This window comes from Callorhinchus milii, unplaced genomic scaffold (assembly GCF_018977255.1).
Source record: "Callorhinchus milii isolate IMCB2004 unplaced genomic scaffold, IMCB_Cmil_1.0 Scaffold4, whole genome shotgun sequence".
Lineage (NCBI taxonomy): Eukaryota > Metazoa > Chordata > Chondrichthyes > Chimaeriformes > Callorhinchidae > Callorhinchus > Callorhinchus milii.
This window is the reverse complement of record NW_024704745.1, coordinates 21,615,158-21,687,246: the sequence shown is the minus strand read 5'-3', so window position 1 is coordinate 21,687,246 and position 72,089 is coordinate 21,615,158. Positions and strand designations below refer to the sequence as shown.

The 72,089-nt window shown below is 39.6% G+C and overlaps 1 protein-coding gene across 2 annotated transcripts; it reads left to right on the top strand.

Annotated features, from left to right (window-relative positions):
- Positions 1–21,911: 21,911 nt before the first annotated feature.
- LOC103177602 (TSC22 domain family protein 1) lies at positions 21,912–46,995 on the top strand. Of its 2 annotated transcripts, none has more exons than XM_042334666.1 (3): positions 21,912–22,257; positions 42,204–42,255; positions 45,272–46,995. In XM_042334666.1, exons 1-3 carry the CDS (start codon positions 22,130–22,132, stop codon positions 45,518–45,520), a joined length of 429 nt encoding a protein of 142 aa, XP_042190600.1. In that variant the 5' UTR covers positions 21,912–22,129; the 3' UTR covers positions 45,521–46,995. The 2 variants fall into 2 exon arrangements, with proteins under 2 accessions (XP_042190600.1, XP_042190601.1); XM_042334667.1 differs by lacking the exon at positions 21,912–22,257 and adding an exon at positions 41,184–41,559.
- Positions 46,996–72,089: the final 25,094 nt, after the last annotated feature.

Here is a 72,089-nt window from a genome sequence, read left to right as displayed (position 1 = left end):
TGTTTATATGTTATTGAGCTGCAAACCAGACTCTCGGAAATACGAATTCTTTCTATCAATAACTTTCTTGGACCTAGATTTTACCGTTGTTATCTTGCACTGAGCAACGGTATTAACAAAGATTATTACATTACTATATTCTCACTTCAGAATATTGGTCGTTCATTACTTGTTGGTTGTGAAGACGACAACACACCAACAAAATTACATTTGTAAAGAACCTTTCACGTCGGGAGGACGTCTCAAGGCGCTGGACAGACAGAGTTATGGACCTGAGCTGGGGGTCGGGGAGGGTGGAGGGCAGGGGGTGAAGCAGGGAGATCGAAAGCACGGTCTAAGAGGAGGGTCTTGAGATGGGTCTTGAAGTTGGCAAGTGAGGGGGCGAGGCAGAGGGACTGTGGGATGGAGTTCCAGAGAGTGGGGGTAGAATGGCGGAAGGCCAGCCCACCAATAGTGGGGCAAGCGAGATGGGGGACGTGATGTGGGCCAGTGCCCGCTGAGTGGAGGGAGTGAGCAGGATGATAGGGGGTTAGGAGGTCGCAGAGGTAGGGGGGAGGGCTTTGAAGGTGAAGACCAGGATCTTGAACTGTATCCTCTGTATGATGGGAAGCCAGTGGAGTTGGGTAAGAATGGGGTTGATAGGGTCGCGGATCCTCATGCAGGAGAGGACACGGTCTGCAGTCTGTGGAAGGAGGAGTTGGGGAGACCGACAAGCAACGAGTTTGCATAGTCAAGCCTCGATGTAATGAAAGCATGTATGAGGGTTTCGGCGGCCTGCGATGTGAGACAGTGGTGGAGCCGGGCGACGTTGCGGAGGTGGGGGAAGGCAGAGCGGGTCATGGCGCAGATGAGGGATAGAGAAGGCAGTTGAAGGTCAAACAAGAACCCAAGATTCTGGACTGGCTTCGCAAGGTGGAGTGTGCAACCATGGATGGTGTTGCTGTAGGTGCCTGAGCTGAGGAAGCGCTGACGGGAGCCAATCAGGAGAGCCTCGGTCTTGTACCTAAATCAGCAGAAAACTTTCACATCTTGACTGTTTCCTTTATAGAAGATAGGTTGTGATGATCCAAATCTTGGATGATAATGAACCCTACCACAAGTTGATAATTACTTTCAATCAACAGAAATGTTCCTATCCTTGAGATGCTGTGAGTTGTAATTGCTGCTTTTCTTTGAAATTTGTTTTTGAAATGTGTAAAAATAGTTAAATTAAAGTTTGCCTTGTTATGTAAGGTTTGCAAAGCTTTACAAATGTACACAAAGAGCCATTTTTCCATTAGATCTTTCACTTTTACTGTGACAACATTATGAATAGATAGCAGCGTTGCAGCCAAACCCCTGAGGAGTGGTGTCAACCTGACTCTGGCAACAACAGGATCTGAGACAGTAAGGTGATTGGCCCCTCCCGTGCCACTGGCTAGCGTATTCTAGCCAGAGCGGATTGATCTGTCAGCTTGGAGAAGGTCTTATAGTAGGAAATTAAAGAGCTGAATTATGACTGGTAAATAACTGTACTTAGGCAGGTTTAAGCATGTACAGTTGTATTGACATGGCAGCTTGGCTTTGAATTCTGCCCACCAGAGTACATGAGGTGGAATCATGTCACGGTCAGCCACAAGGTGCATTTTGCCCAGTCCTGTATTGGTTTGGAGTATTCTACATAATAGCATAAAGCAGACAAAAAAAACTTGCCAAAACTTGAACCGTATTGTAACAAGTTCACTTATGTTTTTAGTTTTATGTGCCAGCCACTGAATTTATGTAATAATGCAGTTTTTTTGTAATCATGTCAAGAGAGGAGAAAGCAAGCATTTGTGTAAGACATTAGGCCACACTGTTTTGCAGCGTTTTTATACACAAGAAATAAAACAAACACTGGAAATCCCCTGTAGATCAATCAGTATCTGAAAGGGGGTGAGACTTAAGTTTATATTTTGTTCGATCTGTTATTAGAATCTTCATGTACAAAACACTAATCGCTTAATCTTTAGTTGCTAGCTAACCTGCTGTGGATTTCCAGAGTTTTTGTTTTATATTTCCAGTATCTGCAGTATTTTGTTTCTTCATAATGCAAGTTCATATGAATTTTACTGTGAGTCAGTATTCTACTTCGGAGTGATTAGCAATTGATTCAGTGACTTCAGGGGGAACCATTGTTATGGTCTTCTGGGTCAGTAACTCAGAGGCCATGTTGTAAGTAAAGCAATAAAAAATGGGCAACTCTTGGGTTGTCAGGTTGCTGCTGATGTGATTTCCTGTGTGCAAGAACTGCTGTCAGCACTTTGTTGACAAATTGACATTGGTGTGTTTCCTACGCACGGTGCACTTGTACACAATGCACAGGAAGTATCATCACTGGCAACTTGCGCCTGGAAGTCAGCCATTTTTTGATGCAATAAACCAATTACTTACCACTGCAAGCCAGGTACAATTCCAGTTAGCATGCAAAGGAATGCAGAGTTCTCCTGTATTAATAGTATAGAACATTGAGAGCAGTTCATTTTCACATAGAGGGCAAAGGAATGGGAGGGAATTTAATGCAGAAATATAAAATAATAATACTCCTTGCATGGTATTGCGCCTTTCACATGTGGAGGACATCCCAAAGCGCTTCACAGGATATACTGTAAAATCCAGTGACTGTCTTGTGGGCAAAAATACCGCCATCTCTAGGAGGTAAAATCAGTCTTTATAATGAGGGTTTGAGATTTAGCAATCTGCTTTATTTTGGGTATGGTAATATTTTGCAGTATCTTAACATTCTTACACTTCACTTACACTTTAGAAATAGTGTCTCAATGTTTGTGTTCAACTATGTTTTTGGTAGCCTGCTTTAGAGTTGCCCAGGTACAGTATTTGTTCAGAGAACTAGGCGTTCTGCCAGTTTTGACAATTGAACGTCATTTGTGCAGACGACAGGAAATATAATCAATAAACTCATGACATTTAATTCAACTGGATATTGAGTTTTAGCCTTAGTTTGCATAAAGAAAACGAGAAAAACCTGTAGAATTGTGCTGTAGAACATGTTATTTTATTTTTTGGTACATTTGTTTTTTGTATTAAAATAGATAATTGTGTCAATTACGAATAATTTGTTTTTCACACGGAACACTCCACTCCGCCACGCCTTACCTGTGCAGTTCCTTTAATGTTCCATCAGAATATTGTTTTGACTGTCGCAATAAAGCACCACCATCTTCCTGAAGCATTTTATGGATTTATATAGAAAACTCCGGTGCAGCTCCTGTGTTCATGATGTAACACTGGGTGATTCATAATCTTCATAATATTGTTGTTTCATAATCCTATTTATAACTGATTGGAAGAAATCTTTCTGTGATACTAAAGTGGTGTGAAGTATACCATGATAATTCCAACAATGGGATAGCATTTGCTTTTGCCAAGGGAAACTGTTGAAAGAGATCTAGGGGTATTTGGACATGGTGAGAGGCAAGTAATCAAAAGTACAATTAAATAATAAATTAAGAGAACAAAATGCTGGACTACATTGACAATCAGTTGCTTTATGGCTTTCTTCTGCATAGTCTCCCAATTCCTGCCAACCTCCTTCTGTCATAGCATCCAAAACATACTCATTCTTGAAGTATGTACATGCTTGTAAATGACTCCTGGGGAGTTCATATTCAACTGATTGACAATGTAGCCCAGCATCTTGTTCTCTTAATTTATTACTTCATTGTACTGTTTGGACATGGTGAGTGGCAAGTAATCTAATACGCTAGATCTCTTTCAACAGCTTCCCTTGGCAAAGGCAAAGCCCATTATTGCTGTCCCATCCTTGGACTATCATGATGAATATGGCATACTTCATACTACCTCATCTTCCAGATGGACAATCGGGCTCCTGCAAAAGATAGTTGAACATGAAGGTAGTTGATCATGAAAAAAAAGGTCACTTTGATCATATCCACTAAGAGATTACTATAGGTGAGTCCTGTAGCTCAGTGTTTAGAGACCTGAAGTTAATTCCCAGCAGGGCGAAATGCTCGGCAAGTTTCCTTACTCCACACGCCTGTTTACCGAGCAGTAAGTAGGAGCCTGGTTGTTAGTCGTTTGGCCGATCGCTTTTCGTGGCTAATAATTCCTTAAAAAAAATTAATTGGTCACTTCCATCCATGACGCTGCTGTGGCTGCTGCATTTCACCCCCAAAAATACAGTCAATTCACTTTACAGTATATTCTGTGAAGCGCTTTGAGATGTCTCGAAGACATAATAGGGCATTATATCAAATGCAAGATTATTGTTATTATTATGAGAAACAGAGCAGGGCCCTAGCACAGTGTGATAAGAAGATACAATTTGTGTTCTTGTATTTAAGCTCTTTGAAAAATACTTTTCAGTAAAGCAATTCCCCAGATACACAAAAAAAACGATATTTAGGTTATAATGGTTGGCAAATTATTTGCAGCTTGACATTTCTCATAGTTTTAGCCTTAATACCATTGACTCAAAATGCAAGATTGTGGAGAATTTTAGAAAATTCTTAAATTCTGTCTTTCAAAAATCTGAGAAAGATTTTTTTCGAGATTTGCATCACATCTGAATATAAGGATTTTCCAAAATACTGTCCGAACTTACATTTTAAGACAGTGGTCTTATGTCTAACCTATAAGGCTTTGGATCCCTGCTGGATGCAAGGTGATTTATGTATGTATATTTAAAATCTTGACAGCTGGGAGCATATTCTATCATAATAAAAAGGCAATGAGTTTAGTGCACAGAATCTTATTTCATCTTTTTATTGAAACATGTGTTTCAATCAAAGTTAACTTTGGTGTTACACTGCTGGATTTGAAAGTCAAATATGTTTAATTCCTTTTATTGCTGGAGATGATTTATTTTCCCCGAGAGATTGTATGAGAATGTGGAGATTATATGTTCCAGTGAATCTCATTAAAAGAATGAAAGGGAAAATGTGCTGGTTCATGATGAAATACAATGAATATTAAATTAACCTATTTACGTGCAATTAATGAGAAACCAGAGAATTGCAATGAAATTCTGAGCAGATTTTATATTGTAGACATTTCCACTTTGACAGATAGCAGAAGACTACACCTTTACATACCTCTAAAGCTATTGACTGTAATTTGTGGAAATGCAAAATAAAAGGTAATTTTGGGGATCATTTTACAAACATACAATGAATATTACTTCCTGAAGTACCAATTGATCCTATAGACCTTTAACTGTTTCTTACACCTAATTGCTCTGGTCTAAGCAGTCTCCAAAATAAGCTACTCCTACAAATAATTAATTTAGAGAAATTGGAAATAAGGGTGAATAAAGGGTTATTTTGGTCTGTTGAGCGTGCTGTTTGGACTGTTAGACTACAAAATGTAACCATCTCTAGGAGGAGAATAACTATAGGTGATTTTCCAAAGAAGATGGATCAACAATGTTTTTCTCTAGCCTCCAAAGATATTGAATCTGAACATTTCTGTTTCTTGCATTCTGTTTTCCAATTGCATTCTGTGAACTCTTTCCATTTTGAGTCATTCGGGTTAATCACGGTTAGTTGCGGACGTTCTTTATTTTTTATTTCTTGGCTGCTCCTATTCTGCCCAGTCAGTTGGGAGGTCATTGCACTGCATGTCAAGGATATTAGTTGAACATTTTACAAAACGGCTTTTCAGATGACGCCTTTAGATTATTTTCTGTGTTGTGTATGTGGAATTTTATTTTCTGTGGGGGAAGGGAGTGAGGAGAAGAGGGTACTTGTCTCCTCCGGGGAAATAGCAGGTTAAGTTTCCCTTTGAAAAATGCTGTTCTCCATTGATACATTCTGTAGTATTCAAGGAGAATTTGAGGCGCAATGTGAGATGCTGCTTTCCTGAAACGGTTTGAACATTAGTCACAAAAATAACTCCATTGATTTAAATGTTCAGTTTTGAATGTTAGCAAATTTTTGGAGGGGTTACATATTTTTTACACCCAGTATTTAAATAATAACAGCATACTTGTATTCTCCATTTTTGTTTTTGCTACAACTGCAGTCACTGCTTCACAAAAATTACCCGTGAAGTTTTAATGTGATAATGTGTGTGTCTTGTCTCTTTTTCTCCCTAGTTGTCCTCACCCACTGAGGAAGTAGTGTAGTATACCTAAACTCACTTTCAATCCCAATGTCAAAATTAAATGGGTGATTTTCAGAATTGTAGGTACAAAGGCAGTTCATGCAAAAAAATTCTTCAAATTCAATACCTTTTCCAAGAGTTCAAGTGATACAAGTCATAGAGAGAGCTGCCTAAACTGTTGAGGTTTAAATTCTGAGATTAGATGATTTGAAAAACCTGTTTTGTTTAATCTTCATGCAATGCCGAAGAAAAAAGGTTTTAACAAAGTAAATGTAATTTGGGATCGACTGAATACAAACTGTCAACTGAAACCAATGGATTCTACAATACATTTGTGTAGAGATAGCGTTCCATTGAAGTAAGTTTGATAACTTGCTTAAAGTTTTATCAGAGTAAAATTATTCAGTTATTAGAAGAAAGTTATCATGCAACATACATATTGTACTGGTTTGAGGTTGTATAATACATGGAATGTTTTTGAAAAGCTGGCAAATGTTCACATTTTACTTGCATGCCAACAGCTTGGGTGAGGCAGGAACTGAAGTTGCTGTGTCTGAACTTGAAAGTACAGCATTGTTTGCCAATATGTAGTAAGCCATTAATGTGTTTGTGTCCATATTCGGAAATAACCTACCTTGATGTAATGAGAGCCTGAAAGCTGTCCAACGTTAAGAATGTTTAAAGGAGCATTTCAAATTACACTCATTCAAATATGAAATTGAATAAAAAACAATCATTTATCCAAGTGTGTCAGATTGCCTCAGTTGGTAGCAATGCCACTTTTGAGTCAGAACTTTGTGGATTCAAGATCCACATTGGGACTTGAGTTTATGATCCAGCTTAGACCTTCAGTATCGTGCTTAAGTGGGGGCTGCTTGTCAGATGGTCCCTCTTTGAGATGCCTAGGTTCAGGTGCACAATAAAGAACCTATGAAGTTCTCACAGGGCAAATTGGCTGCTGAGTTCGCCCACAACATACACAGTCAATACTTTACAATATATCATGTGAAGCACTTTGAGATGTACTCCTGACTTGAAAAGTACTATATCAAATGCAAGGATTATTATTTTGCCCACAGAATGCACAGTCAATCTACATTACAGTATATCCTGTGAAGTTCTTTGAGACGTCTCAACGACATGATATACTGCTATATTAAATGCTAGGATTATCAAATGCAAGGATTAATAATAATAAGGAACAATTCTCCAGATTAATTGTTTATGGATTTGCTGATGTAAATGGTTGTTTCATTTGCCTACACTAACAGTCATATGGCAGTCATTATTTGTGAAGTACGTTGGGACATTTCAACATAAGGTCTACAAAATGCACTTTTTTGGAACATCCTTGGCTCTAGTGAAAAAATAGAACGTCATTTAAGTTGTGCAAATATAACTAAATTAGGACTTGTTTATGAATCCCTGTAAGTGAATGAGAATAACTGGATGTATTTTAAGCCTTTTGGGTAAGAGAAGAAAATTTAGGAATAATTATTTTTTAGACCACATCAAGCCCAGTAATTTATTCCTGCCGCATCACTAATAAAGGCTTGTACTACACTCACCAATAAGTGGAGAAAAAACGTCCTCAGTTGGTGGGTTCTACCATTGAGTGACAGCTGTCAGGAGTTAGTTTTGTTGCTATATGTGGGTTATGCAGTATTTATTCTTGCAACTTCTACAAATGCTGTGCTGAATACTTCTGTGCAGGAAGGAAAAACTCAATTTCGAAGTGTTTCAAGAACATAGTTTGTTTGGGATTGAAGTCACAATTATAAACTGCTTAGGCCTCATTCTTGATGGCAGGGCAAAACCTAAGGCAAGCTTCCTTACTCTACATGCCTCTACCTATAATAATAATAATCCTTGCATTTGATATAGCGCTTTTCACGTCTTCTAGACGTCTCAAAGCGCTTCACAGAATATGCTGTAAAGTGAATTGACCGTATATTTGTGGGCGAAACATGGCAGCCAATTACACACAGCAGTGTCCCACAAACAGTCGTGGATTGAAAATGACCAATTTATTATTGTTTTTGTTTTTTGGAGGGATTATTATTAGGCGTGTGGAGTAAGGAAACTTGCCCAAGGTTTTGCCCTGCCTGGAATTGAACCCAGGTGTCTTGCTTGTAAGGCGAATGCTCTAACCACTGAGCTATAGGACTCCACAATGTACCTAGCAGGAAGTAGGAACCCGGTTGCTAGTTGATTGGGGCATCGGTTTTCTGGGGGTAATAATCCCTTTAAAAAAAATTGGTCATTCAATGCCTGACTGTTTGTGGGCACTGCTGTGTGCAATTGGCTGCCCTGTTTCGCCCACAAAAATAGACAGTCAATTCACTTTACAATATATTTTGTACAGTGCTTTGAGATGCCGCAATTATGTTATATTTTAAAAACTGGGGTAAATATTATCATCTTGATTTTAGCAGGAATTAATTATTCCTCTAGTTACAAAATGTTTCCACAATTATAATCCGGTTAAACAGTTGAGAGCTTTTTTCATATATTTACATCTGATGTATAAATATTGGAAAGTCCCAATGCAAGGAAGCCTTGAGGCTGTACTGGGGGACTACAAAATCTCTGAAGTATACCTGTTGTTATTTCTTTTATCTACTTTGCAAAACAAACTAGCACTCTGCGTATGAGTGCATTTACATATTGGGTTAATGGATTCACGGTGTGGATTAAGGTGGAATGTGATTATTGCTATATCCTGCCCAACCATTTCACAACACTGCTCTGCTCTCTTTATTGGAATTTAGAACCACGGATTCATTAAAATTGTTCTTTGATATGGAGCCAATTTTTTTTAAAAAAAGTTTTCATTTATTTGGAAATAAAACTCCTCCTTGAAACCCAGTTAGCCTGGACTGGTTCTTACGTAAAGTGCACTGGATACCTTAAATCTGCTTTTATTCAAATTAGATTATTTTTCTGAGTTGTTTTTTGTGGTAGTTGAGAAGCAAATAATTGTATAAACAAGGTCAGAGTAATCAATTATATTTTTATCTTACCTTAGATGTAACCTTGTCTCAGTCGGTAGCACGCTTGCTCCTGGATTAGACTGTTGTGGAAGTGAGATATTAAACCAAGATACCATCTGCTTATTCAGGTGGATGTTAAAGATTCCATGGCACTAAAAGATGAGGGAGTTTCTCCTTGTGTCTTAATAATCCTCCACATTAATTAGTCATTCGCCCATGGCTGTTTGTGGCCCTTAGTGTCTACAAACACATTTAATGAAAAATAAACAGAAGTGCAAAAGCTGTTGATTTGACTGTGCTCCTCAACTCGGATCTTAACTGCTCAGTGCTTCATCACAGTAAGTGACAAAACTGAATGATTGGCTTTATTATATAAATAATATGCCGGCAGTGAGATGCTTTGGAATGAATCTATTTATTAGTAATGTCTCTGTTTAAAATTAGATTTTCAAATGGTCTATTTAGAATCATAGAATCGTATGATTTTTGTAATCTGGCTGTTTGCGTGACCAGACATTCAAGTAATGTTCTTAGCAGTTAAACGGTTCTGTTATATAACAAAGAAACGAAACTGCTCGAGGGCACCAGATAATAGGAGGGTGTTGGAAACTTTTGAAATATGTCTATCAAAATAATATGCCTATTGAGCTGAGACAGATCACTAGTGCAAACAGTTATGTCTGTGTGAACAAATCATCACTAACAGATTGACTGGACAGCTGTCTGAGTGCTAACCACTTCTCTCTGTTCTTTATTTGCAATAATAAACTTCAGAAATGCATTAGCCATGACAAATTTGCTTTTGAGACTATTTTGCAGCAGTTTTACTTCTCAAAGGAGAACATACATTGGGGGAGTGCAGTTCTCCCTGATTTCTACCTGAGCTATTGGTTCAAAATCCAGTTAAAATAAAATCTGGGTCTACATTTTTTTATTATTGCATTTTAGTGTCAAATTCTTAAATGCAGAGTTAATTTTGAAGCAAGTTTTCTGAACTTAAAAAAAACTTACAGAAACTGACTTCAAAGTCGATACTGAATTTAACCAAGACTAGCAGTATCAGTATTTGTCCATAATTTGGGAATGAGTAGGAATTTTGCAAGGTCATGTATAACGCTGAAATAATTTTCTTGGCTGTGAGAAACATCAGATTGCTTTTCAGTCAATCTGCAAGACGACTTCTCCCTCTTAGGTTTTCTGCCAATTTAGGCAACAGGCAATCAAACTTTTTCTTGGTGTTTGCCAATCCTGCTCATACAGTATCTACATGAGATCAGTTTGGGTTGAGTTATATCATCTTTCCTTTTCTCTGTTTCAGGTTAGGCATTTTGCTTTGTGTTGCATCAATGAGTGATGGGTAGGAGAACATGAATCTTGATTGTATGTCCCAGATTCCAATTATTGGCAGGCTTATCAGGGGATAATGTCAAACATTTACTGAGGAGTGGAAGATTAAACAAAACCGACTTGCATTTATGCAGGGCCTTTTGTGCAGCATATTGGAGCATTGATTAAAATTGACTTGGGCAAATTTTATTTCTCAGCCATTCAGATGGTACCATTGGCTGATGGATCTAGGATTGGTTAATCTGGTCATTCTCTCTCACATAAGTTTGTATGTTTGTGTGTGTTGGAACAAGGAAATATGTGAGTGGAAATACTTCTACAAGCCTTAGGTGTATTCCTACATCAGGCCGAATAAATGCGAAATGTCTTAAAATGTGAAGCTTGTATGCCTCATTAAAATCAGTTCCCAGGTGCATTCCTAATGATTGTAACAAGCGTTAGGGATTTCAGGAGGGTTAGATTCCCTTTTGAACTTAAGGTTTTATATACTGCAAGTATTAAACATACTTGACACTTGAAGGTTCTTAAATATTCAAACAGTGAAAATCACTATTTCATTATAGAATCTACAGCATTGAAACATGACATTCGGCCCAACTGTTCATAAATAACTTCAGAGGGGTTGAGGCAGTGGGGTAGAGGGAGTTCCAGAGGTTAGGGACATATTCTTACTCTACATGAGCCTCCACCAATCTTAATCATCCCTCCCTAGTCTCTTTCTATACACCTCTATTCACTTTGTTCTCATGTTTGCATTCCCTTCTCCCTCACATAAATCCTAAGAATGTCTTGGGGGGACCCTTAGTCTTTTTTTGGTTAGTGGCCCCAGTAAGTGAGTGAAAACTATCAGCAATTTTAGCTGGCTTGCTAAACAGGTGTCTTTAAATAAGCTTTTTTTTGCTATTTGGGGTTTATGTATAATTTGTTCTTGTAGTTTCTTACAAATGTTCTGACAAATGCTGCTTCACAGGACGTTCGCACATTCTGGTCTGATACAACATATAATTACAGTTTAATAATGTGTGTACCTTCTCTGATTACTGCTGACCTGTTTTGACATGTCACAGCTGTAATAATGTAGGGTGTTGCTTGGAATTGAAGCAGAATTTGTTTTGATTTTCTGGGCTAACCAAAATATTTAACATTCTATTTTCTTGCTTTTGTATTAAATTAGGAATAAGCTCACCGTGGCTCATTTTCAAAGGTACTGACAACTGTCCCAAAATGGCCCATGAATTTTAATATCTCCGAAAGATTATCAAGATAGTACCCAGTTACACTTGGGAGAAGTAGCTTATATAATTGGGAACATTTTGGCCTTTAATCACATAAAACTATCTTTTACAAAAACAATATAAATTGAATACTAAAATTCAATAACTCTCAAGCTTCCATTTTTTAATGAATCAAGATTATATTCCCCATTAAATGTTCCATTGCATCAATATTTGCTGCGCTACGTGGCATTCGATTCCACTTCTCTGTGTACAAAGGGTATTCTTTAACTTGGCCTCTTCAAAATTTAAACCTGGCCTACATTTTTTTCTTCCTGCTTTGTACATAGGTGCTGTATGGAATTGGATTTTTCTTTGGATCTTCATTTTTTTTGTTGAATGTGAAAGCTGCTAGGTTGTTGCCAACAGCCAAACGGGAAAGGCTACTCTGAGATGGCATTTCATAAGTAACTTGAGAGGGGATGAGGCAGCGGGATAGAGGGAGTTCCAGAGGTTAGGGAATGTTTCTGTCTCAGTTTCTCTCATTTCAGGGACAAAGATCTTGAAGCCCTACCTCCTTATTGCATCCTCTCTTTGTCAGAGCCATTATTCCATAGAACACTACAACATTTGGCTCTCTGTTGTACGCGCTTTAGTTATTAGTTGGAGTTCACAATATTACGCATTTTCAGAGAGGCAAACCTTAAAGGCTGGGTTCAATTCCCAGCAGGGCGAAACATTGGGCAAGTTTCCTTACTCCACGCGCCTGATAATAATCCCTCAAGAAGAAAAAACAATAATAATTTGGTCACTCAATCCAAAACTGTGTGTGGGACACTGCTGTGCACATTTGGCTGCTGCGTTTCGCTCACAAAATAAACAGTCAATTCACTTTACAGTATATTCTGTGAAGCGCTTTGAGAAGTCTATCGAATGCAAGGATTATTATTGCTAAAAAAATGAGGGTAAAAATTTTGAAAATTTATAATACCAGATTAAATCTAACCATGTTAAGGAAATGTAAATGCAATGCTAAATCAGCTTTCTGCCTACATTTCTACCTGAAGGCATACACTTTTTTTTGTATAAAACTTTCTTTTATCATTACTTTATCATCAGGCAGTGCCTATTTACTGTGAGTTACCAAATACTTGAAAGAAATGATGATTTGGCACTTTTTCTAATTCTTTCCAAATGAAGGAAAATGAATTTCTATTGTTAATTTTTTTAATAGTTTTTCATAAAAATGACCAACTTCTCGATTGTAAGATTATTGCTCTCTACAGTAATAATAACTTGCATTTGATATAGTGCTTTATCATGTCTTCGAGAGTCTCAAGCGCTTCACAGAATTTACTGTAAGGTGAATTGACTGAATATTTTGTGGGCAAAGCACAGCAGCCAATTGCGCACATCCCTGGAAAAGCGATCCGCCAATTGACTAGCAACCTGGTTCCTACTTACTGTAGGTAAACAGAGGTGTGTGGAGTAAGGAATCTTACCCAACTGTGTACCCTGCTGGGAATTGAATCCAGGTCTCTCGCTTACGAGGCAAGTGTTCTAACCACTGAGCTACAGGAATCCATGATGTGCAGGAAATGACATCCATAGCCACCCTATGACACATAAGTCAACCATTTTTGTGGTCAAAAATATTGCTAAAAATCAGAAAAAGATTGAAAACTGGCAACTCTAAATGTAACATTTGTGCATACTTCTGTATTGTATTAAAAATTACTTTACTTTGATATTACATGAATCTAATTTACATTGTAGCTGTTTGCATTTTTAAAGGCAATTCTGCCATATTTGCCCTGGTTTATATTACTATTTTAATCTTAGTGTAACACTTGGTAGAAATGTAGAAATTCGCTGCTGATAGTGGCTCAGTTAAAAATTTAAATGAGGCTTGAAAAAGCCCTCCACTAAACTGCCCTTATCCGTTTTTTGCTTCTGTGTGTCTATTAACAACTTAAGCTTCTTCCCCGCTTCATTAATGGATCACTTTTCCAAGGGTAATAATTCCTTAAAAAANCAATGAATTGGTCACTCAATCCATGACTGTTTGTGGGACACTGCTGTGTGCAATTGGCTGTCATGTTTGGCCCACAAAATAAATAGTCACTACACTTTACAGCGTATTCTGTGAAGTGGTAAGGCACTATTTCAAATGCAAGGATTATTATTATTATCCTATGAATTTCAGTGGCCCAATTCCTTTACTTTAGGTTTAATGTGATTTCAGGAAGTCCTGAAAGAAACTGAATATCTAAACCTTAGGAATTCACGATGTCAGTTCATATGGTGACTGTTGATCTTAACCATTTTTCTTGGGGGGAGTGAGGAGACAAAATAAAGATTGAGGTGTCATAGAGTCACCCATACATTCCAAGCATTGCTCCTGCCCACTGAGAGGCCTGACTTTGAATTGATGGTAATTGTGTGGCATGCATCTGGAATGCAACAGATTATCTTCTTCAAGAGGGGTTGGTTGCTGATATTAGTAGGTTGAGAGTGGAGCTACTGACAGGATTGAATAAAATACTAGGTAACAGTAGGAGTATGATTGTAAAGCTGATTTAACAGTTTGCTTGGAGAATAACACACTGAATCTGAGGATGGTTTTACTGGCATACCAATGCTGTACAGGAGCTTTGAAAATCTGATTCCATTGAATGACATGAAGCTTGGATTATTCAAAACAGAGCCCTAGCACAATTTTAAATGAATTCTTGGAGAAAGCATCGAAATTCGCTCAGGAATTCTCCATAAATTAAATCAGTAGAGCACAGTATATTGTGTTCTCTGGCAGAATCCTCATGAGGAGTAATTAATTTTTTTCTACCTCATTTGTTTTTCTGTTGAAATACTTGCTGCAGAAGAAGAAATAAAATTTGCATTTTGCTAAGCAATATGGCAATCATTTGCACCAGCATGAATCTACAAAAAGCCATGAGATGGCAATTACTAGTATGGCAATGTCCTTAAAAATATGTGAGGTGAATGACTAAAGATTTTTGGTAAGGCCATGAGGAGGAACTCCGTTCTCTTCTCGAATAGAGACATGTCTTTAATATCCACCTAAACAACAGACGAGATCTCAGTTCAACAACTCCAACGATACAACACTCCCCCAACACTGTGTTAGACTGCCAGCTGAGAGTATGAGCTCAAAGGTCCAAATCTGGGCTTGAACCCACAACCTTCTGACTCATAAGTGAAAGTGCTACCAGCTGATGCAGGCTGGCTAACACCTTGCGATAATGTGCACTAAACATTGCTAATTGCGTTTATAAGAAACCACCTTACGTTCACAAGGTGACTGGAAGCCCTTATTCAGATTGGAAGACACAGATAAGATGAGAATTTGATTTCAATTGCCTTAATACGGTAAATATTTGACATCTCCAGGTTGGTAATCTCCAGCTTCCAATAGTCAAATTGAGAGTAAAACCACTGTTCTGTAAAGTCAAGGGAAATTAATGTTGCTATGTATCAAGGATGTTTGAGAGGTTTTGTGTCAGGGGACTAGCAACTTATAATTTAGGGAAACAGGTAACCTTATAAATTAATATTTTTTAGTATTATGTACTGTATACAATGCAGTCTAATGTTGCAATGTTTCTTATAAGGATATGTTAGAATTCCTTCTGGGAGCTACGGGCCAGAAGTAAATAATAACCCTTGCATTTGATTGTGTCAGCATGAAACATGAAGTTTCTGCAGTATCAGCATGATGGTTCTTCTCTATCCCCATTTGAGTGGCTTGGATTCATTAGTAAGAAATTCCATAATTAAATCCTGCAGATTCGATCCTTGTGAGGTATTTACAAAAATTCTGGATCATAAAATACAGATACTTGTATTTACGATGGGGAAATGAAAAGCTTGACTTTTTGGTCAAACGCTGCATAAGTTTAATGTTCACAATTGTATTATAAATAATGCTAAGTAAGCAAATACAGTGGATCCCCATTGTAACGTAGTAGTTGGGATCCATAAAATCCCAAGTAGGGAGTCATCACTCGTCAGAGTCCTGCGTTCAATATACATGCATACAGAAAGCCAGTTGACTTTTGTGCTATAAAATGGCCAATTTCCAAGTCATCAGGTTACCATTCATGGAAGCAAATCAAGAATCGACCGAGGTTTATGAGGAGTGTTGGCCATTGATCTGTTTGGACTTTGGAGTTTTTGGTATGTTAAGATTTACTCTCCATCAGCGAATCTGTAATAATCAAGAGCATTATAACAGAGTCTAATGTAGAATACATCTGTATAATATCCTGTACAGAATTTGATTTTATTTGCCTCCAGTGACTACCTTATTTATACCTGTGTTGAGGTTTGTGCAAGGAATTTTTTGAATGAGACCTATAATTCTATTAATGACAAATTTTGAGCAAAATTTCTGACGCTACTAGGCTTCATCAACAACTTGCATTTATATAATGCCATTCATGCGCAGGAGGTGTCTCAGAGAGCTTAATAGTAACGGAACTTGATGCCAAGCTGGGAGAGGTGGAAACTGACTGTAAGCAAGATTGAAGAGGAACGTCTTTGGGTGTGATCTGAAGACGGGGAAGGAGGAGAAAAGGCCTTTTCATGATACCTTGTTTTCTTCACAACTCTTGTTTCAATTCCTGCAGTTTCAAAAGCCTTTTTAAAAGGGAAATGTGTATGTCTTTTGTCTTATCAGTGTCACGTTTTGGCATGTCCAATGTACAGGTGTGTAAATGAGTACAAACAATTGGCTGATCCTTAAATTTGCTGACTCACTCACTCCGAAGCAGCAAACCATAATACAGTCCATCAGTATACTCTATAAATTCCTGATGATAGATTATTAATGCCAGAAAATGGAGAAGTCCTGTTATGAAGCTTGCATTACTGGGCCATATAATCAAAGTTCATTCATATCACAAGAAAAGCTTTTTTTTAATCTTTTGAAATGTTATTTAATTATAGAGTGCGAGAGTGTACTGTGAACTTTGGATGAGGAGACAAACGGGGAATTGTAACTTCTTTACAGTATCTGGTAATAATTTATGGCTGATGCTAAATTATAACTCTGTTTGTGCAGTAACAAATGACCTGGTTAAGAAAAGCATTTTTTTGTATGAGGAAACCAAGAATGTTAATAATAGCCAGAGGATTTGATATTAAATGGGAACCACTGGACCTTTAACTATAATCCTAGAGATCAAAATTTTCAATGGACCAGGCAATTAAGAAATAATCTTTATTTTTGAGGGGCCAGATATAGAATCTAATCCACAAACAGCATGTGGAAGCTTCTCATTTTATGCTAGGAATCGTACCTTACACCTTTATCAACCTCTCCTCTCGGTGGTCACTTGCTTGCTCCACACACCTCCCATCTTGCCCGCTCTACCATTGGAGTTTGGGCCTTCAGAACTCCATCCCAGAATCCCTACGTCTCATCTCCTCCCATGCCTTCTCAAGGCCCATCTCAAGACCTTCCTCTTTGACCGTGCCTTTGATCATCTTGCCACTCCCACCCCCCCTTACCCTCCACCCCTCTTGATTCGAACCCTCGGCTCGGGTGCAAATCCTTCACTGTCCAGGGTAGGCCTAGGAGGGTGACTGAAGGCGCAGTTGAAGAGGAAGATCTGGAAACAGGCCTTGAAGGAGGCAAGGGAGGGGCCTACTTTCTAAAATTTAAAATTTTAAGTGGATTATGTTGATAAATTGCTTCTTGGTCTTTTGGTTCAGATCAAGTGCGGTTATGCACTTGATTACAGATGTTGATGCAGTGCAAAATATTATATTAAAATGGTGGCTGCATCGTTATTGATTTAAAGTTAGTACCAATGCTGCGTTTTGGAGGGTTGATATTCTAGATTTTTTGTAATGAGGTTTTTCGTCTATATTGTTGGCTTGGCCTGGTAGACTGGGTTAAGGCATTAGCCTGTGTATTTGTATTTGGGGTCATTTGTGTGATTGGCAGTGGGATGGAGGTCGTCATGGTTGTTTTTTGAGCTGAAATTGGGTCCTTTCAATGCTACTTTACATAATGTAATTTAATAGCTTGTAAAACTCAACTAAAGCCTGGTCTGGCTTCTAAAGCTGCTGCTTTGCTACATTGGGTGGGAAGGGAGGGGAATAGTGATGTAGAATATTTTCAGCTGGGTTTGGGCAAAATCATTATTCAGAGGTTGGGGGATGAAGTACAGTGAAAGTGTATTACCATAGAAATTTACAACACTTAAGGATGCCATTCAGCCCATCAAGTCTCCACTGGCTCTTAGAGTAAAGTGTTATAAATTGTTCTATTACTTCATTTGGGTTTGCTTGTAGGAGTTTAGATCCCGACATTTACTTATCAAAAAATCCAAAGTGCATGCAGAAAGCCAGCTCATTTAAAAATCCTGTTGCCTCACTTCAAAACACCCAACCATCTTCGTGCTCACTATTAAATGGCTGCATTTCAGGTTGTTGAGTTGCTACAGATGTCCCTCAGGGTAAATAAATATTTCCTGGTATCATTTTCCAAAAGATGGTGCTATCCCAGAGACTATGTGATAATATATAAATGATTAAGTAATGTGTCGTTCGATCCTCTAAAGGGAATTCCAGTTGAAAAGTCATGTATTATCTGAAAAGGGCACAATTCTTTATAAAAGATAATAATAATCCTTGCATTTGATTTAGTGCCTTATCATGTCTTTGATGTTTCAACGCGCTTCACAGAATATACTGTATAGTGAATTGACTGTATATTTTGTGGGTAAAATTCGGCAGCCAATTGCGCACAGCAATGTCCCACAAACAGTCATGGATTGAGTGGCCACGTTATTAATTTTTTTTTGAGGGATTATTACTCCCGGAAAAGTGATCCTCCAATTGACTAACCAGGTTCCTACTTACCGCTAGGTAAACAGAGGTGTATGAAGTAAGGAAACTTGCCCAACATTTCGCCCTGTTAAAAAAAAAAGGTTTCTGAAGGCTTTAATTTTAAAAAATGTTCACAACAGTCTGAGAAAATATGGCAGGGACACCTTTAAGCAAAGGGTAGTGCTTGGAATTATAGAATGTTTTCAGCACAAAAGAATACTGTTCGGATGATTTGTGTTTGCCAGCTCTCTATAAAAGCTTTTAGTCCCACTTCCCTACCTTTTCCCCCACACCCTTTTTATATGTTTCCTTTTCAGATGTTTGTGTAATCCCCTTTTAAAAGCTAGTAATAATTTCCTGAGCCAAGTGGGTCCACATTACTCCAAGACACTGTTAATGACAGAACAGCTAGCCTGGCTCATTGGCAGGACTTGGAGGGCATGATAGTGAGGGGTGGATGCAGGTGGGGGATGGGGTGCAAGGATTCTTCCATACTTGGGGCTCTTGTTGTTCTTGCAAGCCAAAACTCAAATGGATGTAGTGATTTTAGGTGGACAAGTAGTTGGAAGCTTTCCAAAAGTATGTGATTTTAGAATTTTAACTAATTTAACTCCAGCACATTCTGGGAACCCCAAGCCTTGGCTGTTACCAACCTGCATCTAATACAACCTGAAATTCGGTAAACAGGGTGCATCTTTCAATGGAAAAATGTGCACTTCATTCCAGAGAGGGGGAGATTTTAATGTATAGGTATCATCCATATGTGGTACTCTATCTGATTGGGATGCTCTTCAGCATAGCAGTAGGTTTCTGTATGTGTCAGATACCCAGCTGACCGAGAGAGAAATAAAATGTCTATATATTAGCTGCAGTGAGTCTTTTTGAGATTCTGAGCATTTGCCAAATGGATTGTTTCATTATAATGTTTAAATAAGTCAAATGAATAAGACACATTGAATGCAACAATTTCCCAAACACTGACTTTTCTGTTTTACTAATCATGAAGGTTTACTGTGTTTTACAATGGGAACAATCTCATCAAAGTAATGAGGAAATGCAGAAAATGTAGGAGGAAAGAAAGAAGCCAAGTGCCGAAGGATGGCTTTTTGATCTCCAATGGAATTACTACATCTGCAATTCTTCACTTTTTTCAATGATATTTATAGTTTATTGCAACAAAACTTTCAGCTGGTCAGTAAAGCTTGCGAAAACACAATGAGGCTATCAGAAAGCTGAGTGTGGACTTTTTAAACTCAAATTTTAATTCAACTGGATTGTGCACTGTTGACAACTTCCTTGATTGGCTTCCTTCCCATACAGGTTGGTTTAAGAATTCTGATCTTTGCTGACATTGCTCATAAAGGGATAATTTCAGTAGTACCTTTTTTTTTCTGTGTGAGAATGCCAACATTAATGGCAGGAGGGGAAAAGGCAAACCATCAAGTTTGGATTGGGCAGGTCAGCTGAAATGGATCCCTTGCTAGAACAGATGCTTCCTTGATTTCATTGCAGCCTTTGTTCCCCAATGTTGCTGTTTTGATTAAAGCTATAGTAAAATATATGGAATTTGTTCTCAAATTTATTTCATATTTTCAAAAATATTCAAAGAGAATTAAATTGTGATAGGAGGCATAGTGGCTGAAGCTTTGGCCACAAATGGTTAGTTTAAGATGTATGGGATTCTTAGGGCAGATTTGTTTCTCCTTGTTGTTCTCTCCTCTTTTCCTCTCCCCAAGAGGAAGTATGCTGTGATTTTATAATTTAATACACCATTCCTTGGAACAGTTGGTTGGTGTGAAGGCGAATGTCTAATTGTGCAAAATACTTTTTGTTTCATTACTTGGTTAAATGTTGTTCAGTTCGGAAAATATATTTTTGAAGATAATTCCTCTTTTTCTTTTGACCTTTTGCTCAGTGTAGAATACAATATAGTTAGAATCTGTTGTGAAATCTGAAGCCCAGTTAAAAATGTGCAAGACCTGTTTTAATGGATTTGTACTTTGAGAGGTATTTGTGGGAAAGTGGTTGTTCAAAATGGCAGTTGTATTTATGTTCCAAAGTGCAACTGTAAATTACAATGTTGGGTCATAGTTACCCATTTAAGTGTTTGCTTGAACCAGTCACATTGAACCACAGTGTATGAATTGACGCAAATGGTCCCTTCTGGCGATATCTTGTTTCTTCATCATCCTGAACCCAGTATTTTTCTGGTTTTGTCAGAAAAACACAAATTCTTTCCTTAGTACAATGACTCATATCAAAATTTGTTTTTCTGGGAATGGATTGGGGGGGGAAAAACAAGGCTGTTTATATAAAGGGTGGTCTGCTTTACGGGATTCAATGTAGAATAATTGATACTTGATGTCTCCAGTTGATGACCGACCGATGTGCCATAATATTGTATTGACAGCAGTAATTTGTCTGTGTGCAATCTGTCACTTTACATAAGGTGCTCGATGATTTGGGACAAAAGAGGAAAGTACAGGCTGGTGCTGAACTAGAATTTATGAAGCAAGAAAGCAATTCAGTCGTTTCAGTGTCCGTAGATGGTGCTAGTTTATTTAACAAATATTTTTACAGGCTGTTCAGATTTCTGACATCAAGTGCACATTTACAACTCTGTGTGAAAACATTCTGGTGTTTGTATTTTGTTATGTTTGTATTTAGTTATTGCAACATGGAGCTAATATTTCTGTAGTTATTATAACATGAACCTAATATTTAATTTTCTCTCTGTCCAGCTAAGACAATGGGCAGGCAATCCCTTACCTGACTTCTTTCAGTGGTGTTAGAAAATACATAATAGGTACCTTTTAGATTTTTGTTTGAATTCTCCTATTCAGTGGCTAGGTTTCCATGTGCTGCACCACAGAGCAAGAACCGGAACCAAGGTACGCTCCTTGTTCAATCCCTGGACTGTTAAGTTATATTAGCTGGAATGATAATAGGGGTGCTACATTTGCCCTCACGACAATAAAAGAACAGAGACGTCAGCCAGGATTTTAGCCCCAGATCACTGTGACTATATATGCATGTCAGCTACATACATATACATACATTATATGTGTGGGCTCTTGGTGAATAAGGAAACCAATAGAGATCTACACAGAAATGTACCCAAGCTGATAAGTCTTGCCTCTCTTTCCCTCTCTCCACCCCCTCTCCCCCCCCCCCCCCCCCCGCCAGTTGAACAATAACAGAATACATTTCATTCACATGAAAACCCTCCTCCAGTTACAGTAGTTATTATGCCTCAGTAGGAGGGCGGCCTGCGTTTGCTGAGCTGTATAATCACTAATCATCATCAAAGATTCTAATCTCTGTTGATGGTTTATGTAACAGTGTATCAGGTGACCAGAGCCCAGTGGCGTCATCGCCTGGATCTTGTTTTTCTTTCAGTTGCCAGTATCCAGCCGTGAAAGAGCGTGGAATAACCTTTGTGTAAGGAACAAGTGATCTTATCTGTACACTGAAAACCCTCAGACATTCCAATGTGCGTGTGTGTGTTCGGGACACTCCAGCCTGCTTGTGTTTTCTGATCCTACTGTGAAATGGATAATACAATTTCTTAAAGAATGTTAATGTCCTGACTCGAGATCAGGTGCATTCTGTCTTATGGAGGGTTGTCCATGGAGCGGACAACATAAGGATTTCTCAATGAAAAATACAGTTCTCCGTACTCGGCGCCGTGACAGAATGGCCATAAAAGTGCTGTTTTGGGAGTTGGAACAACATTTAAAGAGGTATTTCTGAAATATCATCTTTGAAACCAACATGAATAAACACTTCTGAAAGTGCATGTCATTTTCTAATGAACCTACAGTATTTAGCAATTTCCAGTGCAATTTTAAGGATTGGCGTTTTCAGTTAGTACATACTTTTCTGTCTCAAAAGTCGAATATTTCATGTGGGGCACGAATGAGAATTCATATTCTGCAGAATAGTTAATGCAGAGTGTTGTGCTGCTTTATAATGCAGTTTGTCTTCAGAACCTGTCTTACAGTGCTAAATATAGGAAGATGTGTGTTTGACACTATTTTTAAAGTTTACACACTTTCTCATGCTTATGATTCTGACTGTACAGTTCACATCCGTGGTTAGGTCTCATTGAGTTCTGCTGAGACTGATCAACTTAATTCAGAGAATAGTAGCAGTGCCTTTGTAATAAATGAGGCTGAAGGCTTACAAGCAATCCTGAAGCACATGGCGGCTATGTGAAAACTTGTGCGAACTTGGTGGGGGGGGAAGTGGAGTGTGTGGTTTGGCTCTCCTAGTTTTTTAAAGAGTAAGTTTTTTTTTAAAAAATTATCCTGCTTAAATTATGTCATTAGAAGCAAAACAATACAGTCAACCCAGCAAAACATTTACAGCCAGTCCACTCAACTTTGAAGTTCCTTTTTGCAGGGAGGCACTTTTTAGTTGGCATTTATGTTTCTGTATGCAGTGGGTTCATGTGCACGTACTGTATTCCATTTACTTTAAAGTGATGAGACTTTTATCTAAAGCCTATACACAGTGAGATTACTACTTGGTCTTGAAAATGTGTGGTATATTTATATGAATAATTAAAATGAACCATATAAAGTCGGTGTTAAGTGTTCTCGATGCTGCAAATATAAATTGACATGCAGACTGACTATATCCTGTTGGCAAATTTTCAGTTTACTGGTTTGAAAGTTTTGACCTTCTGACCTTTCTTTCCCATTACAATAAAAATAGATACCGTAAATACATACTTGTGCACCTTATATGGTTCTTCCACTTTGTGTAGTTTTGAATGTCTTACCTTGATTATGAGCTTTCATTCAAGCTTCCATAAATCATTGAGCCAACTCCTGATTTTGAGATATGCATACCTTGTTTTGCATTATTTACTGTCCCTGAATTTAATAGAGATTAATTTTAAATTGAATTGGTATATAGATTAAATGCTTCTGTGAAGACCCTTATATGAATGTTAAATGTGGAGTCCTGTAGCTCAGTGGTTAGAGCACTCGTCTCGCAAGCGAGCGACCTGGCTTCAATTCCCGGCAGGGCAAAACCTTGGGCAAGTTTCCTTATTCCACGCGCCTGATAATAATCCCTCAAGAATTAAAACAATAATAAATTGTTCACTTCAATCCACGACTGTTTGTGGGACACTGCTGTGCGCAATTGGCTGCCACGTTTCACCTATAGATATACAGCTAATTCACCTTACAGTATATTCTGTGAAGAGCTTTGAGATGTCTAGAACACATGAAAAGTGCTATATCAAATGCAAGGATTATTATTAGTATTATTATTTAGTTGGATGGTTTTGAGGTATACATTTGAAATTTCTATTAGTCATCAGATTTTTTTCCTCTGAGATAGATTCCTAGATATTATGTATTCAACTTCAGTGGTTCTTAATACCAAATCGAAACGATAACGCATTAACATGCAGCTTTATAAATTATATTTTACATCACAATAAGAATAATAATCTCTGCATTGGATATAGCGTCTTATCAAGTCTTCAAGACGTCTCAAAGCGCTTGCTTAGCAAAATATTCTGTAAAGTGAATTGACTGTATATTTTGTGAGCAAATCGCGGCAGCCAATTGCGCACAGCAGTGTCCCACAAACAGTTGCACTATATAATGTATGCATTGGGAACAGCCATCACTAGTTACGAGACACCAGCTCACTGTTGGGAATAAGGGCAGGTATTTTATTCAAAAGTTCTCAGATAATATAGGTAGGCAAGGTGATAATAGGGCTTTAGTTCTTATAAGATGAAATTAATAGAAAGTAGCATTCCATTAAATCTTCTATATATACTTAGGTTGTGTGGCAAGCCTACAGGTACACTCCCCATCCCCCACTCTGCATAAGAAAACTATGAAACAGCCCAATTGGTCTTCCTATCATTGTTTCGTTTTGCCCACAAAATACCCAGTCAATTCACTTTGCAATATATTCTGTGAAGCGCTTTGAGCCGTCTGTTTTAGTGCTTTCTCCATTTTTCTCCTACTAGGTGTACTACGTATAATTGTATAATCTTCCTCCCCTTAAAAGCAGGTCAGTAACAAACAAGCATAATTGGTTTGAGCATAAAGCCAATTGTAGAGTTCAATAAGGCCAGTATTAGTGTGTTCACTACTTGTATCCTAAACATGAAGTTATCATGCTCCTGACGTGAAAGGCGCTATACAAATGTTATCATTTTAGTATTTTCATTCCAGAAGGAAGCAACTTTTCTGGTATTTGTGTTCCTCTTCCTGATCGGTGCTGAATTGCCAAGCTGAAATCGAATTTGCTTTTTTTTTAAACTTTCACTGAATTCAGTGTAATTTAGCATTGGTACAGTCTTTGGTTGGTTTCTACAAATACATCTCTAGCAATTAGATGTCCAGTTTGTGCCTCTGTCTGTTAGCTCCAATTCAGATTCATAAACTGAGGGACTTGCAAGTTGAAAGGAGATCTGGTGTACTCATAGTGTGCTTAGAGGGTCAATTAATAGATGTAATGATATTTAAATGTCATATCTATAATGTGCAAATACTTATTTATTTTGTTGAAATATTAATTCAACCAGATTATCATCTTCAGGATACAAATTTAGTACTGTAGGGGTTAGTTATAGCAAGCTATAAGGGCTTGTAACAAACCCTGTTTTATCATTCTGAAAGAGTGGAAGGGACAGAGACATTGTATTGTCCAGTTTCAATTAAACTTTAGCTATTAACAGAACAAATCGTATGCTATTTTAAATAGCATTTTTACAGTAAAAATGTTGCCTCATAGTAAAGTCCATATAAGGACAATATAGCATCAGTGCTGTTGCTCTAATCTTTCTCTCATAGTGGTTAATACCTTATGAAACACTATTTTCAGGGCCAAGGGGCTGGATCATTCAAATCAGCTTTGAGTTGGCTTAGAATAGAAATCAGTTCCAAAATGGAACAACATTTGTATGAAAAGTGGATGCAAGTAAAAAAGATTGATGCAGTGCTGCAATTACAATCCAAATTTTCTGATTGAATCTTTTGCAATTTTTATTTTCCTTTTCTGTTTGTTTTCTCTCTTTCTCCATTTCCCTGTCAAAATAAGATGATGAAAATGAGTTCTGGTTATTCATGCAAATCAGGTAACCCAGATAGTTATTAGCTTGTGACTACAATTCTCCAAAGCTATGTTGGGAAGGAGATGGATTTTTCATTAATAGTGATCGGAGGCTTAAAGCAAGTTACCTCATGAAACTCAGTGTTGTTAAATGAAGCTTGCAAACTATGCGAATGTGACCCAGCCTTAACTGGTGGAATGCAATTCGTTATTAGGTGACTAAACACCACCTTTCAAACTGGAAATTGGACCTAAAAATGTAGTTGACTGAAGCTGCTGAGAACCACCACCCTGGGATTGACTCCAGATACTTATCTCGGGATAAGTAATATCTTGCAGGTTCAAGACTGATTTACTTAGAATTAACATTGTTGTTCACTGGCATTGCCTAATTTTAATTTGCACAAAACAGGACAACCTGGTTATTTTGTGAGTTTAGTTATAATGTGATTGTCCATTGGACCCCCGAGCACAATTCAGAAAGCATGGCTGAATGACAGTCATTTTCCCATGAAATTGTGTTGGCAGTATGCTAGGTGCATGCACAAAGCACATAAATGATATCAAATGCAACTACTTTCAGGAACTAACATCTGCTATGCGTCTTGTAGAATCCATAGTAAATGCACTGTGATGCTACAACATCCAATTTTCAGAGTGGGGGGTGGGAGCGGGGCCTAACCTCGCTCACCAAATTAAAAAAAAAAAATTTTGGCTTTGTCAGTTTCTTCCAAACCAATTACACAATCCTCATGTATTCATTCACAGTATTCTAGAAACGCCAACGACAACTTGCATTTATATAGTGTCCCAGAGCAGTTAATGCTTTTTTAAAAAACAAAATGAATGAACTGAGATTTGAATAACACAAGTATTCTGTAGTGGTATAGTTTACTCCTGTGAACATGTGGTGTATTATTCGTACCAATTTTACTCACAATGCATCAGGTTAAGCACATTTTGGTATTCATCATTCTGTGAGTGTGTCGTGTGGTAATATTTGCCTTTTATTATTCCATGCTCCATAAGGGGAACCTCTGACTCCAACTTCTTCCTTTGTCTCCCCCATTGCATCCTGGTGAGAAATTACCATGTGGTGGGTACACTCTTGCTGTACCACTCTATACACACCATTTTAATGTAATGCGCTGTGCAATTAAACCTTCTTGATCTTAATCTATCATTAAAGGTATTAAGTATCCCAATTTGTGCAGGAAAGGAAATAAGTCTTCCAAAATTCTACAATGAGTTTATTTCATTTGGGTGAATGGTTAAGAGGTACACCCTGGCGTGAATTTGTGTACAATTATTATGTGAGTTTCAAGGATTTGATCTGGTCTGAGCTGCAATGGAATAACTCTTATTTCTGTTGAACAAAACAAGTGAAACATTTATAGTTTATTTTTAAGTTCAGCAAACATTTTGTGAAAGAATTGTAGGTGTGCATATTATGTATACAAGGTTACAGGATGTCTTTAAAAAATTACACAATCGTGTGTCTTGATAATAATTTTGGATCTGACTCAGTATAGACCAAAGTCCAACCTTAAGAATGCAGTATTTTCCTACTAGTTTCTGGATTCCTTCTGTGATGTCCTTATTCCACACCCCTCTGTTTAATGAGCATTAATTAGGAACCCAGATGTTAGTCGATCGGCGTATCACTTTCCCGGGGCGATAGTCCCTTCAAAAAAAATGTGGTCACCCAGTCCACCACTATTTGTGGGACACTGCCTTTTGCACCGGAATTGGCTTCACCACTTTAGTTAATAAAATTGATGTGTATTATCGAAACACGTGCTTGTGCACATTATACACATCTCAAATAATACTGTGTCATTTTGGTTACTTTCTATTATCTGGAGAACCTCTGTGAAACATCAGTCTCCTTTTGTACACAGGCTGGAAAATATGCTGTGAAAATAGATCAGGTTCCGTATAATCTGTGTGCTTGTGCCAGTCTCAAAAATAAAGATTGTTAGTATATGTCATGAACCTCACAACATCTTTGTACAGCACACTGTACTTTGGCCATGCGTGACAAAGTTTTAGGTGTATGTGTTTACAAAGATAAGATGTATTTACTTGCACAACAGACTGTTGTTAAGTTTGTGTAATGACTAGGTGTAAACTTGAAATCTATCTTATTGTAAAGCACGTGGATTTCAGGAGATCAATTGATTGATTGATTAAGTGGTGCCTGTGTGTAACCAGTACGCCTGAATTCTTGGAAAAGCCAGCTTGCTTTGGTACTATTTCCATTGTGCGGACCATTGGCCATAAATGGATGCTTAAACTACTTGTGGAGACAATCATAATGCAATACTTGATTCAAAGAAACTTAAGAATATCTTTTAGAAACCAGATTTTAAATAAATCCTTACACCACACTAAACACCTGCACTCATGGCGTATACATTTGGCAAATTTAAGTTCCGAAGCAACCTTCAAATGTTGTACACAAGGCTGCACCTATCCAAATCTTTCAGACTAATTTTGTAATTCTTTGGGAAACTTCCTGGAATGTGATGCAGAGTCACATCCCATTCCATTACCCGCCACTTTCACTCAGCTGGCTCGTGTCTTGTTTAGGTCCCTCATTCCTGGCGACAGTGCTTTCAACCTCTATACCCCAAATCTCTAGAATACCTTGCCCAATCCCTCTGCCTTGCCCCCCTCTTTGATAATCTTCAAATCATACCTGAAGACTTTCCTCTTTGACTATGCCTTCGGTCACCTACCCTCCCTTTCCAGATCGCCGTCAAACCACACCACTATGGAGCGCTTCGAGACGCTACCCTCACAAGGTGTTGTATAATGCAAGTTGTTGCTGAAACTCTCAATCTACCATCACCGTGTTTACCTGCATGTGTACAAAGTGTCTGTAGTTTTGATGCTGTGATTCAGAAAATAATTCTGAAGTTGGAAACTCATTGTATTTCTGGAATTGTCTGGATAGCTGGACAGAGAATATACTGTATCATTTGGAGCTGTTAAGTTTACAGGCACTGTACAATTAAAAAAAAATCTCCACAGCTTTCTGTGATGGAATGAATTTCTCCAGAAATATAAACAATGAGCAGAATTAATTTTATCCATTGTGCAATTTCCAAGTCATTTAATGGGAACCTTATAAATAACTGATACCCCAGAGGAGTAAAGAATTGTTTCGATGCTGACCTATGCTGTGCCATGGAGAAAGACATAGATGCAGCCCATGATCCCTCACACAGTGAGTACCTGATCTGGTTTGGTCTCTGCAAAGTTGAGGCACTTTCCCTACGATTTCAAAAAGAGTTGGGACATGAATTCAGAAACTATAGACCAGATAGGCATGGGGATAGTACTAAAGAACATTGTATACACGGTATGCTCCTTATTTGAATGCTGATTCTGTGTTTAGCTTGCTGACTCTTTGAGAAACGGTTCAAATAGAACCGGTTCTGAAGTAGCTGGAGGCGATTGATGCCTGGAATCCTCCTGTTTGCTCTGCGTGATGAAATCCAATGCACCAGCAATAATATGAAAATAACTGAGCATTGATGAGCACAGCACGTAAATGTGTGGTTGCTTCAAAGTTTCCTCTTGCAGTTTCTTCTCTCAGAGACCACACATATGTGGAACACTCAGTGATTTAGTTTGGAGACTTAAACATGTGTTTCAGACACCTGGCTGACCAAAAAAAAACTTTTTTTTCTGCTTCCCTTACCTCCCGTGGAGATTATGATTATTATTATGGAGTAGTTGGGAAGTCGGGTGGAGCCTCATCAATAGCAGTTAATTGACATACATAAAAATCAGCTATTGATATTTTATTCAGATCAAGATCGTTATTAAGCATACACCTAAATGAACAAACTATGATTGTGAGCCTCCTGGGAACATAGAAATGTCATTTGTGGAATGTGTACAGTCAGGGTTGAACAATGTAAAATGTAATGGTGGATTGATCTTCTGGCATTTATAACTTGATTACTTTCAGAGGTCAAGGAGAATTTTTTGAACGGTTTATCTTTGTGTTGTTGTACCTTTGGTTGCAAGGAATGGACTTTGAAATGCATGCTTTTTCTCATTCTGCTCATGTGTTGTCCCATGAGTCTAATTTGTATATGTATAAATATATTTAAATTCTCATCAATTTCCTTCCCTCATCACCTGAAGGTATCTGACTCTTTATTTTCTTTTTCTGGGTTCTAGTGCTTAAGGCCCTGGGTGACAATTCTTGACTTTGGTAGAGGGATCTAAAACAAGGGGATACAGTCTAAAAATGATCACTATGTCAATTGGAAATGAAATAAGAAAATGTTTCTTCAGATAGAGGGTAATGAGAATGTTGAACGCATTGTACCAGAAAGCCCCAGATGCAGTATTGAAATGGGATATTTATACTATAGATAAATAGTTGCTTAGGAATTAAGAAAGCTGAAGAAAAGCAAGGTGGGCAAATGGGAAGCCCTGATTGAGTTTCTCCTTCTTAACCCTAGACGCTGAGGCCTTTTATAACACCCATAACTGCTACCCTAACATAGATCAGATTACTCTAACCAGACTGGTGATCAAACCTAGCACCTTTCTGCTTTGTGTGCTTTTAGCTATTTGCTTCATAAACGTACCCAGCCAGCAACGAAGAGAATTCTCTTGAAATGCATTGCCAGAAGCCAATGGAGCAGAATGGCATTGAGAGAAAAACGAAAAGCATAGAGGCAATGTACAGAAAGGTATAAAACTTATTTTCATGCATTAAACTGGATATATAATAAAGTACAGAATTATACCAATGGAGAGGGAGGCAAACTGGTTTGTAATTAGTGTTTCCATTTTGCTGAGCAGAGAAAATTTACCACTGACACAACAGACCTAATGTCCCCTTGTTATACTGTCCCCATAAGCCTTGGGGCCATGCATATTCAGTGAATAAATTTGCAAAATGTAGTCTGCAAGGATCTGTTTTATATGGTTATTTTCCATTAGAAGGACATTGTAACCTGAAGTCACAGTCATTTCATTGTTAGCTTATTGGTTGGAGCACTTTCCTCACGAGTGAGAGGACCCAGGTTCGATTCCCGGGCATGGCCCAAAGTTAAGAGCAAGTTTCCTTACAACACACGCTTCTGTTGACTAGCAATAAGTAGGAACCCATTGTTAGTCAATTGACAGATCGCTTTCCAGCGGTAATAATTCTCCACCCCCGGCCTGGTCCACATCCCCCACCTTGCCTGTCCCACCATTGGCGGGTGGGCCTTCAGCCACTCTGCCCCCACACTCTGGAACTCCATCCTGCAGGCCCTCCACCTCGACCCCTCCCTTGCCTCCTTCAAGACTCGTCTCAAGACCCTCATCTTCGACCGTGCCTTTGATCACCCTCCATCCCCCCCCCCACTGCCCTCCACCCTTCCCAATCCCGACCCCCAGCACGGGTCCGAAACGGGTCCAAAACACTGATTGTCCAGCCCCTTGGGACGTCCTCCCAACGTGAAAGGCGCTATACAAATTTTGTTGTTGGTGTTCAAATAAAGGAGCTAATCTTTGGTGCTCTCATCAAGTCTTTACTTATACCAATAATGGGTGAGAAAAAAGGTTTTGAATGAACATTCCATAGTAATGCTGGACTATCAAGCAATAAGAGTTTTTATTTATAAAATACCTTCTAAGGATGCGTATAATTTTTGAAACACTTTATTGGGACAATGGAATGGGTTTTCTCCCATCTTCTTTCCAAGAATAGAATATTTTAAAATCCTGCTTGTTCATCTGCCGAGTTTAATAGGTCAAGCAAGAAAATGGATGCAAAGCCGACCTCCAACCTATCACCCTATATTTGGCCACCAAAAGTCCCCAAGGACAGTCCCAGAAGTGAGTCTTCTTTCTGATATTCTCTTGCCCCAAGATGGAAAATAATCTTGTGCCACAGATCCCCTGAAATGCACTATGTTCTCAATCCCAGCTGTATTCCTATGGGAAAGTCAGAAGTAAGATACTCCTCCACAGAGAATCTGACAGTAACCTAGTTTAGAAGTCAACTTAATAAATGGACTAATTGGACTACAGCAGAAGACTTAAACATTTTACGTCATCAGCCTTCCTAAAGAGCTTATCTGGGTTATCCTATTCCTACGTCCTTTAGTCTCTAATACTGAACAAGAATGAATGACTAATTTTACAAAATACTGCAGCTCCTGGGTCACTGGTATATAGAGAGGATAGGCACCTAAAGTAGTACAATATTTTTCTCATTGACTCAACGGAATAGTGCATGTGATTTTATAGCTTTTTAAAATCTTGTGGAAATGAGGTGCCAATATATTATAATAGTGTAGTATGGGCTTTTGTTGCCAGTATTCCTGGTATTGGGTCACGGATTCTTGAAGTCTCTTTGCCAACTACACTGTTTACAACAAGGCTGCTGAGAAACATTATTAATTTCATAGCATTTAATAGGCTTTAATTTTTTGAGGCCAACCCTGTTCAGTCCAGTAATGTACCATGAACATCATTTCTAAAATTCAAGTACCACCCCATGAGTTATATGTATTCACATCAGCCTCATTCTAGCACTCTTGTTATTTTTTGGGGGGTAATCCATCAATCGTATACAAGCAGCTTCCAATTTTAATTTGATTGTAAGAAATTGGGGTTGTAGAGGGGGAAGAGATTGAGGATGAGAAGTGAAGATTAGTTCAATGAAATAGAGAGCCAATTATCTGCACTAATTGGGACACAGTTCAGATAATGGTGCATTACTCAAAATATAAATTAGCTAAAGCAAACTAAAACAAATCTCAGTTATCCTGTCACTATACTACTAACCTATGCCTTCTGTCTCTCTACCACTATCTTGCTATTTTACCATTTTATGCCTATATCTTTCTCTAACCTTAAATTGTTACAAAAGTATAAACTCTTGCCTTCATATATGGGCAAAAAAATCGCATTGTACAGTGTAAAGTTGCTTGCATGCGTGTGAAATTACGAAGGATGTGATTTGTGCAGTGAACAAAACGTCTCTTTAGTAACCTGACACGCATAAAAGAAACTTCACACAACTGTATTTTTGGCTGGTAACTTATAGCCTCATGTTCACTTCACGCTGCCTCATGCCCACTTCTGCATCAGAGCCTGATGCTGATATTTATGTGGTAGAGTATGTAAAAGCCAGAATTCCACTAGAATACAAATCAACAACTGGGTTCCTGTGGCAACACATGTCTCAGAACAGGCACCAAATTCACACCATGATTTGAATTTAGAGTTCAACATTGGTACAGTTTCAAATAATGCTAATTTCTGGGATGATTTGCATTCTGCTGATCCTGCTTCATAGAAAAAGCTTGTACAGAACTGTATAATTACAGCATGTGAAGAACTCTTTCACAACCATTGTTTATATGCTTAGGGGATATAGTTGAGTGGAATAACCTCAAATAAATACACTAGGAACAATAAATAAAATTGACATGTACCTAGCAAGGCTACTTGAAAATGAGTTTATCGGCTGTATTCTGAAACTCTTGCGGAGGCTGGGAATAATCCACTAACCACTACTGTACCATAGTGGTTTGCGTGCTTGCCTTGCAAGCGAGTGTACCCAGGTTCGATTCCTGGGCATGGCAAAACCTTAGGCGTTTCCTTATTCCACACGCCTTGTTTACCTAGCAGTAGGTAGGAACCCAGTTGTTAGTCGATTGGCAGATCGCTTTCCGGGGATTATAATCCCTCCAAAAAATAAATAAATATAATAATGATTTGGTCACTCAATCCACTTATGCTGTGTGCAATTGGCTGCCTCGTTTCGCCCACAAAGTACAGTCACTACACTATACAGTATATTCCCGCGAAGTACTTTGAGACTTCTCGAACACGCGATAAGGTGCTATATCAAATGCAAAGATCATTATAAAATAATTGTCTGATGAGGCTGAAGTACTTTTTTTTCAGTTTTTGGGTGTTTTTGTCATTGTTTATCATGACTATAAGTTGTTGATCAATCTCGGTTTGTCCAGATGTGTTTTTTTTGTTTTGGAGAATTCTTTTTGTCATTCTCAAATTGGAGATTATTCCAATGCTCTATTCGCCGAACTCCCCAGCTCTACCGTTCGCAAAATCCATTTAATTTAAAACTCTATCTATTCTCGCCCGGACCAAACTCTGTAACCCCATCACCCGAGTCCTTGCCTGGCTTCACTGTCACAAACTGATCGATTTCAAGATCCTAACATTTATTTACAAATCAGTTCATGCCTTGGCCTTACCTCTCTGACCTGCTTCCACACCACGCCTCTGTTGCTGCCTGAAATCACATCTGAAGTCCTTCCTCTTTGACCATGCCTACGGTCATCTCCCCAGCTCAGTGTTAAGCTCTGCCACTATTAAGCGCTCAGAGATGTTAGCCTGCCTGAAGGGCGCTATATAAATTCAATTTGCTATTGATAGCCAGCAGTATTCTGACGCTTCTTTTAGTCACTCATCTGCCACCACAATCTGGCTAATAGTAATAATAGGAATTACTAGAGTGTGTGGATTTGGGATCCTGGATGTTTTGGATCTATGACATTCGTATTTTTGTTTTCCTTCCTCTTTATATTTTAAAATATTAGATATTTTAAAATATCTAATGTTCTATTTGCTTCCGTTTAATTCTGCTGTTATTGCTTAACTAAAATTAATTCTCATATAGCCTGACACTGTTGCCTAGAATCTGCCTGGTTTGCTGGTGGAATATAAAGCAATAGTGGTAGCGTGGAAACAACTTTGCACGTTTTAAGCAGTGAATTATGATTTTGTTTTTCTAAACTGTGTAATTTCCAGCCTTGAACTCTGTAGAAAGATTGGAGACACCAGCAATGCTGAAAACTTCTAGGTAGCCTGTCAAAGCAGGCTGGCAGCTTCACCTGGCCCTGGCCAGAAAACCATGGAAGTTCAGTTTGATGATATCTTACTGCTCTAGTGTAAATGCCCCTGCCTGAAGTCCCAGTTTAGAAAGAACTAGAAACTCGTTCTGAAGCAACAGAGACACCTGTTACAATGCTGCCAAAAAGGCATATAACATTGACAACCATGTTGTCATCTAAAAGAGCAATTGATGTGGCTCAGGTTACTTTGCGAGTCTTAATAACGACCATAAAATTGTGAAGTACAAATGGCCAGACACCTCCTGTAGTGTATTTACTTTTCTCCCTCATGCTGCTTTCTGCTCCAGGTGAAATACATTACCTCTCCCTGTGCATTTGTTTGAAGGCCTTTCCATTTCCTATTTCATCAAAACATGTACATCTCTCATTCTTTAAAAAACAGCACAATTCTGTTTTGATTAATAAAATAATTCCTGGCTCCCAATTTGGCCCATATGGTTTTATTTGTCTTGTCATTGAATTGCTGCTGCAAATTTATACAAATGTTTGCAATTTTTCTTTGTTATGATAAAAAAAAACAACTGCCTCTGCTACAAGTATTTAATAAAGTTTGAAAAGACTTTATATGTAAAATATAATAATGGATAAAAAACTGTATTGGGGGCTAAGAGTTAATAGACAAAGTAAAACTAGGAGGCGATGCTAGAAATCTTTCCCTTTAATTTTAGAAAAGCTAAAAACACACATTTTTAGCAGAGTTCTCAATGCCAGGAAAATGTTTCTGCGATTAGTGATCAGAAAGAGTGAGACTGAATGAAGAGCCATTTAAACAAGATGACCATGAATCTTCTTAGAGGGAGACGAGTCAAAATTGATTACAGTTTTAAACCAACTTGAGTCTCTCTTCAATAAGTGACTTGACCAATTTGAGTTTCGATAATATTGGATACCTTACAATATTACAACCAATTTTCAGCAGCAGTGTTTGTTGCTTGTTTCTGGAAAGATGGGATGCATCTTGGTGCCTCTTTAGGCAGCCAGCTTACTGCCATTTTCAATGACACCAATTCATTATTTTTATTGGATTTGTCCCTAATGTGGCTTTCACGTGGTAGCGTGGTAAAAGAAAAACCTTTCACTTTTGTGCCATCTTAACATGTTGAAATATATCAAAGCATTGCATGCGTGATTTCAGTCAAGCATAGTGACTTTTTTTTATAGAAAGGCGGCAGTCATTTGCACCATCAAGGTTTAATAACACAGCCCTCAGGGTTGTGAATGGCTGATTAATCAGGAGGATTGTTGGCCAGGACACCAAGAAATAATTCCCTTCTGTTTTCCAATCATGGCATGGAATCTTTCATGTGTACATCTGAAAAGAGAATTCTTTTAATAATAATACTCCTTGCATTTGATCATGTGGGGCGCTACCCCAAGTGAAGGGAGCTAGATAAATGCAAGTTTGTTGTTTTCACGTTGTCAAGATGTCTCAAAGCACTTCACAGGATATACTGTAAAATGGATTGACTTCTTCCCTACTACACCATTCTAGTCTTATTTTAACAATAAATTGCATTTATATAGTGCCCTTCAAGCAGGATAGTGCCTCGGAGCACTGCAAAATGTTGGGGTTGGATGCCAAGAATGGGGGGAAGGGGAGCTGAACATAGAGGCAGTCGAAGAGATAAGTCTTCAAGTGGGATTTAAAGAAAAAGAGGAGACGAGGCAGAGGGATTGAGGCTGAGAGTTCCAGAGGTGAGTGCAGTGACTGAAGGCACGGCCACCAATGGTGGCACAGAGGAACAGGCCTGTGTGGCTCAACTAAGGGGGCTGGCAGAGGAGCGGGGTTCAAGCAGATCAGAGAGGTAGGGAAATGCTAGGGCATGAAGGAATTTTATTTTATCTCTCTAATATAATCTATTTACCTTTACTTACTTGTTTGCCTCTGCCTCATGAAGATCTGTTTTGAAAATCAACTCCACACTTAAAAAAAATTGTCTTTCTCAGTCATCAAGGCCTAGATGCATGAAGATTAACCTGGTTTAATCACAATGCAAGTACTTAAACTGTTGATTTTTACAAGCCAAGTTAAAATCACTGCTGTATAAGGCTTATTTCGTTTAGCAGCTAGATTACAAACATCTTGTGGAGCTCTGAGGGTTTGCCATTATGTTCAATATATACTTTATTGCAATGGTTGGATCTTTACCCTTTATATTAATGAATGTATAATTAGAAAACATGGAATACTTGAGTTGCTCTGTGCTTGAATTTCTTTAAAAAATGTAAGTTTAGTTATAAAGGGTTTTTTATAACTAATAATAATAAGCCTAATAATAATCCCACCAAAAAACAAAGCAATAATAGATTGGTCATTTTCAGTCCACAACTGTTTGCTGTGCGCAGTTGGCTGCCGCGTTTCGCCCACGATATACAGTCAATTTATATATAGCATATTCTGTGAAGAGCTTTGAGACGTCTAGAAGACGTGAAGAGTGCTATATCAAATGCAAGGATTATTATTATTTGTAAAAATCAAGTATTTTGCGGTTCCCTGTTGTCCATGCTCTATTTCTCATGCTTAATCAATGGACACTATCTCCACAGTGTGACCCATTGGTGGCTGATTTCACTGATATTCCTCTCACAGATAAAGTATGCTTTGAACCTGCATTAAAGTATTCGTAAAGCTAGACAGAGTAATAATAATAATAGTCCTTGCATTTGATATAGCACTTTTCATGTCTAGACGTCTCAAAGCGCTTCAAAGATTATACTGTAATGTGAATTGACTACTTTCGAGTACTTTCAGTATAAAGTATTTCCCCTTCAAAAACACTGAGAGCAGTGGTATTAATTGATCAGCAAGCTTGTTGTTGAGTGCCAAGTGTTATTGGTGTGATGGGAGGGGGGTTCATGTATGCCCAGTCTATAAATAAATCCAACCATTTACAAAACTTAATGATATCTGCTCAGTGCCTTCTCTTCCCCCTGGCTGACAAAGTATGATGGGATGCCAATTAGAGGCCATGATTTCACCAAACACTAGAGTTCCCAACATGAGTCCAAACATATTATGGCTCTTTCGGAGTCCTGTAGCTCAGTGGTTAGAGCACTCGCCTTACAAGCGAGACACCTGGTTTCAATTCCAGGCAGGGCGAAACCTTGGGCAAGTTTCCTTACTCCACACACCTAATAATAATCCCTCTAAAAAACAAAACAATAATAAATTGTTCATTTTCAATCCACGACTGTTTATGGGACACTGCTGTGCGCAATTGGCTGCTGCGTTTTGCCCACAAATATACAGTCAATTCATTTTACAGCATATTCTGCGAAGCACTTTGAGAAGTCTAGAAGACGTGAAAAGCGCTATATTAAATGCAAGGATTATTATTATTATTAAGCCTTTAGCTATACTGGATGAAATCGGCCAACAGGGATTATTGAGGCCAGTCTTCTTTTGTCTGAAGTAACTGAGGGCAGTCTCCACGAGCTTAACAATGCCTAAAGCCTGATGCCGAGGCAGGGAGAGGGGGAAGGTGGTGATAGGCATGGTTGAAGAGGAAGGTCTTCAGGCGCAACCTGAAAATGGGGAAAGGGAGGCAAAGCGAAGGGATTGAAGGAGGGAGTTCCATACCTTCGGGACGTAGTGGCTGAAGGCACAGCGGCCAATGGTGGAGTGGAGGATTTGAGGGACAAGGATGTTGCCAGTAGAGCGGAGGCAGCTGGTAGGGCTATGAGGAGAGAGGAGGTAGGGGGGTGTCAAGGTGTGGAGGGATTTAAACTAGTGAGGATCTTGAAGTTGATCCACTCTGTGTCAGGAAGCCAGTGGAGTTTGGCAAACACTGGGGTAATCGGGGTGCAGAGTTTGGTGCCAGTGAGAATGCGGGTGGGGAAGTTTTGAATGAGTTGAATATTGTGAATAGTGGCAGAGGGGAGACCACCGGTAAGGAGTGCATAAGCCTATGGAGTGACGTATTGTTGGTGACAGGCAATGTAGCGGAGGTGGAGGAAAGCGGTCCTGGCCAAGGGCCGGATGTGGGGGAGTTAGGATAATTGGGGATCGAACCTGACACCTAAGATGCACATGGGTTCAGATATAATATACATTTCAAATTATGCAACAGCCTAATCTGATCTGTCCTAAATGTTTCTAGTTCAAACCAAACTCAATCTTCCTGCCTCTACCTTCGACTCCAAGACCAATGCTGTTTTGCCATTTTAAGGCTGATGAGCCTTAACTTTCTATCTTTCTAATGGCTTCCACTTTCTACAGCTCAGTGTAAAGCAGATCAAGGCTTTCCTGCTTGGTTCCCATTAGGGGCTGCTCACCTCAAACAACCACTTCCAAAGATACCCACTTCACCTCATAGTGCAGAATCACAGTATCTTGCTCAACTCCCTCAACTGTCATTTAAATCCTACATCTGACCTCTCATTCGCTCAGCTTTCCCTCAATTCCACAACAGCCTATCTCTGCCACTGCCCTCCTCCTGACTGCTGAGACCTTCATCATGCACAAGCTAGATTATTTTGGTGTTCTGCTTACTGGACTCACTAACATCTCCCTACAAAAGCTACTGAGCATTCAGAACTCTAAATGGTGCCCATCCAGCCCATGTCCTCTCTCAAATCAGGGTCTGCAAGCCCATTTTTCCCCATTCCCCAATAGATCAAATTCAAGATCCTTGTTCTCATTTTCAAATGCCTCCATGGCCTCACCCTATTGTACTCCTGCAACCTTAAAAATACAAAATTACATTTGTAAAGCGCCTTTCACATTGGGAGGAAGTCGTAAGGCGCTGAATAGTTAGGGATTACAAGACAGAGCGGTGTTCCTGTCAGCTGTGAAACACTTTGAGACGTTTTGATGTTGTGATAAGGTGCTTATGCAAATACAAGGAGTATTCTCTCTTGCACTATGCTCTGCAAGCTTATTATCCCATTCTTGCCCAGCAGCCCTGGCTCCATAACCCTCAATTTTAAGGTCTTCATCATCCTTATCTTCACATGCCTCCACACACTTGCCCCATCCTACTCCATCCAATCTTCTGTGACCGTATTTTTCACCACAATCTATGGATGAGCTTTCAGACACATTGCCATTGCCCTCTGGAACTCTCTTTCAAAATCCCACCATGTTGTCCCCTCCATCTTTGCTTTCAAAATTCATCTAAAGATCTTTGACTCCAATTTTGGTGACCCCCACGTCCACTCCAATCATCCTCTGTCTCCCGTCCTTGTAAACTCCTTTGCACTACTGTTCACTGAAGTTCTCCCTACATGTAAAGCGCTATATAAGTGCAAATTGTTTTATCCATTATGAATGAGCCAATATTTATTCTGGGTTGTCAGACTTTTTTTAGTACAAATTCAGAAATCCTTTGTGAAAATGTAATGGTTTGCTCTCAGCTAATGTAAGGTTCCATTTGTAAATCTTGTACAAATGATTGATGCAATGTTTGTGTTTTAGAGGTTTTCAGATTTGTTCCATGTTATTGTCAGAGCTAAACTGTAGGTGGCAGCATTTCTGTACTATGACAAGCAGTTGAGTTTGGTAATAATTGTCCTCAGTAATACTGTATACAGGAAATTTTACAGCTTCAGTTTATTCCCTTATTTACCCCATAATTAAAATTTTCCACATGTACATAGTTAAGTTGAACCTCTAACAGATGTTACGTTGGGGTTCAACAAAGCATCTAATTTATTCACTTATATCTCTTTTGCCCAGAGATATGTATTTGTAATCGCCAGACACCTGGGCAATAAGATAGATATGTGAGACAAGCTGCGTGTCAGTGAAAATGATATCTGATGGAAAAACTTTAGTTTTCCTTTTACCATGTCTCTTTGACCGTGCCTATAGTTACATTCCCCTTCTACCGTACTCAGCATCCAACCCAGCCAATGTGCAGTGCTTCAAGGCGCTATCCTTCGTGAAGGGCATTATATAAATGCACGTTAGTGTGTTAGAAAGGGTGATACAGGAATCTGTTTTTTTTTCATGAGTAGGCTTCCTCGGGTTCTAAGTGAAATATTATCTGTGTGCTCGACTTTAAAGAATACTGTTTTTATAATTAATTCAACTTGTTCACAGTAGAATTTTTCAATTATTTAAATACATAATGAAAGAAGAAAATGGGTGTAATGCATTTTAAATATGTGCTTTGCAATGCTGATGTCAAATAATTTACCACTGCAAAATATTACAATTGCCACAAGCATTCTAAAGATTTGTAATTATTTTAAAATATATTTTTATTATATTATAAACGTACATAAGAACTTATCTGCCATCTAACTAGAAAAATAAAGGCAAGCAAACCGTGATACATGTGTTTCTAAGTAGTTGCAAGCGTATAATGAGTGGAACTTGAGAAATTGAAATACACTACAAACATCAGTGCCCAATAATTGATTTCCCTGTAATCTGTATTTTAAAATATTATTGTGTGCAATGTTTGTATTGGGTGGTAATGTATATGTTCACGTGAATGGGAGGGGTGGGGGGGGTGGAGAGAGTCAACGTGGTTTTGAAGCGAGGGATACTGGCATCTGAACCTTAATCTTTAAATTGTGCCCGACCTGAGTTAGAGAGTGGGTGAGAGCTGAGTGTGGGGTGTGGGCGGGTGTTCACTATATGGGGAATGTATGATGATGAGGTCGGAGGACTTTATTGAATATGTTATGTTAATGAGGATCAGGTGAGCCAATGGCGGGGCAGACCTTTGAATAAATTATGCTAATGTGGCGCCGAGGGGTTTTGTGGAGCGGAGCGGCGGTGAAGGCTGTTATTAACCTCAGAGCCTTCTTTGTGGAGCAGTGGAGGTGCCTCTGCTCAGGTTCACACAGGGCTTCTGCCTGAAAAACAATCCCAATTTAAAACCTTAAAGAGGTTTTTCCCATCGATTGACGATCATACTTCTAAACACAGGAGAACTCTTGTGTTTCCAGTGTGCATTTCCTTCGGAATAGCATGAATGCTGAATATTATAAGTCCCTGGCGATGGAGCTTGGAGTGTACCAGCTGAGAAATTTTTCGATTTCATTCCTTTCTTCTTTGCTCGGAACAGAAAACGCTTCAGTAAAACTAGACAGTAGGTAAATGTCGCTTGTGCATTTGTTTTTTTTTGGTGTGTGCAGTTCGGGTCTGTTGTTCAGTATTAGGCAGGCGGTGCAGTATATCAAATGTCACTGCTTTAGGGCCATTGCTATAGTCTGCAGTACTGAAGGTGTTGATGGTTTCGAGGTCAAAGACTGTCAATTCGTGGGGGATCGTATAGATATGAAGATTGCTCTTTAACGTATGCTTGTGCATGATGTATGTCGAGAGGAAAATACTGAGCTGAGATTAACGCAGGGCAAAAAATGGCTGGCGTTGTCTTGCAGGCTTGTCGTTATTTTGCCGCATTACAGCGGGGCATCTACCTTGGACTCAGCAGAAACACATGTAGAATTTTTGTTCAAATCTGTTACATTAATTGGTCGGACGTGTTCAGCCCTTAAGACAGAAACATTTGCAGTTCGTTGATGCATTGTTAGTAAGCTGGTCGCTGCTTGTTATATACCCGGGGGGAAATAACATGCATCAGAATGAGACAAAAACAAGACTATTATCAGGTTACAATTCTTTGTGCTCGATCTCGAAAGGGGCTTCTCGATTTGGCTCCTTTTGTTTGTTCTGTTTTTCTTAAAATTCTGTTTTCAAATCCAAATTGATCTGTTAATTGTATTTTTCTTTGCAGCTCCTCTGGTGCCAGTGTGGTAGCCATAGACAACAAAATCGAGCAAGCCATGGTAAGTGGACATGGGTCGTACATAATTGTATTTGTGTAGGCAGAGGGGATTGATAAAATGCATATGGGGTAGAAAAGTATATAATTTCCCGGAAATCACGGAAAACATGACTGAGCAAATTTCTGAAATGGTTCGAGAAAGAAAACATCGTTGCACTGCAATTTTCTAAAATACCACCAAAAATGTCAGTTCCAGGAATAGGAAGGAGAATTCACAAGTTACAGGTGTAACGTTGCTGACTCGACAGCTCTTACGTGCCTGCGTTTTCATTGCTCCTCTTCCTTGTATAGCGAGGGACGACGTTTGCCCTCATTGTTCATACGTTGGGGAGTCATTACAGTAATGTTCAAGGTGAAACTGGGCACCTTTTGGAAGCCCTGTGTGATTGGGGATTTCAGATTCTGACCCAGTCCCTGCCCCAAGCTCCGAATCTCCTTCTAAGACTGTTTTAGTGTTTATCTCGCATAATGGGAGCTCAAAATTCACGGTGGTTGCACTTTTGTTTTTTTTAAAAAAAACTCATACGTAATTCCAATGTCATTTTACTCGCCCTTTTCCCTGTTTATGCACTGAGAGCCCGGGCAGTAGGTCAATCTATATACGTGTTATCTATTGCTCGTGCTATGACACCAAATGCTTAATAGCTGTAGAATTGCGTGTTGTTTTGTGCGAGGCGAGGCTGTCAGTGATAGCTGTTGGGACCACTGTTTGACGTGAATATTGTTCAGAGCAAACCCAAGAGGGTCCGGTGGTCGGGTGTCTGCCAACAGCCCTTGCACTGAACCGGGAGTTTAGAATCGTTTACCATCCGGTTGGTGTCGGGCTAAAGCCGGTCTCACTCCGGTCTCACTCCAGTCTGTGGAGGTGAGCATTTCGGTAGCCATTCCTGTCGCCCGCGGGTGTGCCGTTGGGGTTTGAACGGCAGCTGACCTCGCCACGAGCCTCTTCGGGGGGCGGGCGGTGAGAGGCGCCGCGTCCCCGGAGCACTGGGCTTTGTTGTGCCGACGGGGCTCTATGTGTGTGTGTGTTTTATTATTTTGTACAGACGCGGGGCCCTCCCGCCATAGTATGTTCGGGCCGTTTTGTTTTGAGGGCTGTGGCCGGGCCCCGGGACGGAGCCGACGGTGTTGGCCGCTCGGCGCCTCTCGCACGAATCCTGCGGCTGTTGCCGGGGCTCCGAGCCTTAAACCCGGGCTATAAATAACTCCGGCGCCCATTGGCCGAGCTCCGGGTGACGCGGCGCGCGCTCAGGCGGCTGACGTCAGCGGTTGTTAGGAGCGGCCCGGGGGCGGGGCCAGTGTTTGCACAGCGCCGGAGGGGGTCGGCGACTCTCTCTGCCTCATCCCCACAGACCGCGCACGGCAACCCGCACAAACCGCGCACAGCAACCCGCACAAACCGCGCACAGCAACCCGCACAAACCGCGCACAGCAACCCGCACAGACCGCGCACGGCAACCCGCACGGACCGCGCACGGCAACCCGCACAGACCGCGCACGGCAACCCGCACGGCCCGCGGTTGGGGAACCTGGTTTAGTTGCTAAGGGGCTGAATGGTCCGAAGACGCGCTCCCCGGCGCCTCTCCCCACCCCTTCCCTGACTGCAGTTTCCAAGCGGCCCTTTTGCACAGCCTCTGTGCACCGCTGGCACCGCTGGCCAGCGCCCCGGCACTTGACATGCAGCCGCATAAACCACGAGAAGAACCCCAAAACAACTGCGCTCACCAACCAGTCTCAGCGTTTGAGTCTTGTCAGTATCGGGGTAATGTTTCCATTTACATATATTTTCAAACTGCAAGTGTATGCAAAAGGTAAACGTTCCTTTCCGGGCCAAAACCCCACATGCATTTGTTGCAAAACATGTCTATTACATCAGGTGTCTCATTTGAGGTTTGTTTGTCAACAGAACAATCTGATTGTAAAAGTAAGTTAGAATTCCTCAGCAAATGTGGTTAAATAAGGCAGATAAATAAACAACTGTACAATAAAACTAAATAATAATCCTTGCATTTGATATAGCGCTTTTCACGTCGGGAGGACGTCCCAAAGCGCTTCACAGAACACACTGTAAAGTGAATTGACTGTATATTTGTGGGCGAACGCAGCAGCCAATTGCGCACAGCAATGTCCCACAAACAGTCGTAGATTGAAAATGACCAATTTATTATTGTTTTTGGTTTTGGAGGGATTATTATTAGGCTCTGTGTGGAGTAAGGAAACTTGCCCAAGGTTTCGCCCTCTGCCTGGAATTGAACTCAGGTCTCTCGCTTGCAAAGCGAGTGCTCTAACCACTGAGCTACAGGACTCCAATTACCTATTACCCAATGATCAGTAGCCCTTCATTCTAATGCCATGGTGACGCTGTAGCTCAAGACATTTAACATTCGACCGTCAACACCAAATGCCAGGATAGGGAAGACCAGCTTTAAGCTTCATGTTTATTAAGATATGCAGCTGTATAAACTAACTGTAATATCCTATTAGTTAATTTGGGAGAATAAGCTTTTGGGTTTGAATTCCAATAAGTCCACGTAGCCCTTCACCCTTTCAAAGTTAATCTAATAACTTAGTTATCCATACAGACGCCTTGTTCTGCCCAATGCCAACTGCAATCCATTGGATTTTAAAACAAAAAGAAAATGCTTATGTCGGTGACTGATTACATTGTCACTCTGTATACACTTAAGAGAGTTCAGTCAAAAATAGTTGTATGGGACGTCTAGAAGACGTGAAAAGCGCTATATCAAATGCAAGGATTATTATTATGTGGAGCTCCTTTGACAATAAAGTTTCGACGTAACAGAGCTTCATTAGGAAAGCACATTATAAATTCATTGGGATTATAATTTTTAAAAAAAAATTGTAACAACCTGCACGTTAAAATTACTGGATAAGGGGCCCGGGGTCTACTGTAGCAATGCTGGAGGTTTGGGATAAATGCTGTGAGGTGATGACGGAAAATAAAGTAAAGAAATGTAGTTTAGCATTTAAATATTTTCAATTATTCTCTTTTATAGGATCTGGTGAAGAGTCACTTGATGTATGCAGTGAGGGAGGAGGTGGAAGTTCTGAAGGAACAGATCAAAGAACTGGTAGAAAGAAACTCCCAGCTGGAACAGGAAAACAGTCTGCTGAAGACTCTGGCTAGCCCTGAGCAGTTAGCACAGTTCCAGGCACAGCTACAAACAGCTGGTTCTTCCCCACCGGTTTCTCAATCAGGACAAACTTCTCAACCCACACCACCAAGCGGGGGATCATCAGCTTAAAGTCATGGTTGTTACAGTCCTTTGGGGACATCAGGCTTTGCAGAGAGGAGAAATAAAGCTGCCATATCAATCATCATGTAACATTTCATCGCACACCAACAATTCCAAACTGGTTATGGAAACTAGAACTGTATCAATTCCAGAAAGAAACTCTCTTCAGTGTTGAGATAATCGTCTTTTGGCTAAAGGAGACTGGTTGGGGATGTGGAATGAAACCTTGTTCTCTCAAAGAGAGTGGTTATATGCACAAAAGAAGAAAAAGCAGCCGTGCAGATCTGAGTGCTGGTTACCGATCATTGCTCATGCTGTGGAAATGTGTGCACATCCAAGTTTTCCATTCAGCGCACCTGCATCTGTGTGTGTGCGCCTGCGTGTGTATGTCTGTGTGTGCGCACGCTAATATAATCGCTTCCTGACAATTAGAGGACGGAATGGAGGTGGATTGAAGGAAATCAGATACTGACTAGAGAGTCTAAGGGGGCCGTGCCCTCCTTTACAGCACTATAGGCTACTTTGAATTATATATGAGCTACGAAAATGGTATATGAAGGCAAAGCTGAGCAGTATTTAACTTGAACTATAGAACTGTCACCTTGGACCTTAAAATTGATAAGTTCGTTATGTTTACACTGCTTTTCCAAGAGACGGAGAGGTGTAGATTTTTCAATTTAGATGGGACGCTAAAGATTTGAGGCAATCGGAAGGTCATTCACCTATTGTAAATTGTGTACTTAGTGTAAGTATTGTGTAATAAAGAATTGTAAGTTTTACGTTGTACAGGTTGAAATCTATCTGTTTCACTGATCTGAATGTGTTTGGACATTTTATATGCTGTTGAACAAAATGGCATTGATAATTAATTATGCTGTCCTAAGACATACAGGGCTGGAAGAATTTTTTAATGTATGTTAATGGTCCATGATTGGTGGTAATAGAAAGGAAATGGTCCACTGGTCCCATTTCTTGTATTTATCAAAAGTAAGAAGCAGCAAGAATGCTCTACATTACATGCACTAACAGTAGCAGTCTGTCAGTCAGCCAAACTTGCTGGAAGATGAAACCTGTCGGGTTTTCAGGTGATTAGATTCCAGTGGATGCTCTGTGGACAGCAAATTTTGGTTCAGTAGCCCATTGGTCTGTCAAAATCTATAGCCTAGTTAGATTTTTGTCAGATCCAGGACCAATGAATTCATCCAGCCCAGACACATTTTCTGCTTCTAGCTGGCTGCTGAATACCTAAAGTAAAACTATATTCAGTAATAGTATTTGTAACATCCACAAGTGTGTGTTTTGACAATGAAGCACTCTAGACTCTTAAAGAAACTTCTGTTAGCAACTCCAGTTTCTGATATGGATTTCACAGTAATAGTGTTGCTTATGTTCTGGTGCATGTTCTGAAGCAGTTGTAACACATTCAGTTGTACGTGACTGCTGCACAACTTCTGAACTATCAATAAACTCATGTTGGTAAATAATTGGCTGTTGATTGAATTGTAGTGACTTGTTGCCAGATCTAAGACTTCATGAGAATGGATCAGTTATTATGAGACACCAAAAACAGGTCTGCAAGTAAGATTTTTTGGGGGAAAGCACGGTTTTGTTTATGCCCAAAATATCCAGAATTGGCCCCTCTATAAAGATTAAATTTAGTAGAGCTTTTAATTCCTAAATTTGGCTTATTGTGGTAGACTTGCTGGATAGTAATTGTAATTCAGTTAACAATCTGATGGATAATTTTTATATATGAAAATACTAAGTAGAGCTGCAACGAGCTGTGTTGCTCTCACAGAGCTGCTACCACGTAGATGGCTAGGAAAAGCCTGTAGCTCCGCTTTCATACCCATCTGCAGTCTTAGCATCCCTTCACAGCTTGCCTGTGGAAAATACGGTGACATGGGTCACAAAGTAGGCTCAGTATGAAAGCTTTCAACCACCAAATAAATATACTGTTTTATTGGTGCGATTCCTAAACTGATGGTTTTGCGGTTCTTTCTTGTGGAAAACATAGCTGTTATCAATGAGTAGACTAGGGACGAGCTCAAGCACTGAACAAAACCTCCCTAGTAGAACCAGTCCAGCCCACAAGCTAGAAATATTGTGCTCTGAGAACAATGGATAAATATTTCCTTAGATTTCATATACATGTGCTCACTCTCATGAGGAAGCGAGTAGTACAGAGCAAGTAAGATTTTTGTTTTGGGGGGAGCTCCATTTTGTTTATGCCTAAAATATCCTAAGTTGGCTCCTTAATGTAGATAAATTTAGAGCTCAGCAATATTACACACCTCACTGTTCTTCACAGTAGTGCCCTGTGGAATCTGCTCATGAATCTGCTTTTCTTTAAGATCATGCTGAGCATGCATTCTTTATAAACATGTTCACAACTGGTTGGAGACGTTTCTTATTTTCACTTTGTTGAACTCGCTTCCGCTGTGAAGCAAGGTGGCCATCAGGCTCAAAGTGACATTTGTGACATTTAAGACTAGAGATGAGCCATAATTTGGGTTTCAAACCAAAATACTCCCAATATGTTCAAATTATCAGCAATGACAAGATCTTAGATTTAACATCTAATCTGTGTTTAGGAAAATAAAATAGAAATCCGATGTGCAGTTGACCTCTTAGAAAAATGTATGTGAGAATGTGGACAAGCCAAAAAACTGCTCTATGTTTTTGTATGGATTTTGATGTAGGTTGATGCTTCCTTTCACCAAGACACTACATGAACCTTTTAAAGCACATAACCGTTGGGATAAATAATCATTTAAAATATATCTAACCTTTTTTCAACTTTGTTATTATTCCCACTTTATATATTGTGATCTTTCATTCAATATACCTGCCAATCTAGAAAACATAGCTGTCACTATTATAATTAGAAATATTACATTGGATGGCACACAGTTAAATCATTCATCCTTGCTGCAGTCATGATTTTCCATAGGAATTTCATCAGAACAAGTACCTGTCCCATGTGGACCTATCTACTCTAATCCCATATCTCTGTTTTTCTTCACACCTTTTAGATCTTTCTTCAGGTGGTCGTCTTTAAAATGGCATAGTTTGCCTGCACTAGCCACTTGTGGAAATGCATGCCATATTCCTAATAAAAGTACAGTAAATCCTGCTGAAGCACTTTGAGACGTCCTCCGGCCGTGCAACTACTTGCATTTATGTAGTGCACTTCACGCAGGGTAGTATGTTAGAGTGCTAAAGTGATGGAGTTCAATGCCAAGCCAGGGAGAGAGGGGATATAACCTTAGGCACATATCAAATATGTGGATTACTATTATTTCTGACCTCTTACACTTCTTACAATTATGAAATTATTGCAAAACAGTGGAAATACTGTCATTTCATAACCCTTTTGAAATTTGATGTCTTTCGGATTTATTATCTGTAAATACTGGTTTATGACATAGATTGTCTAATCTTTAGCATTTTAAATATGTTTTTTTATTATCTGAACATATAGATGGTTTGATTGCCAGTGCAAAGGTAACTGAACATCATGATGAAAATAACTGACTGAGGAGAGTTTTACTCAATTCATAGATTGAGAAGTTATAGCCAAAATTCAATATTTTTATTTAAACTTGAACCTAAGCAACCTGCAGGCTTCCTTTTAATTTAGACGCAGTGCACAGTTCACCAGAAGGCCACCTCATCCAATGCCTATTCTGAGGAGCAACATCAGTCTTCATTTTAAACTGAATGATCCAGAACAGCCAATTGCACATGGCAAGTAATTAAAACTGCTGTGCTTGAAACCTAGAATGTTCAACAACTTACAAGGTAACAACAGTTCTAAATGCTCAGCTAAACAGAACTTTTAATTCAGAGAAATGCAAATATGCAGAATTCTTAATTTGAAAGAAACCTCTTGTCCAAAATTATGACTGCTTCTGGCGATCTACAGAAAGCACACAGCCGTCAATGTAATTTTATAGTGTTTACATGGGGAAGGAAGCAACAAAACTGTTTAATGCAAACAGTAATATCCTTCATTCAGTTTCGTAAAAATGACTTTTACTTAATTTCCCGATTAAAGCTATCCATAGCAGTTAATTGAATATCCAGTATATGTCACTGGTGTGCATTCATTTTAACTGCATTATGTAACCATGTCAGGGGTTCTGTACCATTGTAGCTCAAAACCCGTCAAATCTCATTTCATTGGAATTGTTAAAGCAAAACATTTAAATATTTAATTGATTTCACCAGATCTTAGTTTTTAAAAATGAATGCAACACAAGGCATTTTAATGAAACTACAATTTGTTCCCATTGTATTTTTTCAAAAATTCCTACTGTTGAAAATGATAAAACTTTGAATTCTATAAAACAAAGCAATAGATTAAATTGAATGTTCAGGAAAATAGCATGTGTTAATTAAATGATTTAATCTAAGAATGTTTCAGCAAAGTAGTTGTAAATACAAGTATTATTCACTGTAGTATTCAAGAGCTCCATCATCTAGTCAAGATATTGATCTAAGATGATCATAGTTCGGTGCTGGATTGTACCTAGATTCAAAGAAATTGATTTTTATCCTTCTGATTTTCGTTGGAAAATATCACTGATTATTTTGAATTTATTTCAACAACAATTTTCAGAATTAAGGGATACAAAACCAAACCAAATCAACAAACATCACAGGTACCTGGGACTCCTTTGCTGTTTCAAGGAAAGCGTGCATTTCAGACAACCATCGGTGAGTAACTCACACAACAAATATTTTGGCTCATTCCCCCTTTCTCACTTTTGACCCCACCACAGGTTGATTCGAAGACTCCAGGTGTGTTTTAATACATCTTTTCTTCATCTGTGGTGTCGTACAAAAAAATTTATGTTATCATTTAGAAGTTCTTTGCACCCGATTGTGGAGCATTGCAAACACTAATGAATAATGATGTTTGCTGATTTTTATCTAACCTAGGTAAACCTAGTTATTCTGTTTACTTACTTCCTGACAAGGTAGAGGTGCAAATGGATCAAAGGTAATCGGGTACTGACTGGAAAGTTTAAGGGGGCCATGCTTGCTAGCAAATCATTGCAGGAAAAAACACACTTAAAACAATATTTGTTAACATGTACTAATGTAGTTTGTTTTATATCTTAGCATGCCCTCTTCACAATACACTTTGAAGGTGTATTTTGGATATTTTGCCCATTTCCCATGAAACATTGTTGAAATTCTTAAATATGATGGAAAACGTGTCTTTAACACAACTTCGTTAAAAAAAGCATGTAAGTACTGTTACATCATGGCAACACAGCACTACTTTCTGTTGGTTTTTACATTACTTTGTAACAACTTAGTTGGGAGAAAATTGTACTTCACAATACAGACTTGTATTGCAGAGTGTTAACTAGAGTACATGAAATAGAGCTGGAGTCGTGCATATTTGGATGCTCGCTATAGTGTGTGAGGATGAACCCATCAACAGTAGTACTGTAGTTACTTTGTTCTCTTTGTTTATTTACGAACCAGTGGGATACAGTTCTATTGTGTCCAAATAACCATTCTTTATCTGTGAGCCTAGGAAGTGGATGCCAGGGTATTTGATCATAGGAAATATCACAGTCAAACCTAAACCTATTTCCTTAACATACATAAACATACATATTGTTTTCAGGACGATTGCAATCAAAAACTGAAACTTTGACTGAAGGTTTCTGGGTGCCCCAGAACGAAGAATCATGATTCTGTGTGGCTCAACAGAAAGTAATGAACTTATTGATTGGAAGATACAAGGGGATCAGTCCCAATTGTTGTTTCTTATCAGTACCTCAGGGCTGTGGTGGATACCAGCTTTTGCTTGGAAACTGTCCTGAAAGACCGCACAGAGAGGGGCAAAGAGCACTCTGGTCTTGCTCGTCTCTCTTCAAGGATAGTAACACTCTATCAAGCTTGTGGCATATAAGACATGTATGCAAATAGTTCTCCTTTATGGTTCTGAGCTCATGGGGAAACAGCAGAAATGCTTCTTCCAGCCCATTTGCAAAGTCCAGGATCAAGCAGTGAGGCGAATTTGTGGCAAACACAGGAAGCAGCCTGGAGATAGGGCTCCAGTCACACTGATCTGTTGGTGAGCACCGTGGAGGTAGAGTCTGCTTCATAGTGGGCACATCCATTTGCCAAGGCCCCTTACACAATGGTCTGGATTAAGCAGCCGGTGCTGAGTAAACCTGGAATTGGAGTTGGACCTCGAGAACATCAAGGTGACAGACATATTACAAGTTGTCCTGTATAGGTCCTCCCACCATGCTAAAGCCAGATGTCCATCAGATGGCTGAGGTGAAACGCTGAGGCTTGGGCGACAACTGTTGGAAGGTGTTACCTGGAGTCAAGTTTGTGAACACACATTCATATTCCCAGCAGGGTGAAATGTTGGGCAAGTTTCCTTTCTCCACACGCCTCCATCAACCTAACAGTAAGTAGGAACCCAGTGATTAGTCGATTGTCAGATCGCTTTTCTGGGGGTAATAATTCCTTCAAAATAATAATAATAATAAATTGGTCATTCAATCCACAACTGTTTGTGGGACACTGCTGTCTGCAATTGGCAGCCACGTTTTGCCCACAAAATTTACAGTCAATTCACTTTACAGTATATCCTGTGAAGCACTTTGGGACGTCTCAAAGGCATGATAAGGCACTATATCAAATGCAAGGATTATTATTATTATCTAGGGTTTGAAATCCACCCTGAGTAGTTTTGCAGAGAGATAAGCAGCTGCTGCTCAATATCCATACCAATTGGTGGAACTGTCATTCAATGGAACGAGATATGTGTCCGAACTGCAGATAGGAAGAAGGCAGCAATGCTCTCACGCATTTCATGCAAAGCTATATAATTATTGATCAGTCTGACTCTACTGTGGCTTGAAAGTCTCCCCTGCTCTCTGGAGTTTGTCAATGCCTCAATGTCAATGCTAATGCCCACCAGAAAGCTCACAGGGAATATCTGTATATGTCAGACACCTGGCTGACCAAAATAAATCTTGACTGATCTATTCCTTTCCTGACTATGGGGAGGCTAGTTTAGTGTCCTTCTGCTGATCAACCAGGTTAAAATAAAGGTAAGATATTTCTGAACTGTGAATGCTTGTGGTCTATATGGCTCATCATCAACACTTAAGGCGCAATTACTTTCTGAGTCCTTATGGACCTCCTCGTTTTTGTTCAGCTACTACACCCCTGCCTCTGAAACCTCGCTCTACAATTCCATCTCATTCTCTCTCTATCAGTTCTTTAAATCCTGTAAAAACCTACCTCCCCACCTGCATTCACACTTGCCTCCCTTTCCTCCCTGTAAAACGCTCAGAGACATTATCCTATATGAAGGAAGCTATTTAAATGCAAGTTGCGTGTCCTGAAGAAAAGAGACTTTTATAAATGATTTGCACTTCTGAATAAACTATATAATTATTGATCAGTCTGACTCTACTGTGGCTTGAAAGTCTCCCCTGCTCTCTGGAGTTTGTCAATGCCTCAGGTGCTGCCTTGGAACAATGTGAGGCATCATGTTTCTGCATATGTTTCACAATATTTTGAAAACCTCATAGCAAAGCATAATACAGTATTAGTGAATCCAATACCTACTACAATACCAGTAATAATTCACAATGGTTAATACTGCCTTTATAGTAACAATCTTTCATTGTACTGAAATATGCTCTTTAACTGGTCTCAAGTAACTACTGTAAACGAGAGTTTACTGAAACGTAAAATAGCCAGAAAATGCAATGAAAATATAACCATATCTCAGTGAGAGCAATATTTACCAAAATGAGGAAATCTGTTTCAAAAATGTTAAATACACAGAGCATAATACAACTGCTATACAACCCCTCCCCCACAGACACACACACAGGCACACTTTATGTTCTAGTAGTTCCAGCACTGGACTTGACAAAAACTGGAGTTCACACCCAGTGTCAGCTGGCATTCACACATGGAGACTGTGAATAAGTATGGTAATTTCAGCTGGATCATTTGATGAACAAGATAAAAGTAGCCCTGGTGGAATATCATCTCACAGTGTTCCAAACAGGACTATTGCATAAAGGTTTACTTACAAACAACAAAAGATGCCTTTATGTAGAGTGTTATAAAGGAGCAAGCAGAGTTAAATAGAAAACCCTTTTTAAAATACAAAGTGAATTTTATATTGGCCTGGACTATATATATATAAAGTTCACTGAAGCTATGCTGATAATTGTAGAGAGAAAAAACAAAGGGTGGGGAGTGAGAGAAGTTAGAAGTTTATTTTATGAAACTTAGTTTAACCCCTCCCCCTTCAGAAGATTAATAAATGGGGAACAGGATCTGATTCTGACCTATTGAACAGAACCCAAGGCAATGCTTATAACGTTCAGTTGTTCCTGTTTTACATAATCGTAAATTATATCCTTGCATTTAATCCAGCGCCTTTTCATGTCAAAATATCTCAAAAGAACTTCACAAAGTGTAGTGACTGTGGATTTGTATACAAAATATGTAGGCATTCTGCATAACTAAATATAAATAGTTGTGCAGCTTTAGGTGATAAAGCTAAATGAACAGAGTGCAGAATGTCTTTGCGACTCTATATGGTAAGGAAAATGAATATTCATACCTGATAATAAACTCAGAAGATGCATAGATTGAGATGCACACAAAGCTTCCATCCTACAGTGATTCCTAGCGTTGAGTTTGTTGGTGTAGAAAGAAGTATTATAGAAATGCCATTGCGGTTTTTGGGGTGAAATTCATAACACTTTTTATTTGTACAGTTTTTTGATGGCATCTTTACAAAAACAAAACCAACAATACAAACCATTTGCAGAACTAAGTCTGAAGTTATTTATGGTACCTTTCGCCGTGGGAATCAATTCCCTGTAATCTGAAAACTAAAAGAGGAAGTTGCTGCTGTTACCAGCTGTAAATGAATGGGCATCAGAGACACAAACTGGTTAGTTTAATAGCTTTCAATAAAAGAGATCTCTGGGGTTCAAGCAGTTATCCAGCTCTATGGCCTGAAATTTCCCCTAGTCTTAGCCCCTAGGACAGTTTTGTTCAAAAAAATTTGATTGTCCAGTGGCTTTGGACGTCCACCTGACATAAAAAGTGCCATAACAAATGTAATTTGTTTTTTTAAAAAAATTACAGAAAGAATGCCTCCTTAGTATGACTGAATTTGGGACTTTTTCACCTTTCTAGGCAATGTAAACATTAAGACATAATGGTCTTTCAGGCTAAGACTTTATGAAATTTGGGGCATTCCACAGTTGAAAATGGCCTGATATACATGGCAAGGCACCATATATAATGAGACAACTGCTTCAACTGCTGTTTTTTAATTGACCTGCATGGATGTGGGGGCTGTTACTTCTGTTGTCAGTGATGAATGGACACCAGATCTTGGAGGAATATCAATACGCTATTGTTGGCATTTTCAACCTTCCTCATGTCCCTTCCCTGCCAGATGTGGAGTCCTGTAGCTCAGTGGTTAGAGCACTCGCTTTGCAAGCGAGAGACCTGAGTTCAATTCCAGGCAGAGGGCGAAACCTTGGGCAAGTTTCCTTACTCCACACAGAGCCTAATAATAATCCCTCCAAAACCAACAACAATAATAAATTGGTCATTTTCAATCTACGACTGTTTGTGGGACGTTGCTGTGCGCAATTGGCTGCCACGTTCGCCCACAAATATACAGTTAATTCACATTACAGTGTGTTCTGTGAAGCGCTTTGGGACGTCCTCCCGATGTGAAAAGCGCTATATCAAATGCAAGGATTATTATTATTATTATTATTATGCAGGGTTTATGCCAATGGCCTTAGAGAGAAAGGAATATAGGACTCCTTACCAGTAAAGCTGAAAAGCTGTTTTGCTACTTTAGCATCAACACATAGAACGAGGCACACAGTCCAAAAAAGTCCCAGGTTTGATCCAAACTATAGGTTTGATCGTAGCCAGGGCAATGCTGTGTTATTGATAGCCTCTGTGCTCAGAGGTGTAAACACCAACCCAAGCCCCCCCCCCCCCCCCGCCCGCGCCCCACACATACATTCAACACCACTCAGTGTTTGACCCGGCAAATGTACAGAGCAATATTTAATTGGTAGGAACTGGAACCTCTTCGACAATAATAACAAATTACACTTGCATAGCGCCCTTCACGTCAGAATGACATCCCAATGAAGCTCTCTGCTTCATTCCAGGTGGACCCACTGCCCCCACCCCATTTCTATTTCCACTGGACCTGTTCTGATTCAGCCCCAGTACTTCCCATCCCAGCCCATGGTTCCAGATATATCATTTTTTCCGAAGGATCCCTGACAAATTGTAGTCTGTGCCTATGTTGGTGCCTTTGGGTTACATGGAGAAAATTACGTAGGGTTCGTTCACTTGATAACTATCCTGTGACTTCTGCTGATGAATGTGTTTGTGTGGGTGGGAGGGGGAAGACATTGATTGAGGGCAGCTGTGATGATTTCATGGTCAGACAGCCTCCTAACATTCACAGCAAAGGCTCACACATGAAGAAGGGTCACTTGGGCAAGGTACTGGATGCCCCTAACACCTAACCCAATATCAGTTCACAACTCCAGGATAGCTTGCCCAAAATGCTGAGAGATGCTCTGCAACTTCACAACCAATGTATCCAGTTGTTGTGAGGCCAAGATTATCAAACCATTCATCTGAAACCAAACCACTTCAGATACAGGTGGCTCCAAGCAGCAGAGATGGGGTTGAAGAATAGCAAACAACATCATCTTAGTGAAGATCCCAATCATATAATTATATTCTAGTTCAGCTATGCTCAGCATATCAAAGGTAACATATTACTGAAGGACAATAGATATGGTAAGAAAGTATAAGGATATGTGAGAGAGAGTACATCTGGAATGTGAGATACATAGTGAAATGAATGGATAATGAAATGCCATTTATTTTACATATAGTCACTAGATTTACTGACTTGCCTCCTATTTCTAACCATTGTAACTCTCACTGTCATTAGTGTAATTCTTTCAGTCCACTCCATTACACAGGTATTCTAATAATTCTACATAATTTATTTTTATTAGTTTGGTGTACTGTATTGATATGAGGTGTTAAACTGGGTCTGTTTGTACATCCCATGGTACTATTTGAAAAGAGAAGGGAGTTTCCCAGTGTCCTGGTCAACAATTCTTCAGATAAAACTGGTCATTCACTTCGGGACTGTTTGTGTAATATTGTTGTGTGCAAATTGGCTGCTGTGCTTGCCTTCAAAATACATAGCCATTACACTTTACGGAAAAAAGGGAAAGGCTTTGAGACATCCTCCCGACATGAAAGGTTGTTATATCAAATGCAAGGATGATTATTATTATTAATCAGATGCTGTTGGATTACATAGATATTAAAAAAGTTAAAGATTTGCCCTGCAATTCAGACATGTTCTACCCCAATAAGACACAATTTACCTTATTTAAATTATTAATAATTTATTTAAATTATTGTAAAATTGTAAATTTACAATTTATACAATAAGACAGATTTGCTTTTAGCCCACATCAACAAAATTCTATATTATACACAATTTTATTTTTATTTCTATTACTATTTTAAAGATATGTGGAGTCTGTCTCCTGATAACCTGATTCACATCCCCTTCTCATCCAACTTTATCTCCACATTTTCAAATTAATTGGCTGTTCATAATGTAGAGCTCTTACTATCAAGTATTTTAAGTCTCGAAGGATAGATACTGTAACTAATTTACCTCTTTCCATAAGTATTCAAGCTCTCGTTGTTTACAGTTACTGTAGCTAATAGCACTGATAACAAACTCAACTGTAACACATATACAATTAATGTAGCTATATCAGGTCTCCATTCTGTTTACTGTATCCATTTCAGATATCTCACAGTACGCAGATACTGTAAGTAATTAGGTTCTGCTATGCAGCGCTTTTAGGGCACTGTAAAGGTACACTGAGTTACTGTAATAATTCCAGCTAACTTTCAATCATTACATATTATTCCTTGCTGTTTCGCTATATAAACTGAATGCAATTACTTTTAGCACATTTAGTGCCTTGGGACACCTTCAGTGTCCTCCCGATATGAAAAGCACTATATAAATGCAATTTGTTGTTGTTATTCTTTCATTGGACAGTTATAACATCTCAGCTCATTTATTCCACGATCAGAATTTGTTCTTAAAACAACATACCTGTAGTAATCTTAATCATTTAATTTCTCCCTTTAAATATCTTGAGCTCCTACTTTATATTCTGTCCTGGAGTCCTGTAGCTCAGTGGTTAGAGCACTTGCCTTGCAAGTGCGAGACCTGGGTTCAATTCCCAGTAGGGCAAAACCTTGGACAAGTTTCCTTATTCCAAATGCCTGATAATAATCCTTCAAGAAAAAAATGCATTAATAAATTGGTCATTTGTGGGACACTGCTGTGCGCAATTGACTGCTGCGTTCACCCACAAGTGTACAGTAAATTCACTTTACAGTATATTCTCTGAGATGTCTAGTAGATGTGAAAAGCGCTATATCAAATGCAGGGATTATTATTATATGAACTGGGTTTCAATACCAGCATCTGCTACACAACTAAGACTGCCTCCTTCCACCTCCAGAACATTGCTCACTTTTGCCCCTACCTCACCCACTGCTGCAATAACTCTTATCCATGCATTTGAGACTTGAGCTCATAGTTCAGGCTTACATTCCAGTACAGTACTGGAGGAGCACTGTATTGTTGGAGGTGCCATTTAATAATGCCCAATATATCAGAAGATGAAGCCAAGCTTTCAGCTACCCTCTCCTCTGGAACTTCCTCACTTCTTGGAATGGAAACCTAACTCCATATCTTTTTGACTGTGAGCCTTTAGTCAACAGCTTTAAATCTCTTATTTCCCAGCTATATGTGATAAAGCATGAAAGTAAACCACTGTCAGGTGCTTTGAGACATTCTTTTAAGTGAAAGGTTCTGTGCAAATTCAAGTTGTTTTATAATGTAACTGTCTCAGTTTTTCCATTGTATGTTATTACATATTATATTACATATAAAATACAAGGGAGCGGGGGATAAATTAAGTAGGCTCCCCTGGTTAACTATCTATGAGACATGCTTGGGATTACAGTAATCTGACACAGAGAGGATGAACATGCTAGAATGGGAAAAATTAAGTGCAAGTGAAACAGTGCTAGAAGCACTTCATAAGGGAACTCCATGTACACCACATTGACCTCAGACTTTTCTATGGGGTAATCAGATTTGGAGCAGAGTTACCGTGGTGTGATGTACCTGGGGTTTTCTTCAGAAAAACATTCTTTATATCCCAAGATCCTAATCTTGGCATTAACATAATTTATGCTGCAATTTTCCCAATTCAAGTAATTTTCAACTCCACTGTTAATAGCTGACCTGCCTGTTAATTACTTGCACTCATATAGCGCTTAGGATAATATTTCAGTGATGATGTGGATTACCAAGCAAGTTGGAGGGAGGAGTGGTTTGTTGATTGTAGAGATAGGTTTTAGGAAGATTTTAAAGCCACAGAGGGAGTGTGGAAGGCATAAGGATTTGGCAAGTGAGTTGCAAAGTATCTGAATCAGGACATAGTTTCTGAAAGTTCAGCTATTAATTGGTGGGACAGAAAGCATGACTATGTACAGCAGGTCCAAGTTTGAATTTGGCTTGGAGGTGTAGAAATGCCCTCAACCTTGCAAGCCAAATTGGGAAGGTGGCCCAAGCTTGGTAAATACTGTGAAATTTACCAGAGCTTTGTACTATAATAATGATGATAATAATAATAATCCTTGCATTTTATATTGGGCTTTATCACATCATTGAGATGTCTCAAAGTGCTTCACAGAATATACTATAAAGTGAATTGACTGTATATTTTATGGGCGAAACTAAAAGACTGCCCAGTTGCCATTATTATAAATAAACATATGAATTACTGTAATGACTGCTTACTTTAAGGCAGCTATTTTTTGGTATACGATCAATGTAACCCAGTTCACCTGTCATCATACAATGATGAGTGATTATGTAAATTGTTTCAAAGCACATGTGAATCTATTTTTGCTTCCTGTGCAGTTTTTGTACCTGTATCAGTTCTCATTGTTGTTATTTTACCAGTTCCGTTCATGAATTGCAGTTACTACACTATTTCAGTTTGCACATCAAGAAGGAAAATAACCTTGTTGTGATTATTAATCATTCAAGGAAAAGTTCCAGTCAGTGTGAAGCTGGGGTCAACAGTTATTCAAATATTAAGTTGCCTCTTGAGAGCCTTTGACTAGAATTTAAAATAAGTTATTCTAGGCTTGTCTAGATCACTGATGAGGTCATATTTGGAATATTATGTGGAGTTTCAAGCACACCAACTACAAAAGGACATTGAGAGAGTTCAGAAAAGGGCAAGGTTGATTCTCACACTAAAGAGTTCTAAGTTACAAATAAAGTATTTTAAAGGAGGGACAAAAACAAAAGTATTCAACAAAGCCAAAATAAATTTTGGAAGGGCAGAAGGTTACTCAAGAAGAACATGCGGGGAAAAACACATTCATAAGAAACAAAGCTGCAATCAAATGTGCTAGAATCAGCAAAGGTTTTGGTATATCATCCTAATTCCACAATTTCTCTGCTACATAATAAACATATTACCAAAATACATTAATTGAATAATTAAACATTTATTGATGACTAATTATTACACCACATGAAGCAGAGAACAATTTTTTTGGCCAACAAAAAAAAATTCTATTAGCTGAAAGATTCATTTATTTTCGACACAGTCTCAGAGCTCAGATATTAAGAATTTTCAAGTCCAGTTTCAACACCATCCCCTACTGTGACGTGCAGTGCATTATGAAGGGCAACTGCAAGACTCTGAAAAGTGATATGTCCAGAATGTAAATTACTGACCAGACAGCAGTTTCTAAACGGTTTGTTTTCAATCTGAAAAATGCTGGTTCCAGATTAATAATAATAATAATCCTTGCATTTGATATAGCACTTTTCACGTCGGGAGGACGTCCCACAGCGCTTCACAGAACACACTGTAAAGTGAATTGACTGTATATTTGTGGGCGAACGCGGCAGCCAATTGCGCACAGCAATGTCCCACAAACAGTCATAGATTGAAAATGACCAATTTATTATTGTTTTTGGTTTTTTTGAGGGATTATTATTAGGCTCTGTGTGGAGTAAGGAAACTTGCCCAAGGTTTCGCCCTCTGCCTGGAATTGAACTCAGGTCTCTCACTTGCAAAGCGAGTGCTCTAACCACCGAGCTACAGGACTCCACCACTGAGCTACAGGACTCCAATTATGTCAAATATTGACCATGCTACAGATCTGTCGACGGTACTTCCACAGGCTAATGATGTAACAGAATCTCTCTAACGTGTTCCCAGAATGTTGCAAAACTACAGCTGACGCAACAGAAAACACAGTGCAGCATCATGACATCGAATTTCTCAATTGCTTGTGTTTACTGGCAATGTATAATAATGGTAATCCTTGCATTTGATAAAGTGCCTTATTACGTTTTTGAGATGTCTCAAGGTATTCACAGAATATATTGTAAATTGAATTGATTGTATATTTTGGGGGCGAAATGCGGCAGCCAATTGCGCACAGCAGTGTCCCACAAACAGTCATGGATTGAGTGACCAAATTATTATTCATTTTTTTGAAGGGTTTATTACACCCAGAAAAGCGATCTGCTAATTGACTAACAACCGAGTTCCTACTTACTACTAGGTAAACAGAGGTGTGTGGAGTAAGGAAACTTGCCCAATATTTTGGCTTGCCTGGGAATCAAACCCAGGTCCTCTCGCTTGCGAGGCAAGTGCTCTAACCACTAAGCTACAGGACTCCACATATAATTAATATTCTGTACATCTAAAAAAATGTCACGTGAATTTGAACAGAAACAAATTAGAATCACTACAGTCAACCAATATGGTTAGACGGTAGAAAAATTAAGGCTTCCCTGACCTGAGGCCAGTTCTAATAAGGAATCACCATTTATATATGAAAGTTAGTTCATGATCTACAATCCATGGTTAAATACATTGTTAGTATCCAACAACAAGTTGTAGTTATATTATTCAATCAAATTCTGAACATAGGGTATATGCATTATATAATGGGGTTATGAACCCACAACCTCTGACTCAGGCAAGTGTCCTATCAACTGAGCAGGCTGACACATTTTGAAAGACTATCTTTTTTTTNAAAAAATCCTTTCATGTTCAACAGGCAGTAAATGAAGTAAAACAAAGTTTTTTCAGATATTTTGATTAGTAAAATCAAAAGTTTCTTGTCATTGGTTTAAATATACCATTGTATCTTAGTATACATTTATAAAAAGACCTTTAAAGAATAAAAACTGTGGGATCAAAAGAACTTTTCATTTTATAAACGTGAACTGGAAAACTTCCGCTCTGCTAAAGGTCAAGTGACTTCCAGAATTCTCATCACTCAACAACAACAAAATTACATTTGTACAGCACCTTTCATGTCGAGAGGATGTCCCAAGACAGTCAGTGTTTCAGACCCGAGCTGGGGGTCGGGATCGGGAAGGGTGGAGGGCAGGAGGTGAAGGAAGGTGATTGAAGACATGGTTGAAAAGGAGGGTCTTGAGATGGGTCTTGAAGGAAGCAAGGGAGGGCTTGAGGTGGAGGTGCAGGTTGGAGTTCCAGAGAGTGGGGGCAAAATGGTTGAAGGCTCGCCCTACAAAGGTGGGGCGGGCGAGTCGGGGGACATGAAGCAGACCGGAGCCCGCTGAGTGGAGGGGGTGGGCAGGTTGGTAGGAGGTTAGGAGGTCGCAGAGGTACCAAGATCTTGAACTGTATCTTCTGTGTGATGGGAAGCCAGTGGAATCGGTCGAGGAATGGGGTAATAGGATCACAGAACCTGGTGCGGGAGAGGATGTGGTCTGCAGAATTCTGGATGATCTGCAGCCTATGGAGGGAGGAGTTGGGGAGGATGACAAGCAGAGAGTTTGCATAGTCAAGCCTGGATGTTATGAATGCGTGTATGAGGGTTTTGGCGGCCTGCGGTGTGAGACAGTGTTGAAGCCGGGCGATGTTGGGGAGGTGGGGGAAGACAGAGCGGGTCATGGCACGGATGTGGGGTAGAAAGGATAGTTGAGGGTCAAACAAGATGCCAAGGTTCCGGACTATCTTAGTAAGGTGGAGTGTGCATCCTTGGATGGTGATGCTGTCAGCTCGAGGTGTGGAGGCACTGGCAGGAGCCAATCAGAAGGGCCTCATAGCGGTGCTTGTCCTTGAGAAATCTTTTAATTCGGTCATTAGACCAAAGAGAATATTGAAGTTGGTAGAAACTCCCTTCTCTTTTTGAATAGTTCCATGTGATCTTTAATGGCCACCTGAACAGGAAGCCAGGACCTTGGTTCAACATCTCATCCAAACAATGGCGTCACTAACAATGCATCTTTCCCCCAACACTAGATTGTCAGCTTATACTATGAGTTAAAAAATGCCGATGTGGGGCTTATAAGCAATCAAAAACAGGAATCCAAGTACCCACCGCTGTCTTCCCGAAGCAAAAAGAGGAATCTAAATTTACAAAGAACATTACAACATGGAAACAGATTATTAAGCCAAACTAGTCTGTGCCAAAGTTTACACTCCACATGAGTTTCCGCTCCTTTTCCATACTACTCTAATCTCTTTTCCCTCATGTCTACATTGTTCCCTGCTCAATACATTAATGTTTTTTGCTTCCACCAAAGTCTCTGCAATGAGTTCCACAATCTCATCACCCTCTGCTTAAGGTTTCTCCTAAACCCCCTTTTAAATCTGCTATTCACTCTCTTATACCCCTTCATTTTGGACCGACCATGGAATGAAAACAGCCCAACAACATCCACCTTATTGAATCCTTTCATACTCTTTCTATTATGTCCCCACTCAATCATCTCATGACTAGAGAGAAAACCTCCAACCTGTCCAATCTTTTTTGAAAGCTGTAACCATGCATCCCTGGTAACACTCTGATTGGAATCAATGTAATAACTATAAATTAATACAATGATAAATAAAAATAATGGTATAATAATCAGGATGCTGTTAGATTAAGCAGATTTATGAAATAAGCATAGAAAATTGAATCACTGAAAATTGAGAAGTAAGTTACAAATGGTTAGGTGCTGTTCACTCAGTGGATATATATCTCCACTTATTTTTCATTTATGCCATTGTGGAACTAATTACATTTTTTAATTATGTTTGTATTACAAGTACTACATGTTGTGCTATGCCGAAGAACTTCAGATTCCTCTTTAGTGGGTGAAGGAGTACTGAAGGGAAGAAGTGTGGCTTGTTAAATTAGTTTTGGGACTATATATGGGACTGTAGAAAAAAAAGTGGTTTAAAAGACAAAATTGGGAAGATCTGATTCGCTAAATATTTAAATTTTAGGACCATGGTATAAATATTTTCTTAAGACAGCTGTAATTCATGCAAATGTTTTGCTGTATTGTACACACAATATCTAGTAAACACAGGAATAATTTAACTAAGTGAGACAGTCTGCTTTCACAAGCCAATTGCTTTTAATGCAGGGGTCATTTGTTAACTTTGTAATAGTTACCATATCCTGCATTAGTAAAAGTACCAAGGGCAGTGGGAGTCTAACAACAGTAACTACATTTTATGGAAAAATAATCCCTTTCATGTTTCCCTTCCTTAGGTCATATCCCTGAGTTGAGATGGCTCCCTGGTACTCTCTCCTATCACTGCTCTGTGTGGAAGAGTATGAGAGCAGCCTAGGTTGACTTGCCCTACAATTTTTCCTCTCTTTCTCACCACTTCTAATGAAAGATTAGGATCTCACCATATCAACATAGTGAAGGTACAGTAAACAGAATCCAGCATACTTTCTTCCTGTAGTCCAGTTTGGTGGGGATCAATGCAGGTTCGGATCTCTATTTCAAGTTTCTGCTATTGAATGTGGATTTGTAATGAACTATGTTTCTGTAGGTTAGTCTAAAACAACGTTAAAGTGGATTCAGTTACAACAACAAGATTACATTAGTATAGCGCCTTTCACGTCGGGAGGACGTCCCAAGGTGCTGGACAGTGTACAGCATTTCAGATTAATGTAAATTCAAATGTAGATTGAATTGTATTTCATTTGTGATCACTTGCAGAAATGTGACTCAAATAGAATATTTTCAATCTATATAAATCAAATAGGATTTGATTCAAATATTAAAATGACATGCTCACCAATCAATTTTAGCCACGACTAGCTTCACGCATTACTTTAAATTTGCCAGCCTAAAATGTGACATTGAGAGACATTTACATTAAATCATTCTTTTTGTCATGTATTTCACAATAAATATCACTTTTATGGAATGCTACTTATACCTGGAAAACGTTTATGTCAGTATCAGTTGTTACAAATGTGGTTAATTAAGGCATAGGCAAGGTGAACAGCAGCAGGTCTACAAATGAAGATATTATTCAAACAGAGAACAGGCATATAACTCATTTGTTATTGTGCCTTAAATATGCAATTAATTTATCAATGGGTTATCAATTAGTTAATAATAAGTTTGCATTTGATAGGATTAACATGCAGAAATGTGCAATATGAGAATATAATGATGTATCAATGACACAGGACAGTGGTGCTGTGTAATAGTGTTCTACTGCATTATATCATGGTCTCACTCCCATTGTTTCCTATGTAAATAACATGTAAATTCTGTTGTGTTGAAATGAAAACCAAGTATATGTTATCACAACAACAAGGATTTATAATTGTAAATTTCAACACGCACAAGTCAGCGAGCACAATGACTGTTTATCATTTTGAATGAGGGTTGGTATACAACACCGAAGCAAAGGGAGCTGAGTAAAGTGAAAACAAAAATAAGCCCAAACAATAGTAAGTGAAGTGAAAGTGTCTGCACACCCAGCAGTGGTTATTGTGGGGTGAGATGGTGGAGGGGAGGATTTTTAATGTTAAAAAATTATGTTGATATCATCAGATGATTTTGCTGCTGCTCAAATATTCAACAACAACAACAACTTGCATTTATATAGCATCCTTCAAGTGAACTAGCATCTTGACATGCTTGATGTTGAATATGTTGAAGACAGGCCCAGCTGGCCTCCATACAAATATGCTTCTCTTTTGGCAACTCTATTCTGTGATATCAATGACTACCATAGGCTTCTCCAATTTTCCTTTGACTCGTGGAAATGCTTTGTTCTTGACATGGATCAAAGGAAACTGTAGATATTTACTAGTCCTGCTTGTTTTATGGTAGTTGTACCTGTGTTAGAAATGTTTATATACTGTATTAACAGATTATCAAACATAGTTTCACAACATCAGTAGCAATGTACATGCCTCTGTGCTGAAAGTTTTCAGCATAGCACAAAGTATGACATAAATTTTAGCGCTATTAATTGATGGCATGATCCTGTTTCATTAGTTGTTCTTGGACGCAAATAACAGAAGAAAAAATCCTTACTACAATCAATGATGGATCATCCAATTTCCACCACTGTTACCTTCCCTCCATAAAATCTTGGCAGAACAGCTGGAACATTTTTGGGGGCATTCATCAGTTCTTTTAGCTGCAGGGATCTCCCTCCCCTGGCTGTTCTAGTCTTGCATCTGATGTAATCTGCTTCTTGGTAGTTACTTCATACCACTGAGAACTTTTTTCTGATCAGTTGCCAGGATTTTCTGCTCACTGAAGCTGCCTGGTAATTGAATGTAATCTGCTCCCTCCTGCAGTGGGTTTGGAGGATTAAGGTCCTACAGGCCACAACCTTCTCTACAATGAGTCACCTCCTGCTCCGTGAAACAAGCATTTCTACACTTCTATGACACTGTGAATATTTTCCAATTAGCTATGCTGGCGTGATTCCTACTCAGAAATGAAGGCAATTGAGTGCCTCATTTACCACTTGTTTAGGTACTTCACTACAATTACTGAGTTGTTCTAAGATTGGACAGTGTGCAGTTCAAGCCTCCCCATTTCAAAAAAGATACTCAGTTGTTACAATATAATTACATAGGCTGTACAGTTTAGAAATAAGCTATTTGGCTCAACTAGTCTGTGCCATTATTTATATTGTATGTGAACTTCCATCCATCCTCATTTCCCTTTCCCCCTCTATTTCCTTCTCCTTTATGTATTTATGAGTTGTTAGAGGAGGTGCAGTGATGGGCTGTGATATTTAATCCACAATTCAGGGGGCATGTCAGACCTGTGAGGATAGATTGGTCACTGTAGGAAGTTTTCTCTCTAGAAACGACCCAAGTGGGACTTGAGAAATGTTTACAATTATTAAAAGTTTAAAATATTTGTTTAAAATACAGACACATGTTTCCACTATGTGGAAATCTCAAGACCCAAGTATGTTAATGTCAAAATATGGGTAACAATAATAAATAAAAATTGCATTTTTTTTAATAAAAGGTTGTCAGATAAAGTACTATTTTGGGAATAACAACAACAAGAAACTGCATCGATATATCATCTTTCATTTTGGGAGGATGTCCAAAAAGATGCTGGAGAGTTGACGTTTTGCACCCGAACTGCAGGCTGGATTCGAGAAAGTTTTAAACAAGAACTAAATAATTTCCGGAAATTAATGGGATTCACAGTCATTGGGTATATTACAAAGTGTCTTCTATTTAGTCTAAGACAGTGCTACTCATTGACTTTCCATGAAGGCCAACAACCTCAGGCAATACCCTGTTCAATGTATTCTCAAGATTCCTCTGCACTCTGTTCCATGGAATGATACAATGAATGTTCTCTACAGTGAGCTCTTGTTTCATTGAATCCACTCGCCAAATCCGAGAATCAGGCACTTGCACACCGGAAGAGAAATTTGTTTGGCAGATAGTTCCAATTCTATTGGCTCTTTCATTTACTTTATGGAAACAGAGGTAGCTGTGCTTCTTTATACAGTGGTAGTCTTTTGATCGAGAGAAAAAAAAATAAAGTAAACATCACTGTAACCCAGCTCAATCAACATCTCAGTGGAAGGGTAAATGGCCCCAGCTTTATTATGAACACCTTTGCTCATATATTATTACAGAAACAAGTAATGATACAAAAATTACATTTGTATAACTCCCATAAGATATATTATAAACTGCAGTTACTGTGCGTTCTGTGAGCAAATATGGCAGCCAGTAGAGGAGAACAAGAAGAGTTAATTCCAAATAAACAGATTCAAGTACAGTATTTCCTCCCATTATCCAGAAGTCCTGAGGCAGCCATAACATTTAAGTCTCGGGTCCAGAACCCAGATAAAATGTTCCTAATTGGTTTTCATTGCTCAGCAAAATAAATAATATGATCAGTTCAATGTGCTCAGTGTGTAACAGAGGATAGATAACTTATTTGTAAAGTTAAATTCTGAATAATAAATATATTTTCAAGTGGATTAAATAGCAGAATGAGTGATTTAATGATGCAAGGTACAAATACTATACTATGAACTATTGTTTTCTTAGGGAGTCTTTAAAAATCCTAATTTAAGCATTTTCAGATGCCAATTTGGAATAATAATAATCCTTAGAGTTCATGTTGGGAGGATGTCTCAAAGCACTTCACAAGGTATATGGCAGTGTGTATTTTGTAGGTGAATGCAGCAGCTACTTCACTATTTTATTTGGAACTATTGACCAGACACTGGGAGAAACTCCCTTCTCTTTTCAAATAGAACCATGAGAACTTTAATGTCCACCTGAACAGGCAGATGGGGCCCTGATTTAACATCTCATCCAAAGGACAAACTTGTGCATTAACTTGTGAATTTAACTGCTAGAGTATTTTTAAATTTCCTCTCTTTAACTGTTCCCTCCCCATGAAGAATGCCACTTTTCCTGAACCCTTCATTATTTCATTTATTAGTGGTGATCTGTTACAAAACAATAGGTGAAGGCTAAACCCAGCAGACTAAACCATTTAAATAGAGTTAACATTACTTGAACTGCAAAAAGGCATGTGTTTGCTATGGCCTAAAAGGGGTACTTTTTTTTTGTAGCCTATGTTGGAAAGAGATTTGTCTCTGTCATGGTTTTGGGAATCTGCTTCATGAGCCAGCTAAATTGATATTACTCCAATGCACTGTTGATGACAGACAAGACTAAGTGGCTCATGAATACATGATGGAGGGACCGACCAGTCATTGGGGACAGGTAATCTCCCCACTCAGCTCCTCTTAACCCTGGAAGCCAAAGGATAGGGTAGGTAGCTCCAATGGGAGGGTAGTCCTAGTAGGACAAAGAGGGGATGTTGCATGCTTCTGCCAATAAGCCAAAAGAGGAAAATCAAACACTATTTTTTTTCCAATGTGTGGAATCAATTTTCCTTTTTCGTATTTCCCTACCATATTTGCCCCAGCCCAGCATCGGTGGTTGGACCTTCAGCCTCTCTGCCCCTACCCTTTGAAACTCCATCCCACACTCCCTTCGCCTCGCTCCCTCCCTTGCCTCCTTCAAAGCACATCTCAAGACCCTCATCTTCGACTGCACCTTCGGCTATTCTCTGCCCTCCACCCTCCCTGATCCCAATCTTTGCCTTGCTCGGGTCCAAATCCCTGACTCTCTTAGGACATCCTCCCGATGTGAAAGACGCTATACAAATGTAATTTTGTATTTGTATTGTATAAAGACACAGTCACTACACTTTACAGTAATTCCCACGAAGCACTTGTGATAAAGCACTATATCAAATGCAAGAAAAAATATTTAAGTGAAAATTCTGAAGGTATATATAACTGTTTTAAATACAATGTTTTTGATTTACAGAATTAGAAAATATGCATAAAGATGAGTTGTTTACACTTCTGCACTGATAAAAATGACACATTTTAGGAATAAATGGTTCCAATTTCACCTAACTTGGATTAATTTGTTGGGCCCATAGACAAGATAGACACTGGAAAAGGGAACATCAGGCACCACAAAAAGGTACCACGAAATGTCAAACTTTGTCCATCATGTTTTCTTTGATCAGGTCCATGTAAGTAATCATTTCATATTTGTAAACTGTTTCTTTTTTTAAAAAAGTTAGAAGTAGAAGTAAAACTATCTACATGATATAATAATAATAACAATCCTTGCATTGGATACAGCACCTTATCACGTTGTTGAGATGTCTCAAAGCTCTTCACAGAATATATTGTAAAGTGGATCGACTGATATTAACCCACAAATGAAATCAAAACTTCAAATGTAGGGTGTAACTGTGTGACTAGGACATTATTATTATTACATGATATAAATATGACTGACCACAATCCCAAATACTATACAATTTTAAGAGTTGCAATTCAGTAAACGAAGAGGGAACACACACACAGACCCCCCCCCACTCACACCCCCAAACACACACACACAGACACCCCCCCCCCCACACACACACAGACACCCCCCCACACACACACATAGACACCCCCCCCACACACACACACACAAACACACACACAGAGCCCCCCACCCACACCCCCCCCAAACACACACACACATACATACAGACCCCCCCCAAACACACACACACAGACACCCCCCCCACACACACACAGAGACCCCCCCCCCACACACACACACCCCACACACAAATACACACACAGAGCCCCCCACCCACACAGACCCCCCCCAAACACACACACACATACAGACCCCCCCCAAACACACACACACAGACAGACCCCCCCCAAACACACACACACAGACACCCCCCCACACACACACACAGATACCCTCCCCACACACACACACAGACACCACCCCCACACACACAGACACTCCCCCCCCACACACAGACACCCCCCCACACACACACACACAGACACCCCCCCCCCACACACACACACACAGACACCCCCCCCACACACACACAGACACCCCCCCACACACACAGACACCCCCCCCCACACACAGACACCCCCCCCCCACACACACAGACACCCCCCCCCACACACACACACAGACACCCCCCCATACACACAGACACCCCCCCCATACACACACACAGACACCCCCCCCACACACACACACAGACACCCCCCCACACACACAGACACCCCCCACCACACAGACACCCCCCACACACACAAACACCCCCCACACACACACAAACACCCCCCACACACACACACAAACACCCCCCACACACACACAAACAACCCCCCCCCACACACACAGACACCCCCACACACACACACCCCCCCCCACACACACACACAGACACCCCCCCACACACACAGACCCCCCCCCACACACACAGACACCCCCCCCACACACACAGACACCCCCCCACACACACAGACACCCCCCCACACACACAGACACCCCCCCACACACACAGACACCCCCCCCACACACACAGACACACACACACACAGACACCCCCCCACACACACACACACAGACACCCCCCACACACACACACACAGACACCCCCCCCACACACACACACACAGACACCCCCCCCCACACACACACACACACAGACACCCCCCACACACACACACACAGACACCCCCCCACACACACACACACAGACACCCCCCCACACACACACACACAGACACCCCCCCACACACACACACACAGACACCCCCCACACACACACACACAGACACCCCCCACACACACACACACAGACACCCCCCACACACACACACACAGACACCCCCCCACACACACACACACAGACACCCCCCCACACACATAGACACCCCCCCACACACACAGACACCCCCCCACACACACACACAGACACCCCCCCACACACACACACAGACACCCCCCCACACACACACACAGACACCCCCCCCCCCACACACACACACAGACTCCCCCCCCCACACACAGACACCTCCCCACACACACAGACACCTTCCCACACACAGACACAGACACCCCCCCCACACACACACACACACACCCCACACACACACACAGACACCCCCCCCCCACACACACACACACAGACACCCCCCACACACACACAGACACCCCCCCACACACACACACACCCCCCCACACACACACCCCCCCCACACACACAGACACCCCCCCACACACACACAGACACCCCCCCACACACACACAGACACCCCCCCACACACACACACACCCACACCACACACAGACACCCCCCCCACACACACACACACACCCCCACACACAGACACCCCCCCACACACACACACACAGACACCCCCCCCCACACACACACACACACCCCCACACACACACACACAGACACCCCCCCACACACACAGACACCCCCCCACACACACACAGACACCCCCCACACACACAGACACCCCCCCCCACAACACACACACACCCCCCCACACACACAGACACCCCCCACACACACACACACCCCCCCACACACACACACACACACCCCCACACCCCCCACCCCCCACACACCACACACACCCCCACACACACACAGCAATCCCCCCCACACACACACACACACACACAGAAACAGACACCCCCCCACACACACACAGACACCCCCCCA

Bases quoted from the DNA above. Each gene is read 5' to 3' on its own strand.
- LOC103177602 (XM_042334666.1), top strand. From the start codon at position 22,130: ATGGAGGGTTGTCCATGGAGCGGACAACATAAGGATTTCTCAATGAAA. The intron at 22,258-42,203 runs GTATTTCTGAAA...TTTTCTTTGCAG, and splicing joins TTGGAACAACATTTAAAGAG to CTCCTCTGGTGCCAGTGTGG. The intron at 42,256-45,271 runs GTAAGTGGACAT...TCTCTTTTATAG, and splicing joins ACAAAATCGAGCAAGCCATG to GATCTGGTGAAGAGTCACTT.